At 42.6% G+C, this 72089-nt stretch overlaps 1 protein-coding gene across 3 annotated transcripts; it reads right to left on the minus strand.

Annotated features, from left to right (window-relative positions):
• Positions 1-14543: 14543 nt before the first annotated feature.
• FK (Ergosterol biosynthesis ERG4/ERG24 family) lies at positions 14544-56808 on the minus strand. Of its 3 annotated transcripts, none has more exons than XM_008778344.6 (14): positions 56380-56808; positions 56171-56290; positions 55924-56041; positions 44111-44181; positions 33447-33503; positions 31914-32005; positions 28804-28851; positions 22965-23085; positions 22834-22880; positions 17698-17779; positions 16695-16771; positions 16446-16565; positions 15061-15135; positions 14544-14986 (listed from the first exon to the last, which is right to left on the minus strand). In XM_008778344.6, the coding sequence occupies exons 2-14, from the start codon at positions 56216-56218 to the stop codon at positions 14833-14835; spliced, it is 1110 nt and encodes a 369-aa protein (XP_008776566.4). In that variant the 5' UTR covers positions 56219-56290; positions 56380-56808; the 3' UTR covers positions 14544-14832. The 3 variants fall into 3 exon arrangements, with proteins under 3 accessions (XP_008776566.4, XP_008776567.4, XP_088564374.2); XM_008778345.6 differs by having other exon boundaries at positions 56393-56477; XM_088708248.2 differs by lacking the exons at positions 55924-56041; positions 56171-56290; positions 56380-56808 and adding an exon at positions 47137-47481 and having other exon boundaries at positions 44111-47050.
• Between the last annotated feature and the right edge of the window lie 15281 nt (positions 56809-72089).

Genomic DNA, 72089 nt, shown 5'->3' on the forward strand with positions numbered 1-72089 from the left:
CCTTCTCCCCCCAGCCGCATATATACCTGGCTGGGGGGTCTCTCAGGGGGGTTTGTCATCGTGGGGCGCGATGGAGTGGCCACTGACATGGCCGTTACAGGGCGTCGTGGAGCAGCGCTGGGTACGGCCATGACAGGGCGTAGTGGAGTTCCGCTTTGTACGGCTGATACAGGAGATCGTGGAACAGCATCGGATACAGCCGTTGCAGGGAGTAGTGGAGCAGGAGGCCTCGGCGTGCCTCTGGGAAGCAGCCTGTCGTTATCAAGAGATCTCCGACTCGGGGTCGGAGTGCTGGATCAGGGGGCAGCCGACTCGGGGTCGGGCTGTGGTGCTGAGGATATCCGACTTGGGGTCGGATTGCTAGATTAAGGGGCAGCCGACTCGGGGTCGGGCTGCGAAGCCGAAGATGTCCGACTCGGGGCCGGACTGCTGGATCGAAGGGCAGCCGACTCGAGGTCGGGCTGTGGAGCCGAAGATGTCCGACTCGGGGTCGGATTGCTGGATCAAAGGACAGCCGTAGTCTTCATGGGCGCGCGTGCCGGTCACGTGGAGCATGGCGGCTTAGTTCCCCCGTAACAGTAGCCCCCCACTTCCGAGCCTGGAACCAGAAGGGGAACGGGTGAAGGGAGTGATGCTTCGAGATTGCCGCCATCCCTCGGAGAGGCGCGCGCGCTTCGAGCTCCCCGCCTTCTTTATGGCGTATGGCAGTTGTTGCTGACCTGGCAGTCTGAGGATTTCGGCGGACATCCTTCCTTAATGGTGTCGATTCGCCTTTGGGGCGCGAGCGACCCTTCTCGACTCCTCTCCGGCGCCATCGCCTGCTGATTCTCCTACCGCCTCCCTACCCCCTGCGGACGAGCCCGACGCTCCCGACCCGGGGGTTCCTCCAAGCTAACCTCTTGTACCTTTCGTTGTCCTCTTTTTTTTTGTATGTCGGCGTTTTGCCAAATTGTATGGGCCTTGGACCTGAAACAATGAAAATTAATACAAGTCGAATGTTTCTTCATCTCGCTTTCGTCCTCCTCTTTTTTTTTCTTTTTAACTCTTGGCAGCGTCTTGCCGACTCCTGACTCTCGAAGTTCTTCCGGCCCTAAGCCAGGCATCCGAGGGTTAGGCCTCAGGAAATTCTTCCGGCGCTAAGCCAGGCATCCGAGGGTTAGGCCTCAGGAAATTCTTCCGGCGCTAAGCCAGGCATCCGAGGGTTAGGCCTCAGGAAATTCTTCCGGCGCTAAGCCAGGCATCCGAGGGTTAGGCCTCAGGAAATTCTTCCGGCACTAAGCCAGGCATCCGAGGGTTAGGCCTCAGGAAATTCTTCCGGCGCTAAGCCAGGCATCCGAGGGTTAGGCCTCAGGAAATTCTTCCGGCGCTAAGCCAGGCATCCGAGGGTTAGGCCTCAGGAAATTCTTCCGGCGCTAAGCCAGGCATCCGAGGGTTAGGCCTCAAAAAATTCTTCCGGCACTAAGCCAGGCATCCGAGGGTTAGGCCTCAGAAAATTCTTCCGGCACTAAGCCAGGCATCCGAGGGTTAGGCCTCAGAAAATTCTTCCGGCACTAAGCCAGGCATCCGAGGGTTAGGCCTCAGGAAATTCTTCCGGCACTAAGCCAGGCATCCGAGGGTTAGGCCTCAGAAAATTCCGCTCGTTGGTCGGCCAAGGCTGGCGCAAGCCGAGGCGACCGGTCGGGGCTTCAGGCTAGTCTGGTCCCGGGATGGTCATCGGGTTAGCCTGGCATCCGAGGGCCGAGCCTCGGGAGATTCCGCTCGTTGGTCGGCCAAGGCTGGCGCAAGCCAAGGCGACCGGTCGGGGCTTCAGGCTAGTCTGCTCCCGGGATGATCATCGGGTTAGCCTGGCATCCGAGGGCCGAGCCTCGGGAGATTCCGCTCGTTGGTCGGCCAAGGCTGGCGCAAGCCAAGGCGACCGGTCGGGGCTTCAGGCTAGTCTGCTCCCGGGATGACCATCGGGTTAGCCTGGCATCCGAGGGCCGAGCCTCGGGAGATTCCGCTCGTTGGTCGGCCAAGGCTGGCGCAAGCCAAGGCGACCGGTCGGGGCTTCAGGCTAGTCTGCTCCCGGGATGACCATCGGGTTAGCCTGGCATCCGAGGGCCGAGCCTCGGGAGATTCCGCTCGTTGGTCGGCCAAGGCTGGCGCAAGCCAAGGCGACCGGTCGGGGCTTCAGGCTAGTCTGCTCCCGGAATGACCATCGGGTTAGCCTGGCATCCGAGGGCCGGACCTCGGGAGATTCCGCTCGTTGGTCGGCCAAGGCTGGCGCAAGCCAAGGCGACCGGTCGGGGCTTCAGGCTAGCCTGCTCCCGGGATGACCATCGGGTTAGCCTGGCATCCGAGGGCCGGGCCTCGGGAGATTCCGCTCGTTGGTCGGCCAAGGCTGGCGCAAGCCGAGGCGACCGGTCGGGGCTTCAGGCTAGTCTGCTCCCGGGATGATCATCGGGTTAGCCTGGCATCCGAGGGCCGTGCCTCGGAAAATTCCGCTCGTTGGCCATGCGCCTGTCGCTTGCAGCCCGACGGGGTTTCTCCGTTGCCAGCTGCGATCGTGTTTCTCCTCTTCTCCAAGTGTTGCCTGGGGAACACCAGAAGGGCATTAAACGCTAATTGATGCGTTACCTGGGAAATCGGATCGCCAGTTGCTGCCTCCGAGGAGTGTCAGTTAAGCGACCGCGATGCGCGCGTTCTTCGAGGCAGATGCGGCCTGGGCGCGAGCGGAGATATGTGGACCTAGGGGTACGTGCCACCCGGAGTGTCCTTGTAACAGTACAGCCCCCGGTCTGTTATAAAGGCAGTTTTCTCCTCGTCCTGTGGAGCCATCATTATCTGGTTGTAGCCGGAGAAGGCGTCCATGAAAGACAGCAGCTGATATCCGGAAGTCGCGTCGACCAGTTGGTCTATCCGCGGAAGCGGAAAGCTATCCTTGGGGCATGCCTTGTTCAGGTCGGTGTAGTCGACGCACATCCTCCACTTTCCGCTCGCCTTCCGGACAAGTACGACATTTGCCAGCCATTCGGGGTAGCTGACCTCCCTTATGAATCCTGCCTCCAAGAGCTTGTCTACCTCCTGGTTGACCACTCGGATCCGATCCGGGGCACAGTGTCTCTTCTTCTGCTTTACTGGTCGGTGGGTTGGGTCGACGTTGAGGGCATGAGAAATGACCTCCGGGTCGATCCCAGGTACATCGGCCGCCGACCAGGCAAATACATCAGTGTTGGCTCGGAGGAATTCCACCAACCGAGCCCGAGCTCCCGGGTCGAGATTGGTGCCGACCCGGACCGTCCGGTCCGGGCGACCTTCCTCGAGGGGAACTTCGATCACACCTTCGGCCGGCTCCCCGTGCCGCAAGGCCACCTCGTCTCTGGCGTCGAGGGACTCGACGCTTAAGGCTTCTACGGGCTTCTTCCCTTTGAGAGTTGCTAAGAAACATTGCCTTGCGGTCGGTTGGTCACCTCGGACCTCTCCAATCCCGGCCGCCGTGGGGAACCGCATGAGCAAGTGGTACGTTGAGACTACCGCGCGAAGGGCGTTCAGTCCGGGTCGTCCGAGGATAGCGTTGTAGGCCGAGGGAACACGGACGACCAAGAACCCGAGCCGCACCGTGGCCTCTGCGGGTGCAACGCCCGCAGTCACAGGCAGCTCAACGACACCTTCGGCCGAGACAGCGTCTCCAGTGAATCATCATAGTTTGCCATAGTGAGGGAGATCACCATGGCGTCGTCGTGGGGGGTCTGAACCTCCTTTACATCTTCATCACAAAAAGTGATTACATTACCGACCCTCTGCCTCTTTGCGACGGCTGCCCTTGATGCTTCAGTCGAGCCCCCCGCGTTCCTCTCGGGCCGGGGGCAGCCCCCAGTGATAGTATGGATCACGCCCGCGATGGGTCGATTCTGCTCCCGAGGCTCCGGAGGGGCCGGGTCGGCCGGACGCGAGTCTGCGGGGGGACGTCGGTCGTTCACGTATCGACCGAGACGCTCTCGGCGGATGAGAGCCTCGATCTCGTCCCGAAGCTGGAAGCAGTCTTTGGTGTCGTGGCCGTGGTCCCGGTGGTACTCACAGTACGCCCGAGAGGGCCTCCTCCCAGGGATCTTCTTCATCTGTCTCGGGACCGGGAGGTCCTCTCGCCCCTTGATTTCCATGAGGATCTAGGCCCGGGGAGTCAGGAGAGGAGTGTACCGGTTGAAACGTCGGGGCGGAGAACGAGGGCGTAGGGCGCCGTGGTTCCTCGCCGGCGACGGGCTTCTGCACCGACGCTGAGGCGTCGGGCTCCTCCCCTGGCGTGCCTCTTTTCGCCTTTTCTTCCCGAGCTTTGGAGGGATCCCGGCGGCCTCCTTGCTCCGGTGGGCGGCCGCCTCCTCGGCGTCCGCATACTGGTTCGCCCGGGACAACAGCTCCGGGAAACTCCGCGGCAGGCGTTTGTCCAGGGAGAAGGTGAGTCTGCCCTTTCGGAAGCCACGCTTCAGGGCTGAAAGAGCCACCTCCTGGCTCAGGTTCCGGACTTCCAACGTAGCCTTGTTGAAGCGGGTAAGATAATCCCGCAAGCTTTCTCCCTCGTTTTGCCGGACATCAAAGAGGGAGTCGGAGACCAGTCGCCGCCGGCTACTGACGGCGAAATGGGTAATGAAGAGGCGAGTAAACTGATCGAAGGACTGGATCGAGTTAGCCTCCAAGCCGGCGAACCACGCCCTTGCCGGGCCACGGAGGGTCGCCGGGAAAGCCTTGCAGAGGAGAGGACCTGATGCTCCGTGGAGGAGCATAAGGGTCCTGAAACTCTCGACGTGATCCCGCGGGTCCGCCGCCCCGTCATAGGGCTCGATCGCCGGCATTTTAAACCCCGGCGGATTCGGGGTCCGCAGGATCCTCGAGGCAAGCGCCGGTTGGGAGGAGATCTCCAAGTCGGCGAAGGGATCTTTAGAGTGGCCCTTCAGGACCTGGAGTTGTCGGTGGAGATCGTCCACCCGCCGGTCCAGGGAGCGCGACCGATGGGTGGGAGACAAGGAGCACCGAGAGGGGGACCGACTGGAGCGCGGGTTCCTCGAGGACTGGGGGGTCTGGGAACGCGCCCGGGCCCGCTTCTCGTACCCCGCGCAGCTCCGATGGGACGGTCCCGGCAGAATGGACCATGCTCGAGAATCTTCCTCGCGCCGACGCTCCTCCCCATGGGAGAGGAAGGAGCGCGGGTTAAGGAGGACAGGTGAGCGCTCAGGGAGCAGCGGCTCCTGGGCCCGCTGCGGCGCCCGAGACATCACACCCTGCAGGTTCTGCACCGCCTCCGCGAGGGTGCGAACCTGCTGGGGTAACTGGTCGAACTGAGCGGCTTCGACCATCTGAATGGGGGGTGGAACGGTGGAGTGTTGCTGAGAATGTGTTGGAGACGCAGCGGCCTCCCGGCCGGAGGCGCGAGAGGCCCCGCGACCGGAGGCATTGGAAGCTCCACGACCACCTCGCCGTGCCATTACGATCGCTCTAAGATTCGGCCCTTCCTCTAGCGCCAACTGTTGCTGGTGGTCCAAACCGAGAACGATTGGCACAGCGGTGTGTACGGGATTCCGTCTGAGCTGCCTTGGTTGATGTTGATTGTGCTCCACCTTCCACCGGGAAACCTGCAAGCAAGCCTCGCACCACCACTGGGGTAGTGGGGGCCCTCCGACGATCAAGTCAGAGGAGATTGGAGGAGGAGGAGAGATGATAATAGCAAGCAAGAGAGTGCTCTGGAAGATATTGCTTACCCCCCCTTCTCCCCCCAGCCGCATATATACCTGGCTGGGGGGTCTCTCAGGGGGGTTTGTCATCGTGGGGCGCGATGGAGTGGCCACTGACATGGCCGTTACAGGGCGTCGTGGAGCAGCGCTGGGTACGGCCATGACAGGGCGTAATGGAGTTCTGCTTTGTACGGCTGATACAGGAGATCGTGGAACAGCATCGGATACAGCCGTTGCAGGGAGTAGTGGAGCAGGAGGCCTCGGCGTGCCTCTGGGAAGCAGCCTGTCGTTATCAAGAGATCTCCGACTCGGGGTCGGAGTGCTGGATCAGGGGGCAGCCGACTCGGGGTCGGGCTGCGGTGCTGAGGATATCCGACTTGGGGTCGGATTGCTAGATTAAGGGGCAGCCGACTCGGGGTCGGGCTGCGAAGCCGAAGATGTCCGACTCGGGGCCGGACTGCTGGATCGAAGGGCAGCCGACTCGAGGTCGGGCTGTGGAGCCGAAGATGTCCGACTCGGGGTCGGATTGCTGGATCAAAGGACAGCCGTAGTCTTCATGGGCGCGCGTGCCGGTCACGTGGAGCATGGCGGCTTAGTTCCCCCGTAACACTATCATTTTACTAGAATCTAGTACAGACCTTTAATATAGTAACTCAATGATAGAACAACCTATAGTTCTCCACACATGGCATTACCCACTCTTATGTGCACACTACGAACTAGGCAATTTGATGGAGTGATAGCAACTATCCCTCCATCCTTTGGTGAAAATTGATATCATGAATAGCATCATCAATACCAACATTGCCTAGGTAGGATACTCAACTTCTTATCTCGATCTCTATCAAATGCAAGAATGATGCTATGGGGTCAGTTTTGTATCCATTAGAAGTCAAAATCTCATAGTGAGCTCTGCATGGGCCTGTACTCCCGAGCAGTAGCTCCTTCATGATTTATGCACTACTACAACCACTACTAGTTTTTGTACTAGTGCTTATATTTAAGTGACCATAATTGTATTAGTGTTTCGGAAAACTTGTTATTGTAATGGCCGTTGGAGTTAAATGAATATGATGTTATTTCAGTTAAATGACTATCATGTTTTCATGTTGTATAGCACTATTTCAGATAAATGACTATTATGTTTTCAGTTAAACTTGTTATTTGTACTCCTTCAACTAAAAATAGAGAAAAATGATAATCATTGTTTAGTTGCTTTAACTATGAGTTGCTCAACACCTATGAGTTGCACCAATCTTCTCCTATGATGTTAACATATAAGGCTTGATGATATCCATGTGTAGAATATATCCTATCTATGGGGCAGGAGTCAGACAGACATGGAAAGCATCTAGCTTAATAAAGTATAGGACTCCTTACATCTAAATCCACTTCTATGGCACCTTTAAATTGAAACTTGATTGTTGGAATGTTCACTTCTGTACAGCCAGCCAAGTTAAAGCAAGTGTCTAAGATAGAAAACTCAGGTGCCAGTGGATAGCCAGAAAATTATTTCAGAAACTTGGTCTTTAGTGCCTTATAGATTAAAGGCACAAGCATGGTAATCACTGTCCCTGAGTTGATAAGAACACTAGCATTAATAAATCTTGAAGCTCAAATAACCACCCTGTCAATGCTTATTCTAGTAAGGTTGAGAAAATAGAAGGGGCCTCATTGAGGATTAGAAACCTATTACATTTTCCTATGCAAACCATTGATTCCATGAAAATACACCTACTAATAGGACAGCATGAAAATACACCATTGTCTGAGATGGTGCTTAGGAAAATGATGCACTCTATCTTAGCTCCTAGTATGGAAAATACCCAGCATAAAAATACACATACTGTTTCAAGCATGTGACTGAAAAACGACAATGGTATACTTAAGAATGAGAAACACCAATGATATGTAAAAGCAGAGCACTTTAAACAGATTAACGAAGTAACAAAGACATGGCTCGTCCATTGGTCAAAAAGCAAGCCTTAATTAATAAAGTAACAGATTAACAAAGTAACATATTCTAAAAAAGACAGAAAACTATAGTACCTAAAGTGAGGCAGCAACCATCCTTTACATCCACAAATATAGAAAATAAACCACAGACATAAAATACAAACCACATGGCATCAAAAGAAGTAATCATCCTTTACATCCAAAAAGACAAAAAAAAAAATCCAAATAGCCCAAATAGCTCAATTTAACCAGAGCCACTACTCCCTCTTTTGTTCTAAATGCTACTCCCCTTGAACCAGAGCCACCACTCCCTCTACCACCTCCTCAAGGCCTCCCTCTTGTAGCAGATCCACCCTTTGTAGCAGATCCACCCCTTCCCCTTAAGGCAAATCCAGTTTTAGGTGTTCCATCACATACTTGGGGCTGCTGGGATATATTAGCTTGGCTTGAGGAGTGTTCTTGTACTTTTTTCTGTAAAAATTACAAGAAAATGATGTAAGTAATGTGATCTAATGAAATTAAAAATCTTAACAATATGTACCTAGTTTGCCATAGGAGTATGCTGGCAAGTCCTCCTATTATGGCCAAATTTCTTGCAATTATTATTCTTCACAGTGGTTGACCTTTTTCTCCTCACAGGTTCACCTTCCTCTTTTTTCCTTTTTGTTCTTGGCCTTCCAAGAAATCTTTTGAGAGGTGGAGGCTGTAAATTCTCATTATCATTTGTTGGATCAAAGTTTGCATTAGGTAATGGATGAATCACATAATTGTATGATTTCAAGTATTTTTCTATTGTGTAACATTGATCACAAAATTCCTCTAAATTTTCTCTTGTATAACCAACACATACCATAGCATGTTTACAAGATAATCCAGTGATCTCCCATCAACACAGGTACAACTTCTTTTACTCAAATCAACAACAAATTTTCTACTTCCTTCCAACACTTGGAATTCTTGCTTGCTTGCTGGTATCAACTTACAGACCCTTGAGACTTGTATAGTTTTATCCAATCTTAACCTAGCAAAAGGAGTAAGTTTGCCATCCCAAGTACATCCCTTTGTATACCTCTTCTGTAGTCTACTCATCAGCTTTATCCTCATATTCTCAAGCAAGCCAAGAATGGGCTTGCTCCTAAACTTTCTCATCTATTGATTAACAGACTCACGCATATTATTAATGATGTGGTCACTCCGAGCTTCTAGACAAAAAGCATGCCTTGCCCACATTGATAGAGATATTTTCATCATGTGTTAATAAGCCTCGGCATCATGCTCCTTCATTCTTTTCATAGCATCTTCAAACAAAACCTGATCATATGCTTTCACAACATTCCAAAAGTCAAACCTCACCAATAAACCAAGAAACTTTGATCTAAAATTTCTATACAAATGCCTAGCATAGAATCTATGATTGGCATCGAGGAATATCTTAGAAACTACCTCAACCAAACCCTACACATTGATTAGGCAGTATGAGTAAACTATTCACATAATGAAAATTAAATAACTTATAAGCAAATTAAAGCATGAAATGTGAAAGAACTGCATACCTTTTGCTTAACAAACATTATAATTAATGGCCTCTCTATTGTATCTCTACCAAAGTAAATATATAGATCCTCCAAAAAGAACCTCCAATTATCCCTTTCACTCACTCCAGTACACCATAAGCCATAGAAAATAGTTTCCTATTTCCATCAATAAAAAGTGCACAAAGTAGTACACCACCAAAGGTCTCTTTCAAATGACAGCCATCCAATCTTAAAAAGAGTCTGCAACCCTCTAAATAGCCCTTCTTCATTGCCTCGAAGCATACAAAGATCCTTTTAAACATTGAAGACTTTTTAGATTACGCATGCCTCTCATGTAACTTGAGTTTTACCAATGTATTAGGATTCTTTGCCCTAAGTAGTTTAGCATATCTAGGCAACTTGGAATAGGACTCACTATGCTTTCACTCCACCCCTTCTAAAGCTTTTCTTTTTGCTCTATATAGTTACATCATGTGAGCCTCAATGCCATACTTTTCAGCTAAAATTTGGTACATTAGCTCATAACTCATATGTGGATCTGCCTTTAAGTGATGCTCTAATCCCTGGCTATCCATTTGGAGTTTGCATTATTATTCTTTATAGGCCTTACACATGTATGCTACCCCCGTAAGGTTTTTAGCATGAATGTTTTATTATCAGGAGTAATGGATGCATGAATTCTCCAATTACATCCATAACCTAAGCTGTGGGCAGTCACTCTCTTAGGTTCATTCTTATCTCTCTAAAGTTCACAGCCACCCTGGAAGTATAATCTCTCAATGCACTCCTGAACTCGTCACATCCACAAATAGTTTTTCTTCCTCAAACACAATTTGTCCCACCTCTACAACCTTAAATAGTTTGCCCAGTATAATCAGGTAGGAGAAGTTCTTTCTCCTCACCCTAGAATTGGACTCCTCCTCACTGTTCGCTAGATCAATTGACTCATCATAGTTCACATTACTCAATTGATCATCATTGCCATCATCCTCAGATCTCTCATCATCGCCTCATCAGTTGAGTTATTCTTATCCACATCATTTGGATCTTCCTCCATCATCCAGTCACCATCATTTGAGTCAGAAAAATGATAAACTTCAACAACAATTCAGGCACATCATCTTCCATACCAATTTGTACTAATGCACTCTTTCTACCATCTGTCTCACATCTACCTCCAACTTACCCTCCAACTTCACCTCCAACATCCTCTCCAACTTGACATTTAACTTCAACTTCACCTACATCCCATCCACAAGGACTAACTATAGAAGAAACTAGATTATCAACATTATCTTTAACAAACAAGTGAATCTTATTAACTCCTTCATGTATGCTAAACCTACAGATCACATCATTATCATTCTCAATCAAAATACCCACTAGTATTGGCATATGAGATAATAAGATTTATATCCCTCTTACCAATTAGTATCCACAAATCAACCACCATTTTCAAGTACGAATAATAATCTTCGTCTACATTATCAATCCAATATTGTCTATCCCCATAGTGCACAACCAAATTATGATAAGCCATTGCACCCCTACATAAATCAATCATTGTATATTAGTTCATATAAAGTTAATAGCTCACCATGTAAAAGATGGTGTTCTAACCAAAATGATATGGTTACAAACAGTGATGAAAAAATCCTCATAAAACTGATAAATCCATTTCATGAATGAGTTGTACGGTCATTATATGATTAATATGTAAAAGCTAAATATGCATGCCTTTTCTTTAATTTGAAAGAAGAAAAGACCACAGTGTTGCACGTATAACATAAACAGAATAAAAAAAATGCTATTGCGAGCCACCATTGTTTTAATTTCAGTCGATAAAAACTTACGGTGGGACATAGAAAGCGACGTTTGAGAAAAGCCACCATTACTACTGCAAACCTTGACCAGCATAAGAGGAAGGGGACCACCAACGAAGTTCATTTACAAAAAATTCAATTGACCTACATTTTAAAAAGTTGAAGTTGACATTTCTTTTCCAAACATGTCTAGAATTACAATTAGAGTTGATTGTCAACTTGAGTTCATTTTCTACAGATAATTAGAGTTCGTTTACAACACCATAGGGAGAAAGGAACCACCTACGATTATTTTTCCAATATTTCAAGTGAAAATATTTCATTTCGAACACTGATACAACACAAAAAAATAAGACACGAGGGCAAATAAAATAGCCTATTTTTCTAGCAAAAAACATCAAAATCCTCTCCTTCTTTTTTCTAAAAAGGTACAAATTTATTAAAAAGACAAAAAAATGAAGTGAACTTACCTAGTGCTAGGCTTTTTGTCACTTGGATACGTTTAGTCGATCGGAGTAATATCCAGCGAATAAAAAATATAAATATTATAATTCTTGCGAGATTAATCAAAGAAGCTAAGAAGCCCTAATCTTCATAGAAATGGGGAGACAAGTTGGGGAAAAGGGGCCGAGATTGTTTGGTTAGGCATCAATAATATCTAGAAGTACTTTTGTCTTTTCATATTACATAAACCTGACATCGTTAAATTTCAAAAATTTAAGTATAGATTTTCCAAATTAATGGATTCAAGTATAATAAATACAAATCTCATAAAAAATTTTGTAATTTACTCAAAAAACATGACTTCATCCCCTTGCACTAGCATAGCATGTCTCTCCAAATGGCTTGAGAATCTCCAAAGGCTAAATATTGGTTACATATATATAGGCTTCCTATAGGACACGCAGTTGATAACCCAGGGGAGGTTTTCGGATTGTTCTTCAGTAAATAAATGATATTCCGCATCCAACCCGTGAAAGATTACACGCCATGACAAGATGAAAGGTTCCAATCTGAAATCAATTGCAACTGTGGGCCAACCATGGTTTAAATTTTTTCCAGCCATCTTTACACCGTATGTCCAGCTTTGTGACCGTGAGATGATCTGGTCCAGTACGCCTGGGCTGGAGACTTCAGTTCAGGACAGCTTTTGTCTACATCTATGATGTAAACAACTGAAGAGACTCGGGTGACAGCCCTTTCCAATTCTTTCATTTTTTCTTCCTTCTTTCTCAAGGTGCTGTGGCACTCTGAAATTTAGGTTTGCCTTTGCAGAGTTGTATGCCGTTGTAGTTAAATGAATGTAGGGTAGCAGATTAGGAATCCATCTGTTAGCGGGCCTGCAGTAAAACATCAGGGTACTCTCAGCCATCGTCACCTCCGGGGACCGCAATCCCACAACTGCTGGAGAAGATCGTTGGGTGCGACATCAGTTCTCTTCGCTGAATGCTATAGGTTACTGCTTTTTTTATTGGATTGTGAAAGAACGTAGGAAGCCCATAAGAAAAAACAATGGTTTATCCCCCCAGTTCAGGAATCACCAAGGGCCATAGTTCCTGATAAAACATGAGATGATTGCTAATGGCTAACATGCATTCTGCTTACAGCTCCCCCAGTCATCTGCGAAGCCTGTGAAAAACATGTCAAAGGTTGCATCAATCTAGCCCTTCTTTTAGCTATTCAGATGCATGTCGCATTCACAAGCTTCCTTGGTACTTGGTCCATAAAGGATTCATCTTCGCAGACAGCTCATTAGGCTGGTGGTTTTGCCAAAGCTGCAACACCAAATGCTCTGCTGTGATGGCCAACTGAAGAAATGTTTTTAAGGTCTGTTAAATTGTAAGTTCAAAGAAAAGAAAGACGTTGAGAGCCTCGACATGCAGCGAGGTTTGTGTTAGAGCCTGATAGCATGTGGTCGTCGTTGATGAGGGCCAAATATGGAGCTCTGATATCTGGAGTGCATGGAGGGCGCTCCCATTCTCCGGTGTGAAGGGAGATGTGTGCTAGGGTTGCGCTGGTGCTACCAGAGATGAGATGGGTCATTGGAGATGGGCGGTCTATAGATGTTTTGGAGGACAGGTGGGTGACTGAGCAGCCGATCAGCGGACTTCCGACCTTGGTGGACTCGACGAGGATTGCTGGATTTAGGGTTAGTGATTTGATGGACCCAGAGAGGGGCTGCTGGAGGGAGGGTCTGATTCGGGAGGTGTTTGGGGAACAGTTGGCAGTGATGATCATGGATCTTTCGATTCCTATGCAGGAGGTGCCAGATAGGTTAGCCTGGTGGCCGACGGGCCGAGTGCAGGTGCGAGCCAGGAATCTCCACACTTTGATCAGTAGGGTGCCAGATCGGCAGATTGAGGGCAGATGGATATGGCGGTTGCGGTGTCATCCGCGGGTGGCGCTCTTCTTCTGTAAGGTGGCATGAGGATGTCTACCGACCAGGAGTATGCTAGCCGGACGGGGCATGCGGATTTCTCAGTGCTGTGAGTTGTGTTCAAGTATCGAGGAGACCATTGACCATGTTCTATTGCAATATCCCAGGGCTAGAGAGATATGGAGCAGGTCTCCTGTTCTGCTACCCCATTCGGTGGAGTCGGCTCAGGATCAGATGCACGTATTGAGAGCCTCTATGCGGAGCCCTTGTTCTGTTGAGGCGGGCATCATGATGGCACACTTGACTTATCATATTTGGCTGGATAGGAATGCTGGTCTATTTGAGGATAGGAGGTGGTCCTCGAGGATGATGGTGGATCGAGCTGTGCTACATGCAGGGGAGATCATCGCGGCTACTGCTTGGTTCACTTCTGGAATGGCTAGGAACATCTGGGGTACTCTTTCCGCTGCTATAGCGCCTAGGTTCGCTCTTGTTTCTTGGGTACCCTACCCCTTGGTCATCTCAAGGTGAATTTTGATGGTAGTCGGTCGGTGGATGGTGTCTCTGGAGGTGTGGAATTTGTGATCAGAGACGGAGGGGCAGATTGATAGCCGCTGGTGGCCGTTGCATACCAGGGCTTACCGTTGTTGGAGCAGAGCTGCGGGCTGCTTGAGAGGGCTTATCCTACGCAAGAAGAGTCATCGGCGCCGTCCGGATGCATCTCGAGGGAGACTCTTCGATGGTGATCGATTGGATCCAGAGGGTGGACAGGTTCGGTGACGGTCATCCGTTCATCCGTGAGACTAGGAGACTGGTTCAGGAGATGGGTGATTCTCATGCTACACATGTGTACCGAAAGGCGAACAGAGCTGCTGACTGGGTCGCCTCATACGTCGCCCGGCATTCCGAAGAGTTTCTTTGGACATCAGCAGCTGATAGTCCCACTCCATTATTCTCTTTACTTTCTTTTGATATGGCTGGATGTACTCAAGTTAAAGTTATATGAACGGCTGTTTTCATCAAAAAAAAAAAAAAAGAGAAAAGAAAGACGTGAAAATCATTAGAAAAATCATTTTATACTACTATTCTATTTGTTAAACAATTCAAGTCGAAAACTAAAATGGAAGAAAGAACAAAGAGAAGTTTCCACTTGTAAAGGTTCAGAATTCTGGAATGGCATCGTATTATGTTGAAAATTAAAATGCAAATTCATAAGCAGACATTCGAGGCCACAAGGTGTCAGATTATATATTTGAAGAGCTCGAACAGAAGCAGCATCACAGATTAGAGAATTGAAATTCTTTTGCTTATTCTACGAGAACCCTAACAACTTGCAAGTATTCTGAAAGTATTCTGAAAACGACCATGGGTCATCTGGTGCAACTGTCTTCTGAAAGTATTCTGTTTGTTGAGCATGCACTAACAAAGAGCAAATACTTCTAATACACGAACGGTAGTATCCTCCATGGAACCAACTTGCAATATTCTGCCCAGACTTCCTTGTACTTCTGTGAACACCTTGCTTCGTCTCTCCTCTCCCTCCATATAAGTAGAATAAGAAGGTAGATAGGATAGAAGTACGGAATCACAGAACTGCAAGAGCCGTTAACTGTTACTTGAACTGCAACTATCAAGAACAATATGCAGATAGGGAGGGAGAAAATCACCTTGCCCCACAAGGCAAACTGAAAGAAAGTGCCAGCAGTAAATCTCCAAGGTAATTGCAATGTCTGGCAATACCCCTGCAAAAATGAATTAACACATTGAGAGTGACGTGTGAGACCATGTCTCCAGTTTTTAAAATCATATCTGGGTCCCAAGTGTCTAACAATATTAATATTTCTCATAGTTGCATCCACAATACTATAAACAATGTGGAAACATGGTTGAGTGCTGAATGCCTAATAGTTAGCCTCAATGAAGATGTCAAAAAAGTCATTGACTTATATTCAGTCAAGCTATTTTAAAAACCACACATTTTGCTTTCAAATGCTCAACTGCAAGGTTGACAAGTACTAGTCTGTTCATGGAAAAGCTATTTTTATAATCATTAACATACCATGTTAACTAAACCAACCCCAAATGCTTAAGCTAATATGGGAAGGATCAACAATGCATATTAGGCTTAACATCTATACTCACATATGGCCTGAACTACAAACCTGGAGAGATAACTGAGTCAAGACATACCGAAAACATGATAACAGAACCCAAATAATGAAATGAATAACTAAACTGGAAGGAATCAAACTCTTGACCTCCAGCAAACCTGAGTCCGACAATAGGTTAAGAAACAATAGAAGCAAGCAACGTGTGGCGGACTTATGTACTTCTCATTCGAATTTTAGAATATTTATAGTAAGTGTATATGAGCTTGTGAAGTTGGAGTTGGGATTTTATAACAATAAGATGGGGAGAAACTACCATGATCACAAAAATTCTGGTTATTGAGGTGTTCCAACTAAACTTGGTTAAAACAAATAAAATAATGCTTCAAATACCAAACTGTTTTATCTCTAATATGTTTTCTAATTTTCAAATATTAATTTATTGACAGGATCTAGAAAAAGAAAATTCAATGGGGTTCAGCACATTCAAACCTGTGATTATAAAATTTTGTACCGGCTAGTATGGGCCAGTACGAACCGGTCCGAGCTGCTTCCGGTACCTGATCCGGTACCAGAAGCTTTTCTTTGAAAAATCGGCTGGTACGACTGCCGTACCGCTCGGTACCGGTGACGTACCGGTGCGAATCGGCTGGTTCGCACTGGTACGTCAATTTTTTTTTCAAACTATAGCGCCGCTCGGTACGGGACCGGTACGGACCAGACCGGTCCGAGCTGCCACCGGTACGCCGACCGGTACTGGTACGACGGACCTTGATCCATATTATTTTCCTTTTTGTGGGATTTTATATTATTTATTTAAGATGGCGAATAACTATTACATGATTTTAACTATTAAAACATTTTGTTGGTAATGAACACTAAAAACAGTTGAGATAGCATTTATATCTTTAAAAATCTATTGCAATAATGTTTCGAGAATTTACCAGTAACCGGAAGCAAGCAACTTTCCTCCAATAACTACTGGTTGTTTACCCCATATGTGAGCTTTAGGGTTCTTCTTAAAAACATGTTTCTGCTTGTTGGCTCCCCTGAATACTCGATAACTGCATGATTCATAGGAAAGCTGATCAAAACATGAGCATACTTATAAAAGGAACTAGCACTCGAGACATAAGTGTTAACCCAAAAAGGGCATCAGATTTTTTAATTATAATGAAACAATATAATTTTACCCAATAATAAAAGTCAAGCAATTGGCTACCGCTGCAACCTTTGGTAGCTCCACTTTGTTTTTCAAAAGCCACCAACCCTGGACCAAAATATAGACAGAATAAATAAAATGAGAAATTTCAGTTAAAATTAAGCAAATTTTCAAACAGACTCAAGTTTAAGATGTTCCAAAAGGTTGGAAGTTCATAGACAGAAGTTGTCGCCTAGCTACACAGCAAGAGATGCTAACGGTCCTCAATGATGGGCATTATGGGCTTCATGCACAGAAGTTTGTTATGGATCTTTCAGTTTATCTTCAATGCATGGGCAGTGACGTTAAAAGACACATGATATGAAAGAAGTATCAAAGGAGCACATGTTTCTGAAAATCAATGCATTGGGAATGATGTGATATGAGGAAATTCTATAATCAGAGAAAAAATTAACTTTTCAAGATGAGAGAAAAATGAGTAGAAGTCCCGAAGGGTTTTGGGTCTGTTGAAGTTTCCAACATTCAAAGAACATCATAGGTATTATACATGGCTACATGATTTAATATAAAGAGGGGAGTGTGGAGGGGTTCCTTAGAGGATGAAAGTCTAGCTATCAGGGTCGATGGAAAACCTAAATCCAAAGCATTGTTTTTAAAAACCACTGAAAACTAGGACAGTATGACTGGTATCATACCATTCTACTGTCAAGCCGGCAACATTATCGGCACCCAGATACCAACACAGCTGTACCCGTACGTACCAATCTCACCGGTCTGTACCAATGTACACTGACATACCATAATGGTTGTACCAATCAGTACCGATGGTTTTTCAATTTTTCAGAATATGTTAGTTTTAGTACATACAAACAGTACCAGTACAGTACCCATACTGCACCTTTCTGATGGAAAAACGGCATGGGGTTCGATACTAGTATTTAAGAACTTGATTCAAAGATTATCGTCAAGTGAACTTTCTGCAAAAAATGTTATAAGGGCATGGAGATGTCATGGACAAGTTAAAATTAACTTGCCTGAATACTAAATGTGAAAGGGATGAAAACTAGATCTCCAAAGACCAGCATAAAGCCCAACCTTTCTGCAATAATGTCCCACCTATTAATTATAACCAAATTTATGCCGATTAGTTTCATAAATCAGATTACATTACAGATAAATCATAAGGAAAGGCAACAGCAAAGCAGCATTTATGCTATAATGAATGAAAGTACGAAATCATAGCCACACAGGATTAACTTTTAAAGATTATGATAGTGTGGTATTGCACATCAGCAAGTGATTGCATAACAGGCCCAAGGAAATGGCACAGAAGCACATTACCTCCGCAATTTTACATAAACGAGATAGTTTGACCTAAAGCTTGCAACTAGATACGGAAAATACATCAAGCTGAGTATGTTAAATTACACATTCCTTTAAATTCCCTAAATGCAGATCATTAAAAAAATAATGGAAAGAATATTAACATTGTTTTTATACTAGAAAACATCTCTTTCTAAGCTAAACCTCTAAACTTTCAGCGTAGAGTCAATTATGGAAGAATTGTTTTCTAAAGCCTTGAACAAATCAAAACTAGGTCAACATAATAAAATATAACATATATTTTTAAGAGAAAAAATAAAACTATATGCATGCACTCATAAATTATGAAAACAGGGAAATAATCAATCTCTTTGTTGTTCAAAGTGGCACAGGAACAGGTGTCGGAAGGTATCTCTGAAATGGTTTTGATGGCCTAATCTAGCAATCTTGCTTGTGATACTCACATGAGAAATTACAAAAGAGATATAATGTGTTCCTGCTATGTTCCTTCTCACAAACAATTTAACAAAATTCTAGCATAGCCACCAAAAGACTTCATCCATTAATTTGCTGCCAGACTCATCTTCTTTATTTTGGAGTCATAAACCTTTTCAAAATTATTGTTTACAAATGTTCCTCCTATTTGTATAATTATACTAAAACGGTGTCGTCTATATGCAGCATATTACCCGAATCCCCGGTTCTAGTACGAGAGTGGAATTGGTATAGATGATAAGCTTCTCAATGCTCTGTGTAATGTTATTTACAAGATGGAGCCTGATCCAGAAATCGCTGCGTCATGTATAGAAGAGGTAACTATGATTTAGCAGCATGTGTAAGTATATCAGATTTTCTATTATTAACATAGTACAACACGCTTCTTTTTCACCAACCAAATTATTTAGAGAGGGTAGCTATAGCTTTGGACGGCGACCAGCTGTCATGAGCAAGACAACTATAAATCCAGGTACAATACAAATCAGCAAGATATTTTTGCAGCTGAATTATCTTCAACTATGAGGTTGTCATATATGTAATTATCTTCAATATTTTTGCAGCTGAATGGCAGATTCATTTTGGCGGATCCACGAAAAATCTTAAGCAAATAGCTATTCGGATCCTCTTAAAAACGGTCTCCTTGAGTGACTGTAAGCACAACTGGTCTACTTTTGCCCTCATCCACAGCAAACAAAGGAATCGTTTGATACAAAAGCGCCTCAACGACTTAGTTTATGTGCACTACAATCTGCAGTTGAGGCTAAAATGCATTCAAAAGAAAGTGGAGCTCAAGTATGCAGATTCCATCTATAGAATTTTCACAGATGATGACGATGATCCTATGCTCGGCTGGCTTGTGAGCCAGCAACAGAAGCCCGAGCTTGACGAGCTCGGATCGCCTTGACGACCAGCCAGCTTGACGCAAAACGGGGGTGGGTGCTGCTGGATTTTTGGTGAATGATGGTTGAAATTGGTTGGACCAAAAGCTAATTTGGGTTAGGACGTGGAAGGAAAGAATTAGGCCTGCAATTTAGATCTGAAACCTAAAAAAATTTGATAATTAGGGCGTCAAAGGATTAGGGCTATTGCGTCAAGAAAGTGGGCGGATGGAAGGATCAATGGAAGGTGCTGCGGTTTGGGTAATATATGATAACTACGGGCTGAATAAAAGAGTCTCACCTCTATCCTAAACCCAATGATTTTCCGGCGTCTCACCGAGGAAAAAAAACTTTTGGAGTCTCACCAAAGGAGGAAGAAGCCTCACGCCTCTCAATCTCAAGAGCAATTGAAAACCAAAATTAATTATGAATTTTATTCTTCAACCTCCCCTTCATATAGAGTAAGAGGTTGAAAAGATAAGGACTCTTACAACCAGAATTTTAGGACTCCAACTAAATATGGACTATATTAAATCAAATTAATCATTTGACGAAATCAGCTAACGAAACCAGCTGACGAAATCAACTAACAAAATTTACTAAACCAACTAAGAAATCCAAATAACTAGGACTCTTTAAAGACACATGCACTAAGAGTCCAAATCAGCTAGAACTCTTTCAAACGACACATGGACTCAATGAACAAAACTCCAAATAATCTAGAACTCCTTATGGCGCATGGAAGAGAGTCCAAATCAACTAGGACTCTTCCCCAAATGCAACATGGACCAAATAGACAACTCCTAATCACTTTGACATTAGAGAGAATCTAGGACAACTCGACTTTGACCAAGTCAAAGACTCCACATCATGCTTTGATCTTCATGTCATCTAATTGCCACTTGGCACTCAATTACATGGACTCAATAATCAAACACAAATCAGCAAATTACAAACCCAAATTAAGGACCCAATGTAACTAGGTGTTGAAAATATTGGACCCATTATGTTTCGGGCACACCCAAGCGACGATCCAAACACGACGTGATGACTCGGGCTCCTGCTCCTGCATCAATTCTTTCCGATTGAGAAAAACTCGACTCCGTCGAGTTATGGCTGAAGAGCTCATGCAAATCTGAATTCTGGTGCGGAATCTCCTCTATCTTCAGCCATGTATAATCTGAAAGGGGTCGGTTCTTCCACTTCACTAAGAATTTCTGTTATCCTTCCTGGTGTGCCATAATATAAAACTCCTCCGATCGAAGAACCTGAAGATCTTGTTAAAAGTGTTGCTTGTACTCCTCTCAGCTTTGACTAAAAATCGGATTATTTACCTCGAAATCTAATGGCATCTCTTCTGAAATTTCAGAACCAACCGATGCTAATACGGTTCCATCTTCATGGCTGATCTCCGCTGAATTTTTTGAACTGTCTTTCTTAGGCAATTCTCTTGGAGTTACCTCAGAAAAATTATCTAAAAAAGATTCAAATTCAGATGAGATCACCCCCAAAATTTTATCTTCCATGCTGGCTTCCTCCTTGTCCTCAATCTTAGCGAGTCTAGGGAGAACTTCAGAGGAAGGAGAAGAAATCTCAGCGGTAGGGACATCATCAGATGGTGCTGCTGAATTTTCAGAATCAATGTCAAGATCTTCAAATATTTGCTGATCTTTAGTCGGACAAATATCAGCAAAGTGCTCTCGGCCACCGCACTTGGAGCAATCGAGTTTGCCTCTTCTTTGCGGCATGGGACTCACTATTTTTTTGCTGAATTTTGTTGTTCCTCTCTCCAAATATGTACCCCTATTTGCAGAAATTTCAGATCTTATGAATGAAGAAATAGCTCAAGTGCCTTTGTTGCTGTGTTGCTGTGGTTTGACATGACTACGACGTCGTAATTCTGTCTCCACAACATCCATCTTTCATGCTAAGGCAGCCATTTGATTTTGAACTTCATACATCAGATCTTGTAATCGTTTAATATTGTAGGGATAGTATTGATCGACATAGTAGGGACCATAATAGTAGGGACGACTTCGTCTCACTCATGTGGATCGATTTGCTCTGATACCAATTGACGCGGAACGAGGATGGGTGCTAAAGTTCGCCGTACCGGTACCGAACCCCGTACCGGTGTCGCACTAGTATGGGCGTACCGAATGTCGGTACGGTATGATATGCAGTATGCCAGGCGTACCGACATTGGCGTACCGATACCGGTACCCATCGGTACGGGTACGATATGCCCGGTACCGGGCAGTACCGACCGGTACAGCATACCATGGGTGCTACTGAACTTTTGGTGGATGATGGCTGAAATTGGTTAGACCCAAAGCTAATTTAGGTTAGGACGTGAGAGGAAGAGATTAGGCCTGCGATTTAGATCTGAAACCTAAAGAACTTTGTGGTGATTAGGGCGTCAAAAGATTAGGGCTATTGCGTGAAGAAGGTGGGCGGATAGACGAAGGATCAATAGAAGGTGCTGCGGTTTGGGTAGTATATGATAATTATAGGCTGAATAGAAGAGTCTCACTTCTATCCTAAACCCAATCTCACCTAGAAAGAAAACCTTTGGAGTCTCACCAAAGAAGGAAAAAGAAGCCTCATGTCTCTCAATCTTAAGAGCAAGTAAAAACCAAAATTAATTCTGAATTTTATTCTTCAACCTTCCCTTTATATAGAGTAAGAGGTTGGAAAGATAAGGACTCTTACAACCAGAATTTTAGGACTCCAACTAAACATGGACTCTTTTAAATCAAATCAATGATTTGACGAAATCAACTAACGAAATCAACTAACAAAATCTACTAAACCGACTAAGACTCCCAAATAACTAGGACTCTTTAAAGACACATGCACTAAGAGTCCAAATCAGCTAGGACTCTTGGTCCACTCTATAAAGGATGGAAGTAGTTCACTTTCGGGCTATAACTTCCAGCATGCTCATAAAAGCTAACCAAGTGGTCAATTGGTTATCCAGAATTATGGTGACGGTGGATGACTTGTACGTTTGGTATCCTACAATGAATAGGGCGTTTGAGTCATAGACAGAGACACTCAGGAGAGCAGACTTTGTACAAGCATTTTATTTAGGATAATCTAACGCCATTTGAGCTATTTAACAAGAGAATTACTATCGGGTCCTTATTGTTGTAAGTAAATAGAATGTAGCAAAAGAAATATATAGGTTAACCATTAGCTTGGGAAACTAATGCCACATATTTTGTATTAAAGAGAAAGTATCATACTTATGTAATAATTGGATGAAAAGGAAGAGAATTTTGTGTTACTATAAACCACCAATCCTAATATGGTTGCTAATTGCCGTGAGAAAACGATGTAGGGTGTGAAGAGTAAAAAGTTAAAATAGATGAAAAAAAACCAACAACCTCTTGATAAGTTGTGGTGATAGTAGCACTGAGAAACTAAATCAGATTCTTTTGCTTGTGGAGAAGTAAAAGATGTACTTACGTGGAGGTCATGAATTCCTCATAGAAGAAGTAGTCTGTAATATACAACTGCAGGAAAAAAGTAAGAAATAAATATCAGTAACTTCTAATTTTAGAAGCACCAATAGATTTAAAAATTAGATAGCACAATACCGCACAAAAAAGGTGGTAAAGGATGACTGAAAGGTTTGCAGTGCCAGTTTGATAGCTCTTCGCCAATAAAGAGAGATTGATTAATAACCATCCCATCATTCCAGCTCTGACAAAAAAGAATCTAGAAAAGGAGTAGGGTTCAAAATCCATTCGAAGAATATATAACATAACTGATAGTTACCTGTTACTATAAGTAGGCAGCATAACCTATATTTTCTCCATAATTTGCTAGCATGGAGAAAGAGAGGAGGGGTAAGCCAGAACACAATTTAGCTAACAATCTTCAATAGAGACTTTGGTATAATCAAGAATGGTAATATCCAAAATTCTGACAATTGTCACAATATCATAAAGGCATGTAACCACATTAATGGACAACAGAAGTTTCTCATCAGCAGTAAGTTCCATGTTAAGTTTTTCTACATTTAGGAAGTTGTGTTGATTTAAATAAGCAGCATACAGTTAATGCTCGAATGAAATAACAGGCTTGACCAGGATTCAATGCACTGGGACTCAAAGCCTGTCTCAAGCCTATGGTGGTGCAACAGCACAGTGAAAAAGTGCTTTCGTTGTTGTGGAATAAGAAACCTTCGTATCTTAATGCATGTATTTAATTTATTCGGAGCTATTAGAGCGGGATCCACTTTTTGGGGAATATGAGTCGAAGCAATAACAAGAATATTTCTAGTGGAACATCTTTCACAGGTCAAGCTAGCTGAACTAAACCCACCTGGTTAACAATTATCCCATTCCCAACTCATTCACATAATTGATTGGTAGATTGAGCACAAAGGTTGATGTTGTATCTGAATTCTATGGGCCAGACCCATTTTTTACTTACTCCTGACATATGCTCCATTTGGTAGAGCTTTTTGGCCCTCGAAAAAGTGCTTCTTCCAGGCCGAAAGCCCTTTTAGGTGATTTTGATGTGTTTGATAAAAAGTTTGAAATAATTTTCTATCCATGGTCTACCGTACTATCTCATACAACCTGGTATAGGGCATACTATACAATTCCAGATAGGAACCAGAACGAAACTCAAGTTTGGGTTAGTACAGATATTGCCCCATACCAAGGTGTTACGCCCCGTACCGAGGCGTGTATCGATCCATACCGAGGTGTGTATCGACCCATATCGAGATATACAAAGATAAAAACCAAAAAAAATGGTTAGAGAGTTGTTACGACACGAAGTGTGTACCGTACAATACCGAACCAGTAAGGTACTAGTATAATACCCAGTACCAAGATTGCGGATCTTATTTCTACCTCTATAAAACATGAAAAAAGTTTGTTGAGGCAAAGCTACACTTTGGAGCTTTTGGGCAAAACTCTACTTGAGATGCACCGAGAAGATATGTTCCTTTTAAAGAAAATTCCATGAAGATGAAAATAACCATGCTAACGGTTTTTGATAGTACAATATAATAACTATATAGTATACTATAATATGATATCATTTACTATAATACAATATAATAACAATATAATACAATATAATAATATGATATATAAAAGTATAGTATTATTCTAATAGTATAATAATATATTATAAGATTGTTATAAAAAGGTACAGTATTGTTAGAATAATATAATATATTATAAGATATAATAAAATAAAGAGAAAATTACTTAAACACCCCTCAAGCATAGGCCAGTTTCACTCTATGCCTCACGATTTTAAAAAGTTTCAAAATGGTCCCTAAAGTTTAATAAATGGTTTAAAGTGGTCCCAAGCCCCATCTGGTGCCCAACATCATAAGTCCATCAAGTTGGACAATTTTGCCCTTACCTTTGTTAACTATTTTCTTTTTGAGGATTTTTCAAAAAAAAGCCCCAATCCTTCCACTCTAACCCCTCCACTCCACTTTACCCCCTCCATTCTACTCTTCCCACTCCAAAACACTCCCCAATGCTTCCGTTCAACGCATTCCCCATCAAATGTTGTGCCTCTCCATCAACTATTGTGCCTTCCCATCAACCATTGTGCTTCCCCATCTACTGGCCCCCTCTTTTTTCCTCTATGCCTCCCCATCCACCATGCCTCACTGTCTGTTGTTCCTCCCCTCCACTTTGCCTCCCCTTCACCGTGCCTCTCCTTCGCTCTGCCCTTCCTCTGTGAACCGTCTGGCTCCTTCTCAAGCCTCCACAAAAGATTGAATTCAAAAGTTAGGAAGCTAAGCTTTTGTCCTTAATTTCTCTATTTTGGAATACAATGTATCTTCTATTTAAGGTTGTTGTTCTAGGCAGTGCAGAAAGGCTCTTAGTACTGCTCTCTATGATCAGATTATTGAGAAAATGTATTCCTTTAATTGATTCAAAGAATAGGATATAACTAGGATCCCTATCTGATTAAATAAATGTTTGAAAGAGCTGCCACAGGGGCTGCTGCTGCAGAGGCTAAAGATTATCTTAGATTATTAGATTCTCTCATTAAGAGCATAAACAAACATGGTTAGATTGTCCCTATGCTGCAGTGCTCTTAGGATGTGCTGCAATTGGCACTTTGAAACTTGGATGTACTGAACCTTTTAACCATGTTAATACTCGAAACTATTGTGTTCCACAGTGGTGAAACTGGAACTATTTTGCTAGCTCAAATTAGTATTGCGATGTTGCACCATAACAGGTGAATTTGATTGTATTTGACAATGTTGTGCTGGCCGAAATTAGTTGTAATTGAGATTGGAGTGGTATAATATTTTTAACCTTGTTGTAATTGACATCGGAATGTTTTGATGTGTGATTTCACTCTTTATCAGGTTTCAGTCCATAGTTGTACAGGCTGCAAAGAAAATATGCAGTGGTACACAGGGAACTCATTGACACTTTTCTGAACTTGAGGGGGGGAGTAAGTGGAACCATTGGAAAACTTTAAGGAGGTGATGTGCATCAACATTATAAACTCCAGGGAGTGCAAGTGTAACCAATGAAAACTTGAGGTGGTGTAAGTGACACACTTACAAACTTTAATTTAGCCAAACTGCATTGCATTACACAATTACCGCATGAAGTCCATTGGCCTCCTTGTAATAGTGATGAATTTGGTAAATTGGTGTGGAGACTAGACACATTTTACTTGATAGGAGCTTTGTAAAATATGCTTCCATTTTCTTTGTAAATGTATAATTTAATTGCTTCAATATGTTATTCCAATATTTATCAGGTTTCAGTCCATAGTTGTGCGGAGTGCAAAGAAAATAAGTAATCATATACGAGCTACTTATTGACATTTACTAAACTTGAGAGGGTGTAAATGGAACTAATGTCAACTTGAGAGGGTGTAAGTAACACAAGTAAAAAGTTTAATTTACCCAAAATACATTGCATGTAACGATTACCAGTACATGACTTCCATTGACGGACTTCTCTTGAAAAACAAGACAACGTCAACCCTTTACAGAGAACTTTCTAACCCTCTTCACCCATTATAGAGAACTTCCTATCCCTCTAACCCATTAAAGTGAACTTCCTAACCCTCTAATCCATTACAAGGAACTTCTGAAACTACCTTCTCCTATAGCATGATGCTAGCCGAGAGCCAACAAACACCCAGCCATCAACCATGAGCCAAGCACACAACAGTTGAGACATTTCTTGTTAGCTTTGTGAATCTGGAGCTCAATCTCAAGCTTCTTGTTGCATTGGAAAAGCCTATTGATGATCCCCTTCTCATGTGCAGAAGTGGGAGGATCATGCCATAAGAAATACCCACCTCCTATTCAATTATAATGGCAAGGATTGAATGAGCTTCAAGCTTGACTTCGAGCTCAGAAGTGGGGGCATCCATGGAAGCTCAAAGGGGAGATAAGCTTACCTCATACAATGAACATCCATAGAAGCACCGACTGGATTTGTCAACATCCATGATGTCCTATAAGCCCTTCTTCCGAAATAGCAAAACCAAACCAAAAAGAAAGAGGTACCTGATACATGGCTTGAAGAGGAATCATGCATTGGGCTTGATTGGCTTGGTTGCATGAAGAAGAGGTACATCAGCCTAAGCCAAACCTAACTCCCCCTCTTGGTGCCAAATAAATAACACCCATTGGGAGTCCACCAACATAAGGGTAATTCAGCCCTAAAAGGCTCATATGACCATTACATGATGAAATCCCGTGAGCCCAGATAAACGGAGATGGGCGACGACAGCACTTTGAACCACTTACTAAACTTCAAGGACCAGTTTGCAAGTTTTTAAAATCAAGAACAGAGTGGAACTGACCCAAACTTTGGTGTTTAAGTAATTTTTCCTATAATAAATTATAATAACATATTATCATACAATAATATTATTGTAATAGAATATATTATAATAATTTATTATATTATATAATTTTATTATAATATTATATTAAAATAATAATATTGTAATAAAATAATATTGTATTTTTATATAAATTTATTGTTTGTTAGTATTTAGATTAAAATATCAAAATAAATAATTTATAAATTAAGAACACTTTAAGATAATAGTTTTTGATAGTACATATAATTAGACAATTGAAAGCACTATTCAATTTCCTTTATTGCCATTTTCTGACACTAAAAGTATTTTCTCAATTTGGCTACCAAAAAGATGTTAAACTTCTTGAGGAAATAAGGACTTTAGATATGTAGTTATTAAATAGCAAATAGCTTTTTATCAAAAGCTCTACTAGTAAAAGATCTAGTACCTAAAGCAATGCTAAATGAGGCCATAATCTAGCATATAGGATTATTCTAGTCAATTCTAATTTTGTCCTAACCAGAGGCAACCCAATTTGGACAACTCGTTCTAGGTCTATGCTCTCATAACCTATCATCAAATCCAGATATTAAGCATGCATCAACTTATATTAGATAAGGGCCATTGCAATGGTGAAAGGCTTGGGCTGATTAGGCAATGCCATGGGTACAAGTCCTGGGGCAGCCACTTTGTACCAAAAAAAAAAAGCTCAAAAGTTAAGTCTGTCCCTAATCCACTCTCCCAAAATCCCAGATTGCTGAGATCATAACTAAGTAATGGACCTTCTTGTCAGCTTATTTTCAGATAGTCTAAAGCAAGATTCGTCGTCTCGGTACCGGACCCCGTTCCGGTGTCACATTAGCACAGTATTGGTACAGTACAATATGAAATATTTTTTTTGGTACGCCACCTGTATCGGGTACCGGTACCGAACTAGTACGGTACACCCTGAATCGTCCGGTTCAGTCCAGTACGGCATACCATAGTTTAAAGTTTATGGGCCAACTCTAACTTTTTTAGCTAATTTTGTGGAGTTATAGTTGAGCTAGTTCTGACAATTTGGTCAAGTTCAAATCAGATTAAACTTATGATAGGCCAGGTTGGCATGCAAGGAAGTTTCAAAATACATATTGAATAGGATAGGAAAAAACATTTTCAATCTGTTGCTGGCATACATTTCCTGGAAAAGATTGTGTTCATGGTGCTCCAAATAAAGTCAGATTTAAGTCAAACCTAAGGTGCCAGCTTATCAACCTGGTAGTCCTTGGTAGTTGGACCAAATGACTTGGGATCGAATTTTATCTTCGCCGGGTCTTGGGGGGTTAAGGGTGGTTGGTGAAGGGCCACACATAGGCAAATAAAATTCTTGGCTACAAAGTCACATGAATATTTAAGAGAAAAACCATAACATATTTATAATTATCATCATGGTAGAGAAGTTCCAATATTCCAATTGAAAATTAGGAAATAGGACTAGGTATAGCAAAGAATCACCCATAAGTACTAAAAATGCCATAATATATTTATGATCATAATGCATGATAAGGAGTTTCCATTTTCCAGTAGACAATAAGAAATAAGATTAGGCAAAGAAAAGAATGATTGACATACTTGAGGTCAATTCCCATAAAATGGGGATTGAGTTGTACGCCAAACCACCTACATCCCACAATTTTTAGATATCCAAGTTAATGACATCTTATATATCATAGAATAAGAGTAAACAACAAACATGCAATAACAATTATTGGGATTTTTGGGCTTGACAAGTAGCAAGAAACCAATAAAAATCAGGATGAAGAAAAGGAGACATAAAAACTCATATGATAATCCACTATTTTTATACAATGCTCATCATCTCAGAAAGCTTTCGAGGTATTATAACGAATAGGTTCATCATCGCAGAAAGCAATTGAGGTATTATAAAGAACAGCATTCTTATTTAAGGCACGGTTAATAAATCATCATTAATTCATTATTTATGTCTTTTAAGTCCACTAAACGCTATTGTTGTTAAGAATCCCCATGATCCAGAAATAATGCAGTTAAAAATTGAAGTTCTACGCTCTTTAATCCTCCTTTCATTTTGGGGACAGAAAATAGAGCATGATCACCTTAGCCCTTAATGCATCAAAGCCATCCTAGTCATTGCCCATGTGACAATTTTCTCTGTCATGGTAACTCCTTCCCCTTACCTTTTCACTCTCAACCATCTACAGGAATCTTAGACATTTCTGTCAGCTTGTCTACATAACATTGTTGCAAAAGGCAGACATTTTGTGATGCAATAACAAATCATCTGTTCCCTAAAATCACAATGTTACTGGATAGTGTTGCAGTTTCATCATGTGTTTATTCCACAAAATTGACAGCATGATTGAAATTGTCAAACTAAATTAGGCAAGATTCACTAGGGGGGTATGCCAAAAAGATGATGGTAAAGGATGGCAAGAATGGAAGTGAACAAGAAACAATATTAATGAAGATGACGGGCAGAGGGAACATGTAGCAAGCATAGAAGTAGCATATTTAGGAGCTTACACCACTAGGCCTATCAATGATTCAAGTCTAACACAACTCATCCTGACCTGACCCATTACCCAATTTTACCTGAATTCAACCCAATCAGGAATTTGCTTCCTCTCCTCTTCTGTCATTTTGAGACCCTAAACGTCATTGCTTCCTCCTCCCCGATATCATAAACCACTCCCCCACTCCCAATGGATCCCATGGCTCTATTGCAGCGACCATAAAGAGAATAGCCATGGCGATGGCTGGCAGCAACAACACCATTGGCCCCCTTCCAAACTGGCCGCAGCCGGCACTCCCATCTCTGCCACCAAGATCCACAATGAGTTCAGCTACCATGACTTCGATGTTACCCGCACCAACAATAACTTTGCCAAGCCTGTTCCGCCATCAACAAAATCGATGAGGTCTCCATCATCAACAACACCGCCATCGTCCTTTAGTTGCTTTGGCCTTAGGGCAGCAAAGAAGAGGGAGGCAGTCATGGGGAGAAGAGAGCATCGGAATAGGTGATTGATTGAGGGTTTTGCTCAAGAATGCACAAAAACAACTTTAGGTCAGGTTATTGGTTTAGGTCGGGCAGGACCATGTTCTGGGTTGGGTTGGTTCTTGACCTAACCCATTGGCAGGCCTAAGTAGAACGGATGATGCAATAAGAATTGTCAATGCTGGAAAAATGGGCTTGGGATTGAACTGCTACACAACAAAGGAAAGCATATATACCCTGATTGTTGTATTTTAAGAAAACTATCAGTTGGAAATTTGAGGGAATTTGGTTTCAAACAGCCTCAATAGTAGCTACCTTAATCGGCTGAACACAAGCAGGTAGACTGGTTCCTACACTAAAAGTACCTAATAATTTATATAATTTGTATATAGATATTGTAACTCATATTTGCACATCTACATCAATATATTAGATCATGAACACACACACACACACACACACGTCTGCATATGTATATGCATGTACATATAGGAAGCTAAGCAAAAACCATTAAGATATTGACACATGATTATCTATTTGCATGATAATTATGGAAACTTTTCTAAATTACTCAAGTCTCCATTTTCTTTAATTCTCCATGAAATAACTCAGTCCAAACAGCAGTGTATTAAGCAAAGCAAGGATTAGCATGTGTATACTCTTCCATCTGATAGATACATTTCCACTGACAACACCATGTAGGTTCGTTTCAATTAAAGAAGGAAACAGTAGATACTTTTCATTAGTTATTAAATAAATATAGCAAATATAGCAAAAAGATATGAATCTGGTTATAATAACAAAGAAATAGTACATAATTATGAAGAACATTTTTTTCAAGCTCATTAAAAGAACACTGCAAAAAGGACTGGCTTAAAAACATCATAGCTTGGGATGCATGTAGAAAGTAGGAACCTTAATGGGGTTGCCCAAGCACCTAGGTTAGCTGCCTTTGACAACATTACCACCTTTGACAATATTATTTCGCTGTCCCTTTATTAGTAATAAAGAAGAATACCTGCACTGACTATTTTTTGGCCCTTAATAGCATTCTGATGTAGTCTTCTTTTCCTCCCCATGTGGCCTTTTCTGATGTGGTCTTATTTTCATGTTTATTAATGTTAGGTTGAGAAGCTGGATTTAACAAATATAAGATGCAACTAGCATATAGGCATTGCAGACTATCAATATCCACCATAACATAATCCAACAAAAAGCGGCATAAAATGGGCTAAAAATTATTGGTTTTACCTTTCTACTCAGCACACTTTTTGAGATCAGCTGTGGCTTATTATAATTTTTATAGTAAAACCAATTACAAAATTCATTCAAACTTCAACACACCAGGGAATCAAAAGAAAATCTATATGCTCATAGCAAGGTTTGCCGCACCGGACATACCGTACTGGTACCGAACCAGTACACAGTATCGTACCATACCGACACTAGATATGCCTTGTTGTCTCGTACAGTACCCCACACCAACATTGTAATAGGATGGTACTGGCACGGGGTCCAATACCGAGATAGCAAACCTTGCTCAATAGCAATAAGAATATTTTTCACTGCAGAAACATATCATTGGAAGGAACTAATATCAGCTTTTCTTATTTAAAGAACAAGACACATCTGTAAGAAAGTTCTCCCATGAATTTGTAACTATAAGAATTTTAGATAACGAAGATAAACAATATCTCAGAAGTACCAGTCATGAATAAAGTTTCCTGTGACATGTGGTTTCAAAGAGGAACACTGACTACAGGACTTTAAGCCAGCAGCATACAGTACCAAACAAACCTGAAATGAATGAAGAACATTAAGAGATTAAGTACTAGCAATTATTTTTTCATCACTGACCTTCTACAAATCTCTTCCAAAGCATTAATTATTTTATAGGAAATATAGATAGAGCTCCAAACATTGAATAAATGCTTTTGAAATCAACATGTTTTGCATATCAGGATGGAATCATACAAGATACCAGCTTATGTGCTACTAGGAATATATGTAAACCAGTGAACAGCATAGAAGCTATGCTACTTTGACTCTTCATTTTTGATGATACATCACTGCTGGACATGAAAACAGCAATATTGCCAATAAAATCTTTGTTTTATCTCATCAAGATATTAGCATGTTAATGTTTTCTGAAATGTAACTATTAGGCTAGTCAGACACTTGAACATTACTAACTTCCACCAGACAGCCTTTTCCCTAGTGACATATAAATCTACAATTATAATAAGATCTAAAGCACCCAAGAATATGTATCTCTCTTGTATGAACAATGTTAACGAATTTACAGCTACTGACATCATAATGTACCACACTGCTTCGCATCTAGATGGGGACCTCTTATAAGCATCAAGCTTATCCCAGATGATTTAGCATCTGAGATTTGTTCCAAGAGTGCAACGTTCTATTGTTTTTACTTTAGAGTTATGGGGGATATTCTTGAAATATCCAAGGTGTATCTCTGGGTATCTTTAAATGACCTGTATGTGTCTGTACAAGCATGCCTACATGCAAAAAACAATGCAAACATGAATCATGAAGCTTAAAACCTTGGAATTTTTTCCAAATGTGAGAGCATCAAAAAAAGGAATTTTATTAATTGATACGAGCACAAACTTTTATTAGCATTCGTACCACAATGACATTGTTGTCCTCTCTGAAATTTAGGAAAATAAACACTCTCAGAATGCTGAAAAAATTGAAGCGCATGCAAGGAAACTGGTTATTCACTTGAAGCACACCAAGGAAACTGAAAATACATCACATTTACATTCTTTTGGCGAACCAGAAAAGATGCAAAACATTTGTTTTGTGTAAGAATATAAATGAAATAGTATGATGTGTAACAATATAAATTTAGATAACGACATGAGAATATTAATATGCTGTTTGTGTGGTGCTTGTACAATTGAGATTATGAAAAGCCAACAACCAACTCATAGGGCCAAATGGTATCTAGTGGTAGCAGCATGATTTTCCGCTTGCAATATATTTTAAGCTTTCATATTTAGTATACAATTGTGAAACTATAAGCACATAAATACTCCAATCCAGTAGAAAGAACCAGATATAAAACTTTTTCACAGCTTCCATGAAGATGAGCAGATGTCAGAGAGAAGCAAAATATGCCAGATCGTCGCATTGTATAGACATTACTACCAGATATCCAGATTAACAAATTTTCAAGCATAGTCATAAAATGATACTACATAAATAAACTTACAAAGAGGCTGAATATAAAGGTTGTTGACAGTAGCTCAACTCCTTTGTCTGCTATGACCTGTACTCAAGATCAAATAAAATTCAAATATTATCAGCGTGCATAAGTCACTTGTTGAAGTAGTCCAAGTTAAAGATCAGATATTCATAATGATGCACAGGCAATTTGGGCAAAAGAAAGTCTAAAATGAAGTTTTTGTATGTTTTGATTTCTAGTTACTAAGAGTCTTGTAATTAAGTCATTAGAAGAAGTCTAGATTTTCTATTTTCTAGAAATTTTTGTACTTAATTTTGGGCCTATTTTGATATGTCTTTGAGTCCTATTTTGAGTACGATTATCTATGGTGTGCCATATCATACTGAACCAAGCAATATAGAACGTACTGTATCCATACCAATTCGATACCGGTATACGATACGGGAGGCATATCGATACTCGGTACACTAAACTGGCCCTCATACTAGGTGTACCAACATAGCGACAAGGTGGCTCAAGTACAGGGCCCGGTAACAAGACGCCATACCTTCAGATTATCGTTTAAAGGTCCTACTTTGGGTCCTAGTATGATTATGAAAATTTTAAACTATTCAGAATTGTGTTTTGAAGATTTCACATGGTCCTAGTATTACAAACTTTATTATTTCAGGAAAGCTTTTATTAGCAAATTGTAAAGAAAAGTCCTTGTTCTTCTAGGAATTCTATTTTAGGAGTATAAAGGCAGTATACAGTTATAAATGGAAAGTTTCCTGTAACCGATTTCCATACTGCAGAGCTATATAAAAAGAAATTGCAGAACTTTTCTTCTCCTTCCAGTGTGTTTCTTTTTTTTGGTTTGTTTGGTTCTGTCTACTGCTTGTTCTTGCCTCTGGAACCTTACCACATTCCCTTCATGCAGGTTTTCTGCATTTATCTTCATGTTTCACATGTCATCTGAAATATCCAGAAAGCATGCTAATATCGTAGACCCATCGACAAAAACTTGTATATGCCAAAAGATCTGTAGTGGAGTGCTTCAGTGGCACTACAACATCGATAGGAATGCAGATCGGGATAAAAGACTGTAACAACATGAGGATTGGTGGGGATCTATTGAATAAAATACAGAAGAGATGAACACCGACTTTCTAGTTTAGAGAAGCGGGTGGACGAGTGCATCATTATCAGCCAAGTTTGAAGACTTTCTAAAGGTGAGTCTGGCATACCTTCTTAAGAAGAAGCTACTAATTTACAGCATCAAAAGAAGCAACCAGCTGTTCTTCCAATTTATAAACAGGATACAGAACAAGTTGATCATGGGACGCAAAGGAAGGGTTCTGAGTTCTGACACTCATGGAAGCGAACAATGGGTTCCAAGCACATGGGCAGCCGAAGACTTTTAGCCATAGATGGAACAGCAAACTTCTGTTAGGCGCAACCATAATTTTTGAGACATGTATAAGTCATTGAGCTCCGTGAGAAGCAATTGAATCTTTTGGCATGATGGAAAAAGGGGTTAAGTTGGACGTTCCAGAGTTTCATAGGAGGATGAATCCTAAGGTACTTTTAGATTAGCTATCAAGAATGGATAATTTCTTTTCTTGGCATTAATTAACTGAAGAGTAGAAGGTGCAGTATGCAAGAGAAAAATTAAAAGGGGCTGCTGATATGTGGTGGAACAGGGTCCAAGAAGCGAATAGAAGAAGCGGCAGAGGAGATAAGTCACAAAGGATACTATTGAAAGCATGGTTGGAGAAACTCTCCCAAACCGCCTGATTTGGGGCATCCCAAGCCATACTGGCGGCGGACCGGGATGGTTCTGGCGGCGAACTGGGACGGTTCCAGCAACGAAACCAAGACCAGCGACAGAGGGGGAGAAGGAAGACGAGGAAAAGAGAGAGAGGGGGGAGAAAGGGAGAGGAAAAGGAAGGAAGAGAGAGGCCGGCCGAGGAGCCACTACGCGGAGGAGGCAGAGGTCAGAGAGTCGTAGAGAAGGGGCTCCACATCCGGTCCCCTGTTTCGTTCAAAACAGGGGCCCGGAGGGGGCCCCTTTTATTTTTGCAAATTTTAGGTGAAAGTCAAGAAACCCATTATTTTTTTAAAAAAAACGGTGAAGTCGACAATGGGTTTGTCGACTTTCACTTAAAATTCGCAAAAATAAAAGAAGCCCCCTCTGGGACCCTATTTCGAAGAAAACAACGGGCCTGAGGCGAAGCCCCTCCTCTGCGGCTCCTCGGCCTCCGCCTCCTCCGCCCGGCAACTCTCCGGCCCTCCGCTGGCTCTCTGTCGGCCTCTTTCGTCCTCCCCCTTCTCTTTTTTTCTCTCTCCTGTTCTCCCTCTCTCCTATCTCTTATACTGTGTTGGATAGGGCCGGCATGACACGGCATGGCACGGCACAGGGTCGTATCGACTCGTTCTGCCGGGCAACTGGTCCAGGGCCCAGTACTAGCATAGCAAACGTTGATTGAAAAGATGATTTATCTAGATGGATTGCCATCCAAGCTTGTTCATCAAGTGTCACTAGCTTCAACAAGGACAAGACACGGTAAATGAGTGTATGGAAAATACTTTTGAACTCTGTATGAGTGGACTTATATGAAATTGGAGATGTCTTAGCTAAATAGCAAGACTTTGATTGGCAACATAACATGATATAGCTGGATTCAGGCTAGCTGTATTATTTTTGGATCTTTTATTTGGTACTATTTAGTGGTTGCCTAAAGCCCTAGTTTAAGTGGCTGGCATGTAGAAGTTCTAATTTATAGTAGAAAGCATAGAAATTTCAAACTGCATGCCATGTTTGTGTGCAATATGTATCTGGCGCAGCCGGATGTGGCAAAAGATCTTCAACCTTAGATGATGGTGTTTCTCTCTTTTTTTTTTTCTTTTCTCAAATGATGGCAGCTAGGGTTCTGATGAAAAGGATGGTAACTTGTGGGATTGAAGTAAGGGGATTTGAGGTTGGATTGAATAGATTCAATTGGGTGGCAGCGGCTAGAAAGGAAAAGGCTGAATTGATTGTGCGGCTGAATTGTTTGGATTTTGGGGTGGAAACTAAAGTCTAAATTATGTAGATGGTATCGTGAATGGAATAGGATCTAGTGTTGATGAAAACTACAGAGAACAAGAAAATTAAAGTAGAAATAAAAAGAATAACTATTGGACTAATGAAAGAGTCTCACCTCCAAAAGATCCAACCCGCTGAGAGGAAGGAGTCTCACCTTCTTCTCCAATTTTACTTGGAGTCTCACCAAGCACGTAGAGGATTCTCTCCCCACTGAAGAACACTTGAATACTCAGGAATTTCTCAAAAATTTCGTGCTTTATTGATTCATCATACCTCTCCTTTTATATGAAAAGGTTGGCAAAAGATAAACAGAATTTTAGGAACTCCTAACCTAATAAGGACTTGACTAAATCTTTAAATCTGAAGATAAACATCCTAAACCACGTGCCAACTAAGGGTTGGACAAGTGTCACCACTATATTGTGTGCGGGTTAGAGTTTAAAAGGATAACTCCAACCGCATAGCAATTCCTAGTCCAACTAGGATTAGTCCCCCTTGCCACATGGTTCTTCTCCTACTACCACTAGGACTTCTTTCGTGGGACACATGAAGCAATCCCACACAATCTAAAACCCTTTCAACGCTTGGGAATCAGCCTAATTAAGCGTTGAAGACCCTAATCAATTGTGAACTAATTTCACTTATTACAAGGACTCAATCTCACCACACTTGGACTCAATTTCACTCTCATGACTCAACCAAATCCCTCACGCCCAAAGGGCTAGGATCAAGACTCCACGCCTAACTGAGGAAGAAAACTTGCGGTTCAACAAAGAAGCACTTTTTCAAGTTGACAAAGCTTTTCTGATCTGAGGGTATGAAGCACTTGGCGAAGATGTTGCTGGTGTTCCACACGGCTGCGACTGAAAATCAATAATATCATCAAAATAAACAACTACAAAGCACCCAATGTACAATTACCGCACTTGATTCATGACTCGCATGAAGGTGCTTGGCGCATTAGAGAGACCAAAGGGCATAACCATCCATTCGAAGAGTCCATCCTTGGTCTTGAACGCTGTTTTTCACTCATCCCCATATCTGATTCTGATCAGGTGGTAGCCGCTTAGAAGGTCCAACTTCGAAAAGATGATGGCTCCATGCAACAAATCCAGCATGTCGTCAAGCTGCGGGATCGAAAAAGGTACTTCACTATAATCTTGTTGATTACCCTGCTGTCCACGCACATCCTCCATGAACCATCCTTCTTGGGAGTAAGTAGAGCCGAGACAGCACATGGGCTGAGGCTCTCTCAGATGAATCCCATGTCTAGCGGCTCCTGGACTTGGCACTGAAGTTCAACATGCTCTCTTGCATTCAGCCGGTATGCAGGGAGATTTGGCAAGCTTGATCCGGGCACCAAGTCGATGGCGTGCTGGATATCCCTCATTGGAGGAAGCTCCTTGGGGAGTTCCTCAGGGGTCACATCAGAAAACTCATCTAGGATGGTCTTGAAATCAACAGGCACAACTTTTTAAAATTTGGACTCAACATCCCTAGACACTAATGCATACATGATGCCCGATTCTTGGCTACACGCTTCAAACTTCCTCATGTTTAAAAGTTAAAACCCTTTGGATTATCAGATTTCCAGAGGTGAAACCATCAATCCTCAGAGGTTTTAATACAATTTTCTTATGGCCAACAAACAATGAATAACAATGGGTCCGTCCATCATACATAACACTACGATCGTACAGCCACGGCCTTCTAAGAAGAAGATGGCACGCCTTCATTGGAAGAACGTCGCACCATACTTCATCTCGAAAATCTTCTCCAAGGAAGAAGCTGATCAGACATCTATGTTTTACTGGAATAGAGGAATCTTCAATCCAACTTACCCGGTATGGTTTCAGATGTGATACTGGTTTCAATTTCAGCTTCTTCAGCACATCGTTGGAGACGATGTTCATGCAACTTCCACTATCAATGATCAGATTGAGGGACTTGTTGGCATGCTCCACGCGAGTGTGGAAGATGTTGGTGCACCTCCAATCTTCCTCCACGTTCTTCTCTTGCTTACAGCCCGTAAGGATGCATCGTACAATGCACATGGAAAGTTCGGATGCTTCTAACTCCACCGCAGGGTTTTCTTTCTCATGTTCGTTGTCTCCCTCATTTCCTTGTTCATCAGCAGGCTAAGAAGGAGGTTGGGCTTCAGAGGACTCCATAATTTCGTCCTCCTCACAAACCAACGCGAAACATTGGTCTCTGGTAGGGCAAACAACGGCGAAGTGGCCTCTACCGCCACACTTGTAACATTTTGCAGGGTTTGCCCTTTGCTACACATAGGGGTTCCCAAAATTAATCTCCATGCGAAAAGAGGGGCTCGATGTCCTCTAGGGTGTCGTTGGGGTGGAAGACCCCTAGGGGAGAAGGCCTCAACGTCGGGCTCTCCATCAAACAGCGCGTCTGAATTTTCTGCAGGTTCAGCAACGTCCGGGCCGTCTCCTTCATGATTTTGCTCGGAGAACAGGCGATCCCAAACGGTGTCCACCTTCTGATTCAAGGTAGCCACTTGCTGGGTGAGTTCATACACGGCCTCAGTAAGTTCTCTTCATATTATAGGGGTGTCCATTGCAAGTGCTCATGGTGATCTTCGCTCTGATATCAAACTGGCGCAGCCCGAATGTGGCAAAGGATCTTGAACCTTAGATGATGGTGTTTCTCTCTCTTTTTTTTTTCTTTTCTCAAAGGATGGCAGCTAGGGTTCTGATGAAAAGGATGGTAACTTATGGGATTGAAGTAAGGGGATTTGAGGTTGGATTGGATGGATTCAATTGGGTGGCAGCGACTAGAAAGAAAAAGGCTGAATTGATCATGCGGCTGAATTGTTTGGATTTTGGGGTGGAAATTAAAGTCTAAAAATTATATAGATGGTATAGATGAATGGAATAGGATCTGATGTTGATGAAAGCTACAGAGAACAAGAAAATTAAAGTAGAAATAAAAAGGATAACTATTGGACTAATGGAAGAGTCTCACCTCCAAAAGATCCAACCCATTGAGAAGAAAGAGTCTCACCTTCTTCTCCAATTTTACTTGGAGTCTCACCAAGCACGTAGAGGATTCTCTCCCCCCTGAAGAACACTTGAATACTCAGAGATTTCTCAAAAATTTCGTGCTTTATTGATTCATCATACCTCTCCTTTTATAGGAAAAGGTTGGCAAAAGATGAACTCTAGCAAACAGAATTTTAGAGACTCCTAACCTAATAAGGACTTGACTAAATCTTTAAATCTAAACATAAACATCCTAAACTATGTGCCAACTAAGGGTTGGACAAGTGTCACTTCTAGATTGTGTGCGGGTTGGAGTTTAAAAGGGTAACTCCAACCGCATACCAATTCCTAGCCCAACTAGGATTAGTCCCCCTTGCCGCATGGTTCTTCTCCTAATACCACTAGAACTTCTTCCGTGGGACACATGGAGCAATCCCACACAATCTAAGACCCTTTCAACGCTTGGGAATCAGCCTAATTAAGCGTTGAAGACTCTAATCAATTGTGAACTAATTTCACTTATTACAAGGACTCAATCTCACCACACTTGGACTCAATTTCACTCTCATGACTCAACCAAATCCCTCATGCCCAAAGGGCTAGGATCAAGACTCCACGCCTAATGGAATTAAGGGGGATGCTCCTGCATCAGTATCATATGCTGATAATTGTCAGATACAACTAGGATATATTTTTGGATAGTCCTTAAGAAAAGAAAAACAAAAGGACTTTGGATATAAGCCAGGGATACTTAATGCCTTTGGCATGAAGGGCAGAGCTCTATATTTTTGGATGAATGTTGATCTTTTAATGATGGAAAATTATTTGAATGTTTGCCATGTCGATATTATTATATGGAGTATGATTACGGGCTATGAACTTGCATGATGACTAAAATGAGTTTGTAGATGTAGAATGTTGTTATACAAAGACTGGACTACATAAATGTGATAACCCATTATGCTTTATGGATGCTTTTTCACATACACAAGTAAAAAAAAAAAATTATTTTCATATCCTAGCAAAATCATATCCTATTTTTTTCATGATTTGCCATATCAAAGTATACAATATTGTGTCATGTTCATATCCCATAACCAAACCTATGCTTTATAGGGTATACATTGGATTTACAAGTCCTAAAATATTTTGTTATATGGGGTCCCATGGGAATCCAGATTTTATATTTAGAAAAAGATTTGGGATTCTTATCTTGGAGATTTATTACTTAGTTATTAAGAGTCCTAGATTACTGATAAAACGTGTCCAAAAATTGCTATATCGAGTTTTTATGGCCTTCCACTAACAAAGCAATGAATGTGAATTGTTTGACTGAATGGAAAGATTTTTCCTAGGCCAGGTTCGGCCACTTCCTGTCCCTACTTAGTGCTCTGTTTTTCTTCATTCTTCTTCCATTAGAATTTCTTTTCTCTCCTAATTGATGTTATGCCTTTATTTTTCTTTTTGTCTCTCTATTAAACTGCAGTAGATTTATGCACTCCTTTGCTTTCTCTCTTTCTTTCTTTCTTTCCTTCCTTCCATTTTTATTGCATTTGCACCATTTCTGCAGTCTGACTATTTACATCTTTCATTGACAAAAAACTCCAAGTGACCTGAAAATCCAGAGACCTTTACCTGGTAGCACTGCCTCTATAAGTTTTAAAATAGAAATTTTCTGAACTACTTTAATGGGCAGATCCCTCTCTCTTGCCAACCTATTTTCTGTGACAAGGGAGCAACGTGAATTAATGATAATGTTTCTCTTCTACTCTAGCACTTTTAAGGTCCACCATTGCTTTGCAGGCTATCTCTGAGTGGCCCTGTGTCAATTTTGCTACTGAAATAGGCAAGTAATGTGATAATTTGTTATGCACAGACTAAGATGCATACCTTTTCAAATATAATTAACTAGAAAAATTGAGGGTTAAGGAGTAACTGCTGGTGTAGATACGATAATCTGATGATGAGGTGCCATGTCCAATAAATAAGCTTATTGACTTGCCTCAAGTAGAACTAACAGACAAAAATGAGATATGATGAAAACATAAAATTTAGATTTCTATATCCAAAGAACAGACCCAAATTTTACTTGATCAATTCTTGTAGGAAGCAATAGCGTTGGACCTAAGGAAAGAACTCATGAGCCGATTGTGAGGCTCAACCTCGTTGGGCCTGCTTGTTGCCCCGACCCAACACCAAATGAGGGCCCAAAGGCCCATCTGGAATTGAAAATAGGGCAAAGCCCTGGTAGAATGCGGCGGAGGAGGAAGAGTCCTCCACCACAAACTTCATCGGAGGCTAGGATAAGCCTAGCCTCCACTCCTATATAAGCCATCTCCCTACCCCCCCCCCCCCCCAATCTTCTTCACCAATAAATCTCATAGCCGTCGCAATTTTTCTTCGCTTTCTTCCCCTTTCTTCTACTTCGCCGATTCCTAGCATTGTGCTCGTCGGAAATCCGACGAGCACGAGGTAAGCCTTGATCTTTCTTCCCCTCTCTTCCTCTAGACAGGAACCTTTTCCGGCCAGATTCCACCGGTAGATCAATCGAAAATCAACCGAGTCCATTTCCCCTATTTTCCGGGCTTTTTTCCTTCGATTCTTGCCGGTCGGGCTCTGTCGCTGATTGTCCACCACTAGCCATAGGTTGTCCCTTGTTGCCGGTTATTCAGCTGATGGCCACCTGGTCGTGGCTCTCTCTCTTCTCCTCCTTCTCGTCTCTCTCTAGTCTCCCTGTTTCTCTCTCTACGCACACCCAGGGATCCTGATTTAAGATTCTGTCTTCCTTTGCTCGGAAGTCGGAACCAAGTAGACCCCCGGGTGGAGGCCTTAAACCACTCCAGTACAAGAGCGGTAGGCTGGACTATTATCTCAGCCCTTGTCTTATCTGTTTAGAATTCGATCACTGCTAATCTTCGTTAAGTTACTTAAATCAAGTCTGATCTTGACCGGTTGAGTTCACCTTGTTTAGATCGATCAATGCAGTCCGCTACCGCCATCTGGCCGACCTTGCCTTTTTTTCACCCTGATTTGGGCATAAGGTCGTATCTGCAATAGTATCTTAATTTTTAACTTTGCTTGGCTTCTAGAATAATGATAAAATTAATTATATTTTAATGATATTAAAATAAGTGAACCTGACCCGTCTAATTGAAGGAGGATTTTGAAGCATGATGAAGTAACCTAATGCTTCAAACTTCAAAGTGTGTTTTCCGAATTTGGTAAAGTGATAATTAGTTTATTAAATTCGATTATAATATCTATTTTATACCTGGTTAAATAGGTCAGGCATATTATTGTTACAATAGTAATTATTTTAAAATATATTGTGTTATGTTATGAAATTTGAAAATATGACTGAACAAATTATGAAATTTATTTTATATGCATATATTCTCAACACAGCTATGATCTGGCCCCACCAATGAAGATTATTCATTGACTCTGTTGACTTGTAATTTGAGAAACTAATTTTGACATCGAGCCACCAATAATTAAAATAGTGGTATCTAGCACTTTGTGCATTCTGCATCTGACCCATGTCACTAGGTAACATGGTCACAGTGTGATATAGGTCTCTAGTATCAGTTTAAAAATAATAATAATAATAAATTTTAAAAGAGATATATGTATTATTCAAAAATTGATGTATTCCTAGTCAATATCATGCTCTTTAATTATTTATTTATTTAGCATGCTTAGACCTCACTTTTTGGTGTTATGTTGCTTATCGGACTAGTGTAGCTCATTATTCTTTCTTTCTCTATTTTTCATATCCTAAATCATAATTGCTTGAGACTCTGGGGAGTGTGCTAGATCTTCTAAAGATACTCGCAGTTATTGGAGTTCTAATTTAGACTAGTTTAGTTAGAACATCTTATATGATTTGAATACTTTTGACTTATGTCATTTTGAAGTAATTGATTATGAGAGTGATTTATTTTAGATCATGATTAAATTAATTTTCAAAGAATCGAAGAATTATTATTGCTTTGAGATTATGATATGATCTGTAGCCTTACATGCTTGTATGGTCCGCCATGCAGGTATGTAGCGTCTGTTACGCTTTGGGTTCAAGACGTGACACTGATTAAAAGACTAGTGTTGTGCAAGTAAAACATTATCAGTAATGTGGTTGAAGCAGACCGCTTGACAATCTATCCTAGTGTATCGATTTCAATCGTCAAATGAAATTGGTGGTGCATAAACACTGGTTGCCATGTTGAAGTTTGGGAAAACCCAAAATGAACCCCATCCAAAGAAAAGGTGATGATGATAATAACCCAACTGTCATGTGTGCCACTAATAGCCACTAGAGTCAGAGAATGTCTTCTCTCTTGCTTTTTGTAGAAGATAGAGAGCTACTACAAAAGATACATGAATGATGATCTACTGTAGTCCAACATAATGATCTACCTGTCACTAGATAACTATATGGCCATTATTCTCTCAAACAATGTGAGCATTAAAGGTATTTATGAAACTAAGAGCATCTAGAGATAAAAAGCAATGATAGATAACATGTCTCTAAAAGAGCCAAGCACCATGCAATTTGAGGTGTCTAACTTAAAATTGAGAGAAACAGGATCATCTAAGGAGTAATAGGAAGAGCAGAGGCATACCGTAGAAGATATCCATTTCATGTAAACTCCAGTCCCCAGGAGTGCCAGCAGCATCAATAATGATACCAGACCTGAAAATGAGCCAACAATTCATGAGCCCAAGTTTAGAACCAACAATACATTGACTTACAAGATTAACAGAGTAACACATGCATGTATGAAAGACGTTTGTTAAAGTAGTTGACTTTGATGGCCTCCAAACTATGTCTTTCAGAATTTATAATTTTTATAATTATGGCAAAATATTTATTATACTACTTAAACCAACATAAACACCAGAAAAAACCTTCTTTCATTCTCATCATGGTTGGAGAGTTTCTCCCAGTAGAAACTGGTACAAAAATGAAACCAAAATAGGATTCAAAACCAGGTTTTATCCTGTTTCAGAACTCTTTTGTTTATTTCATGCAAAACATATGGTCGATTATGTGAGAAGTGAAGCAAGTAGAATGTCAAAAGCTATGAGTCTTGCATCTGTTGAACGATCGACATCACTTGAGGATTCTCAAGGTGCAAAACGAGGGAACTCTAGCAACAAACAAGGCTGTCCTAAGGAAAATGATGCAGAGAAAGAAAAGCTAAAAGCTAATGCAGTCATTATAGAAAGAGAATGCACACCATGGAGATGTGTTGGGATTTAAATCCTCACTTGAGACTCAAGAATCTAAAGCATCCAAGCGCAAATGTTGCTCTATTGAGGGGGAGCAAGTAGGTACAGATTCATCAAATCAGAGTGCTTTTGTTGATTCTCGGGATCAGATTATCAAATATATGTCACAGCAATTAGCAGTTTAGACTCTTAAAGCCTCAATTTGAGATTAGATGGTGACGCGGCAGGAAAAGAAAGAAGGGGTGATTTGATCAACAAAGTTATGCTTTGAAGATCAACACGCAAATAGAAGAAAACTAGATTGAAGAATCTTTCACTTCTCTCAAGAACAATTGTATTAATATCTCAAAGGTTGCCTCTTACAATATATTATATGTATATTTATAAAACATGATACCCTAATCCTAATTCGGACATTAAACCCAATATAGAATCATAATCGAAATAGGACTCGATAACAAGAAAACATATTAGAATTATTCTATTACAAATGTGGAAACCTGGCTAAAATTTTACATTGTCCACAATGAAACATTTATAAGAAAATCTGTCAAAAACCTCTGAATCTTGTTTGTCTGCACGCTCGCTCATAGGATAGAAATAAATCAAATATTTGCTTACTACAGTCTTCGCTTGCAAATATGTTGGCTTCTTCAATACTTGGCATAGTTTAGTTGGTTATAGTACCTGTTGACTGCACCCTATGCTGCATCATCCTCTCCGACTTGGAGAGAATTCGCCCACGACTTCAATTCTTCATTAGATGTATCACCATGGCATGGCACGAGGTGCTTAACATTGAAGACATCATAAGTGCAAATATGACACAGTAGCTTCATGCGGTAGGCCTTATCACTGATCTTCACCATAATCTCACAAGGTCCAATCTTACAAATAGCATGTTTTCCCTATTCTCCAACTGGTAGGTGGTTCCTAGTGATGATAGCACATAGTCACCAATCTCGAATATCACCCTATGCCTCTGCTCGTCCACATGCTCCTCATAATGCCGATTTAATTCTTCAATCTTCTCACGCATCTACACATATATATATCTTGAAGCTTTTGCACCATATTTTTAGCCTACATGCTAGTTCGACCGGGTTGTGGGATTGGTGCCAAGTCCAATGCACATCATGGGTCCCAACCATATATAATTTGAAAAGGGTTGAAACATGTCGATTTAGTTGGATCTATTCAATGCAAACTCTACTAAGCATCCAATCCCACTATCTCGGATTCTTACCAATCAAACTTCGCAATATGTTGCCCAAATTTCTGTTCATTACCTCAGTCTGCCCATAGCTACTTCATAAGAAGGGCTGGCTTGGCTGAAGTCCAACTCCCTCGTTAAGGTAATTGGAAAAATCAAAACATAATTTATAAATAATCGTCCGCGGAAAACTCCTATTTCATTTCCTCCATCTAAGTGAGTGCCCAGCTTTGATTCCAGAGATGCTTCCGATACAAACAATTCACTATTTTCTTCTGATGCAGTGACTTATTAATTGAAGGAGCGTGTTTCCGACTTATGCAACCAGAAGGGAAAGCAGGAGTTTTTACTAAAAATATGGATTTTGTCTGGTCCTCGTGTTTTTGGTTGTGTTAGCTTTGTTCATGACTTGAGTCCTCTTAGAAACAAACTTGATTATAAGTCTTTCAAATGTGTCTTTGTTGGATATTCTAGCAGGCTTTATCACCCAAAACAAATAAAAGATTTGTGTATATGGATGTCACTTTCTTAGAAAATCTTTCGTATTTCTTTTCTCTGTTAAGAATATACTACATAAGCTCTAGAAGGAATGACTTCACAGGAGCGGACCACAAATACGACCTATGGCTATTTGACGAATTTCATGAACCAACCGATGAAAACTCCTCAATCATAGCCACAACAGAGACAGGAACCGCATTTGCAAATACTCTACTCAAAGCATTAGACAATCAGGAGTGTAGACTCGATTCAAATATAATCCACGTAGAAGTTGTCTTTTCCATTCGAAATTGGGTGGGTGTTCAGTCTACCGCAAATGTGAAAGTATCGAAAAGAATGTGCATTGCATGCCATTCTCCTATCAGACTTTAGTTGGAAAAACTAAGGCCAAGTCTTTATAAGTCTCCTTTTTCTTTTCGGAAGCAGAGCAGTCGCAGAATGGAAATTTAAATAATTGAAATATTTTTAGAATGTCCATCTGTGTGCTTAATGAAAGAGTCATTCCCAATCTCCGCCATAAGCTCCGTGAAAAATATGACACGAACTTTGGGTCCCGATCTAAGGTGATTGAAATTGAAACTCCATGTAGCCATACCATCTCTCGAAAAAAATAGTCCTGCAATAAAATGCATCCATTATCTTCTTACATGTGATGAAATGAGCCATCTTGGAAAAACGACACAGACAGAGTCAAAGCCATACTGAGTCCTCGGGAGCCCCAATACGAAGTCCATACTAATGTGTCCATGGTGCGTCTAGCATTGGCAATAGCATGTACATTCCTGCATTCACTATTGTCCCTTAGACACCTGACACAAATGCCATTGCTCGACATATCGCTCAGCATCCCTCCTTAGCTTGGCCCAATGATATTGCATAGATACAAGATATATTTTGTCTCGCCCAAAGTCACCCTCTCCATGTAGCTCTTGTAGGATTTTATGCCTCAATGAACAATCCAAAATACATACACGAGTCCTATTAAATAAGAAGCCATCTTGCAATTGAAAGTCATCATGCTGTTGAGCTTGTACCTTATTAAGAACACTAGCAAAGTATGGATCAATAGCCAACATATCTCTAAAAATATCAAAACCTCCTATAGTAGCACGCATGGTAATAAGTAAACATGTACGACAGCTCAAAGCTTCAACTACCAGGTTCTATGTACCTGATTTGTGGCAAAGTATGAACATAAATTCATGCAGATAACTGACCACTTAGCATGATGTAAACTAAGCTTGTCCTGGATGCAGAGATATTTCAGAGTTTCATGGTTAGAAAATAGAATGAACTGCTAGCCAATGCCTTAGTGTCTGCACCACAGCATAAAACTTGATATCGTATGTGGAATAGTAAGCTTTGACCCACTCAACTTCTAGTTAAAGTGATTGGTTTCTCCTTGTTCAAGACTACCCCAGTACCAACCTTAGAGGCATCACAATCCATTTCGAAGACTTGCTCAAACCTTGGCAAAACCCATACAAGAGTTACTAATAACCTCACCTTAATCTCTGTGAAACTTCATCTGAACATCAAATGAGAACTCAAACTAACCCGCCTTCTTCAAACAATCTATATATGGAGGCATAATAGTGCTGAAATTGAAAATGAATCTGTGGTAGAACGAAGCCAACCCATGGAAACTCCATGCTTCCTAAAGAGTCTAGGTTCTGGCCAATCAACAATAGCCTGCACCTTGAACTAGTCCATACTAATACCATCTCCAGATATAACATATCCCAAAAATAATACTTAATCAGCCATAATGATGAACTTCTTCATGGTGACATATAACTTCTCCCTGCGATATATATATATAATATCTCACGCAAGTGTTGCCTATACTCCTTCGCACTTCGACTATATATAAGTACACCATCAAAACAAACAACCGCAAATCTTCCAATGCATGGTTTTATTACCTCATTCATAACCCCTCAATTCATATCACCAACAATTCGTATAACCCCTCACATGTTTTGAAGGCTATTTTCCACTCATCCCCTAACCTTATCCTTATTTGATGATACCCGCTCTTTAGACTAGCTGGAAAAGCAGCAATGTCTGTCGAACCAGGTCGAACCGCCCGATACGAGCAATGCCGATACGAGACCGGAACCGATTTCATAAGCCAACTAAATCGATCCCTTACCGACCGAAACTAGCCAGTAAGTATGCGAACTAGCCGAAATCGGTTGATTCGGTGCAGACTCGGTGCGAACTGGGCCAGTTCGCACCGAGTCAATCCAGTTCTGAACCGTGTTGTTACTGTGGATCCACCTGATGCTTGGCTATTAGAAAGGCCCAAGAAGGCCTTCTCAACAGCAAATAATTTGCGGATGCTCCCTTCGCCACTTCTCTTTCCAAAATAATCAAAAAAATTGCCAATTCAGGAACTCAGAAGAAAAATCCAAGCCTAAATCAGGTGTGCTTCCTCTATTCTCTCATTTCCTCAAGTTTTTTTGGGGTTGGAAAAATAGTTCGCAAATTGCAAAATAAGAGAAGATCATGCCAAAATTTCCAATTTGGGCTTAATTTTTTATATATTGTAGATCTATGGACGATCTACACATTGAATCTTCAGTTATCGTACAGCATGGCTGGAATCGATATGGATGACAAACTTTTAGTCGCTCTGTGTAATGTCCTTTATAAGATAGAGCCTGATCTAAAAGTCGTGCCCCTATGTCTAGAAGAGATAAGTTCAATTAAGTAATATATGCAAGTTAACTAGTATCTACTACTATAAACATAGTACAACACAGTTTTTTTTCATAGACCAAAATATTTAGAGAGGGCAACGATAGCTTTGGAGTCTCAGCAGCTCTTGTAAGTAAGAAAAATATGAATTCAGGTATGTTACATATCAGAAGGACATTTACCTGACGTTAGATGTTTACTAATATTGTATTATCTTATATCTAATTTTTTTAATTTTTTTGCAATTGAATAGTGGATCCATTTTAGGTTGTCCGTGAAAAATCTTAAGAGGCTAGCTATCCAAATCCTCTTCGGGATAGTCTCCTCGAGTGGTTGTGAGCGCAACTGATCCATCTTCGCCCTCATCCACAGAAAGCAAAGGAATCGTTTGACAAGAGCGTCTCAACGATCTTGTATATGTTCACTATAATCTGAGGTTGAGGTTAAGGTTGAGCTTGAGGTTGAAGTGCATTCAGAAGAAAGTTGGACTCAAGTAGACAGATCCAATAAGAAGGCAACTGCCCAGCACACCAAAAAAGAAAAACAAAAGTCACCTGCAGCCCCAATGGAGAATGTCGAGAAAAAGTCAGTACACTCAGATTCAAAGACTGGAGCAGCAGCGATGAATGTTTTTGTGGTCATGGATCTGTCGGCCAGAAAGAGTAGAGTACAGAAGATTATTGTATATAAGACAATCGCGGGGTGGTCTTTGCTTCACTAGTGAGTCTCAATTTATGCATACTACACAGGATAAAAACCCTAATGCACGATCTGGAAGAGCTCACGAAGATATGATTGCATATAGAATACGGGCTCCTCGAGGTCATTCAGGACGACACGATGCAATCGTAAATGACCTCGCACATGGAGTAGAATCTATAAACGTATCAGATTTCGAGTCGTATACTGGATCCTATTACCCGCAGCCACATACATGCCTATGACCTATACGGATACGGATATAATGAATCTGAGACATATTCCTGTGGCTACTATCCTACGCAGCCTGAAACATCTTACATATCAAATTTTGCCGCTGGCATATTCAGATAGGCCCCTCCACAACCGTATTTTCAGCCAGAGGGCACCTCTTAAAGCCAGAGCTTCAGCGAAAAATTCGAGAATGCTTATAACCCAGCACGTATTTCTTATGGGATGAACGTACAAGACTACAACGCCGCTTAATTAGAGGAGTGGGCTGATGTGCCTCCTAACTATGCTGATAATCCGAATATCTACTAGGGCATCACCACTCGATCCGATTTTAGATATCAGTATATATGTTGGACTTTAAATATATGTAATTGATTATATTATTTTTTAATTTTTACGTCACTACTTCATTTGAGAATATGTTATGTTGTTCATTGTAGAATGCAACATCTCACTAATCATTCTATGATTTGTATCATTTTAAAGCAATAAGATGCATCATATAGGTTAAATCGGAATGATAGAAACATAAAAAAAAATCAAAAAATATCAAATTAGACTTAAAATCATTGAAAATTTTCAAAAAAAAAGATTACGAATTATATATTCTTGAAAACTCAAAAAATTGGGCATGCCAATTCACGGACTGGCACGCCCTACTCGTACCAGGCACCAACTAGTACAAATTCCGATACTGGTTCAACGGGCATTGGAAAGCACCTTAGCTCTAGACAGTTAGCCTATCATATCATCTAAACTCGAAATTAGAAAGCAATACTTCGCCATTATATTGTTTATGGCTCTACTATCCACAAGCATGCGCCAAGTTCCATTGTTCTTAGGAGTTAGAAGGGGCGGAATTGCATAAGGACTCATGCTCTCCTGAATATATCCTCTTTCTAGAAGCTCGTAGACTTGCCTGGACAACTCTGCATGCTCCATAGGGCTCATCTAATAGTGGGCTTGATTTGGAAAACTAGCTCCTAGAATCAAATCAATGTTGTGCTAGATATCTCGAAGTGGGGGTAACCTAGATGGTGACTCCTCAGGAAAGACGAGCAAACTCCTAAAATAATAGGTTGAGTCATCTTTGGAATCTCACTAGATTCCACAGGTACCTTTCCCACAAAACTATGGTCATGCCAGATTCTCAAGCAACCCCTATCAATCGTGCTTTAGAAAGAAAACTACTACTCTTCCTGGGTTGTGGCTTAGGCATCACTTCCTTCGATGTTGCTAACATAATTTTGATCTCATTCATGACAAATGAGTAAGTATTCTTTCTTCCATCATGCATTACACCTCTGTCATACTCCCAAGGAATGCCAGTACATGATGATAGGTATCCATTGCCACAACATCACACTAAGCTCAATCTTTATACTTGCTGCCCATAGAGAATGATACCAAACACCTCTTCGACACCACAACCCCGCTACCTTTCTTCAACCATGCTAGCTTATACAGATGGGGATGCTTTTCTGTGTTCATTTATAACTTGGTAACAGCCCCTTTCGACACCAAATTATCATAGCTACCACTATTAATAACTGTCTTGCATTCCTTTCCTCCAACTGGGCGGATAGTGTGAAAGATATTATTCTGCAATATTCATCTCCTGACTCATCCAGTGGTGCAAGGTAAGTCTGTCGTACGACCAGATATTCCTCGACATCTTCATGCACAATCTCCTCTAGTTCATCCTTATAGTCATCAAAACAGGCAACGCTTCATGACTTGCAGTTTCCTTTTCCTCATCTTCAACAATCAATAATTGCTTCCCTTCGTGCCCCTTTGGCTTCTTGTTTCTGCAACTCTGTAGCCTAGTTCTCCACATTGGAAGCATCGTGTCCAACCTTGTGCATTTTGAATTGACCGCAGAATTTGATTCTGAGTTGTATTTGAAGCTACAATACTCTTAGGAATAGCAGAATTACCTCCTGTAAAAATTCGACCTGTTGCTTTAGCGCCCTACGGCATCGATACTTACCAGTTTCTTTTCTATCACCAGAGCACATTGATGCATCTCTGATACTGATCAACAATCCCTTAGCAACAATTCATCTTGAATGCTTTTGCGCAAACCCCCAATAAATCTCGAAACCAATTATTCTTAAAATTCAACCAAATCATTCCAAGCAATAAATTCATAGAATTTTTCAGAATTATCATCAACTGAGTCGCTTCCTAGTCTTAAATTTTGTAATCTATGATATAGAGTATGAACATAGTTATAAGGAACTCATGGCGCATCTTCTTCATCTTTTCCCAATCAGTGACTTTTGGCTTTGCTGCTACGCTCCTACATGATTTTCAATTGGCATCACCATGCAATCGCCCTGCTCGCAGTCATGTTGCCACTAGTGGTATTGTCTGGTTCGTTTGGAATCTCCTTAAACTCAAGGATCTCCTTGACCATATAAAGCCAATCCAGAAACTCCTCCATGGTCAAGCTCCCTGAGAACTGAGGTAGGTCAACTTTGAGGCCATGCTCCCATCACCTTGGATTCCCACCAAAGGTTGGCCTCCCCTTCAATGCCCTTGGTACGATCTCATAGAAAGGTTGAGCATGTCCTCATCCTCCTCGACCCCTTCCATGCATGAGGGCATTCAATTGCATGAAGCTATCAAGTAAGGGCTTTAAGTTGACGTCGGATCTTCACAGCATCCAATACCAATCTGCTTCCTTGTGCTCCTCCCGTTGTATCCTCCTGCACTGTCCGCTTCTTCGGAGCCATCCAAATCAAATCAAAAACTCAGGCTCTGATACCAACTGACACAACCGGAAAAGAAAGAAGGGGTGATTTGATCAACAAGGTTATGCTTTGAAGATCAACATGTAAATAGAAAAAAAAAAATGGATTGAAGAATCCTTCACTGGATGAAAGAAATTCTCTGATAAAGAATTTTATTAATATCTCAAATGTTGCCTCTTACAATGTATTATGCACATATTTATAGGATATAATACCCTAACCCTAATTTGGGCATTAAACCCAATGCAGAAACATATTCAAATCGACAATAAAAAAACATACTAGAATTATTCTATTACAAATATCGAAACTTGGCTAAAATTTTATGTTGTCCCTAATGAAAAATTTGTAAGAAAATCTGCCAAAAACTTTTGAATCCCATTCACTTGCACGCTCACTCACGAATCAAATACTTGCTAGCTGCAATCTTCACCCTGAATCTGCTAGCACCTTCGATGCATGGTATAGTCTAGTTGGTAATAATACCTATTGGCTGCACCCTAATGGTCCTTAGCATGGTCTACCGTACCGATCGATACGGGTCGGTACGGGCCGGTACGTACCGGTACCGTACGGAATCGGTACGGTACAGCTATATTTTTCGGTTTTGACTATTCGCAATCCGTACCGGTCGGTACTGGCCCGTACTAACCTATACCGACCCGTACCGAACTGATACCGGCCCGTACCGACCGGCTCGTACCAACCTCAATTTTTTTTGGCTTTTGGCCCGAACCGGTACCGTACCGGTTTGGTACGGTACCGGTACCGTACCGGTGCCCACCGGTATATCGATATGGTCGGTACAGCGGACCTACTCCTTACTTTCTCGATATTGATGGAACTCTACAGCATATCTGGGTCATATCAATAATGTCAAGTCAGGTTCATCTTTGGCATCGTAGCTTTGGATACATTTCCTTCAAGTCTCTTTGTTTACTTTTCCTGTTCAGTTTGAGTTAGTAAAGGAGTTCAGTTGTCTAAACCAAGTCTCTTTGTTTACTTTCTCAGACTCCTTGGGTATATTTGATGAAAAATAGAGATGAAGTTCCCAGCATTATTTATAGTTTGTATAAAATGGTGGAAACCTAGTTTGAAGTTAAAATCAAGATTTTTCATGTTCATCAAGCAAGGGAATATCAAAAGGGGTCCATTGATTTCATTGCCTCTAAAGGGGTCGAAAAACAATTTTCTTATACCGGTACACCACAGTAGAATGGTGTGTTTGAGAGGAAGAATCGCCATCTACTAGAGGTCCTGATGGGGACATCAGAGCCCCTCATTCAGATGATGGAGTTAATTAGTTGCTTTTATTATTGGTCGAGTCAATTTGGTTAGTTGCTTTTGTTATTGATCGAGTCGATTTAGTCATTTACTTCTGTTTTAGTCAAGTCATTGGGTTAGCTATTAAGTCGTATAATTGGGTCGAGTGATTGGATCGATTTTGGTATATAATCAATTGGTTGACTTGGTCAACGAATTGAGGGTCTAATTTTGGTATGTCGTCAAATGTTTGACCTGATGTAAGGCCTATATAAAGACCACCCCTCTCATAAATTAGGAATGGAACTGAATGAATGAATAAAAAACCCTAGCCTCCTCTTCTTCCTCCTCTCTTTCTCTTCTTCCCTTCTTTCTTCCTGCGTCTCCAAAGCCTCTTCTTCCTGCGTCTCTATAACCTCTTCTTCCTCCTTCCCTTCTTCTTCCTCCTCTCTTTCCCCTGCAATGGTCCGCCATCAGCTTGGTATCAGAGCAAGAGTTTTGCCTCCGTCACCAAAGCTCCTCGATCTTGCGGCCCTATGATTCACGCTGTTACGCCAGTCACCGAATCTTCACCGCCTTCTGGGTTGTGCCCACGCCCATCTCCGTCCCCACCATCTTCCTCCCCCTTTTCTCTCTCTCTCGTTTTTGTTTCCCTCTCTTCACGTGAAGGGGGAGAGTCTAAAAAGTTTCTTTTTCTCTCCAAGTTGAAAACGCCTTGTGTTCACATGGGTGTTCTGTTCCTTCTTCACATGGGTGTTTCCCAAGCCGAAGATACCATCTTCTTCCTTCTCGGTGGTTCCTAAGAATAGGAGAGATCCTCCCGGACCTCCCTAACTGGCTCTCGACAAAGGAGGCCCAAACCCCCATTCGCGTCATGATCCAGCGGAGAAGGAAACCCGCTGCAAGTGCTCCGCCGTCCAACCCACCTGCAATGCCTTCCGAGGAACCCAACACCACCCCGCCGTCCCACAGTTCCGCCGCCCTTCAGTCGGATCCGAAGAGAGAAGCACCGCTGCTCCTGCTCCCGTGTTTTCGGCTCGCCACTGAGGATCGCCACAGCCCCATGGAAGCTCGTCACCTCGAGTCTGGCTCGCCTCACGTCCGTGCGTACCTCATCCGGAGAGGACCCCGACTGTGACGCGCCGCCGGAAACCGCCACCCACCGCCGCTGTTACCGATCACTCCTCCCCGTCCCCTGTTCCGCAGCTGCTGCGACCTCCCCTCCCTTCCACAGCGCCGCCACGAGGGTCGACAAACCCTCCCGAAACTGTCGGGAGGTTGGGAGCAGGTTAACGGGTAGGTTCCCAACCCGTTAACCTACTGATTATGCATTCTAACGAATGCTTTCAGATATGTCCCAGTGCTTATTGTGATGCCACACCATTCCTAACCAGAAGTGCTACCATCAATTGTCTTTTCCTTTTCCTTCAAGCTCTTACCCTCTTTTGCCCCGCCATTTACGTTGTTGTCATCCACAACCCTCGCATCCACCCCTTTTGGACAATTTCACAAACATCTGTAAGACAAGTGACAACAAGACCATGCTTTTCCATTCAGGCTGACCATTACAGTTCCAATGCTCCAATCTAACGACAAATTCCCCTCACACCTCCTTGGTAGGTTCCAGATACAGATCCCACCATAAAATCTTCAAATAAGTAGCCCTAATAGTAAAAATTTCAATATCAAGAATAACCTAAAGACTTGCTCCGGTTCAGATGACATCAAATAACAAACAGATAAAAGCACATCCAGAGAAGTAGAAGAAGGATCGGAAAGGCGTAGAGTACAGTAGCAAGAGATCAGAAAGAAGTGAGGGAAAGAGATGGCAGACCATTGCACCGGTAGTGGAGTCTTGTGCCGTCTGACAGAATGGCTCCGGGGACAACCTTGCCGGGAAGAATAAATCCAGCTACCGCCAGGTAGCCCAAGTAGAAGATCAGGAGAATGACCTACGAGTATTTCCATTATTAGGGAACCAAATCATTGGGAGAGAAGAAAAAAAGAAGCACAAACAGAGAGGTTTCAGTGAAGAAGATGAAGCGAAGAAGAGGTTCCCAGCCGCATTTTTTTGTACTCACGGAGCTCCAAGAAGGGATCAGTGCAGCGAGTATAGCCTCTACTTCCATGGTCTCCCCTTGCTCTCTCTCACTCCTCTCTGGTTCTGAGTGTACTCAAGGGTGAGAGCCCAGGACCAAACACTGACAAGTCACAGAACAAAGACGGGAATCCGCTCCTTGAGATCCGAAACACGTCCTACTTTATTTGGATTTTAATGGGAGAAAGATACCGTATCGCCCCACCGGAGATCTGCCCCTTTTGTCCCGCTTTGCGTCTCGGACGGAGCGTCTCGGACCTTTCGCCTCGCGTGGCTAATTTTCTGGCAAGAGGGACCGGGCAGTTAATGTACATTGTTTCATGGACGGGGAAGGAATGAAAAATTAAAATTGAAAGTTTAAGACACGGTTCCGGCGTTGCAGGATAGCAACCGACCACATATGAAAAAAAAAAAATTACTAGATTGATCAGATTCCCATCTCAACAGTAGATCAACCTAGCTGAAGAGCAGTACATATTGCTCTCCTTTTCTCTCTCCGCCATCCAAAATTATTAAAAATCTGAAACAACCCGTTTTTTCTAAAATTTTATCGGCTCTCTCCTCCTCTCCCTTCGCCTCATGCTCTTATGGCAGCTACCTCTCCGCCTCCCCCGCCCGCCCCTCCTCTTTGAAGATCGAGAGCTACTTCAACAACAAACGATCCGATGACATCCATTAGGCCAATATCGTCGCCACCCATGTAGCGGCATAAAGACACCATGTGTTGGAAAAAAAATGGATCACTCAAAGCACGTGGTCAAATCGCCGGCACGTGATAACAAACATGGCGATAGCAAGCATACTCTCCGAGCACTCGATCTCGGAGCATCCGACCTCAAAGAGCCCGACCTCAGAACACTCGGTCTCGGCACCAACGATCCCAAAACTCACAACCTCGATCTCAGCTAAGTTAAGCCCGATCGACCTCAAGTCTAAGAAAGATCCAGTCAAAGGGAGAAGCAGACCTCCCCATCCTACCGAAAATCAAGTCCACCTCCTCATCCAGAATCAAATCCCACGATCTCCGCCTCAACGACTGTCAACATTTAAATGCACACGATCTCAACGGATCGCCAGCCAACCCAAAATCTCGGGCCATTTATAGTAACTCCTTAATTCGCACGATCACGTTCAATCACAGGTAACCTCTACACCCCTTCCTAAGAAGGGAGAAGAACTCGAGGCAAAGGGACTTCTTCCCTTCGACCCCGGCCATTATTTTTCTCAATTACTTCCCCACTACTTCTCTCCAATAAAAATCCTCCTCTGATTTAAGCATCGGAGGGCCGGCGCTGGAACCTCCGACCACTGGCTTCTTGCAGGTCCGCCGGAGACAGCCGTCCGCCCCCGCACCATCAGCCAGAGCTCCTCCCCCTCGTTCCGCGGTCGCCCCTGGGTCCAATTTCCAGCAACAGTTGGTGCTAGAGGAAAGACCGAGTCGTGACCATGAGATTGAGGAGCAGAGAAGCCTCTAATGCTTCTCGGCATCGCGCACCAAGTCCTGGCCATTCAGTCCAGAACTCGCTACCAAGGCCTCCAGCGAATCAAGTTTCTCAGATTCAGCCTGAGTAATTCAACACGCTGGTGCAGCAAGTCCAGGCCCTAGCAACAGCAGTCCAAGGCCTGCAACGCATGGAGGCCCCTCCTATGCCACCTTCGCAGGTTCAGGTCTAATCGGCGCTCCTTCCAGATGGACCGGTGTTCCAAGACCGAGATCCCCATGACTCTTCGAGGATCAACAATGGAGAACGGCGCTGTCATCAGGGTTCAACCCAAGCGTCTCCCCGGAGGGAGCCGCTAGGGAAGAACCAGGATAAAAGGCCACAACTTTCGGAGGCCAAATCAACCCCGGGTCAATCAGTACTGGAACAGACCACTGTGATGATCTCCTAAGGCGGAGAACTTGATAAGAAGGTCGAGAAAGTCGAGCGGCAGATCGAGGCGCTCCAAGACCAGAAAGCAAGTCTCAAAGACCAATATACTATACCAGCCGAGTTCTGAGGAACGCCGAGACCCGGTACTCCAAGCTAGAGAAGACAATCTATGCACTGCTCACCTCAGCTCGGAGACTCCGATCCTACTTCCAGGCCCACACTATGGCCATATTAACCGACCAACCCATAAAACAAGTCCTACAATGGCTGGATCGCACGGGGAGAATCACAAAGTGGGTAGTCGAACTCGAAGAATTTGACCTCAAGTACAGCCCGAGGCCGGCAATCAAGGCACAGGTGCTCGCTGACTTCCTAGTAGAGTTCACCTTACCAGATGACCCTGAGCCCGAGCTCACATCAAGAGAGGAGGCCCCGAGGCAACCATGGGTTCTACATGTAGATGGCTCCTCAACCTCAGGGATAACGGTGCGGGTCTCATCCTCACTAGCCCGGATGGGGTGGTCACGAAACAGGCCCTATGCTTCGAGTTTCCTGCCTCTAACAATGAAGCAGAGTACGAGGCGCTCATTGCTGGGCTCAAACTGGCAAAAGAGATCGAGGTCAAAAGCCTGAAGGTCTTCAGCGACTCCCAATTGGTTGTGAGCAGAGATTTTGAGGCAAGAGAGCCGTCAATGCAAAAATACCTCCAAAAGGTGCAAGATATCACCTCCACATTAAGCGCCTTCGATATCCAGCATATTCCCAGGGCAGAGAATGCAAGGGTGGACCAGCTGTCAAAGCTGGCAACTTTCCGCATGAGCGAGCTCCCGGAAGACCACGATGCTCGAGTATCTCCAAGCGCCAAGCACCGAGGAGCCTAAATCGGTTCTCTGCATCGAAATTGAACCGAGCTGGATAGATGCGTTCGTCAGCTACCTGCAGAGTAAAATCCCCCCGACAACGAGCTCAAAGTCTGCCAAATCAAGCGTCAGGCATCCTGATACCTCTTGTACGAAGGCAAGCTCTATTGCAGGTCCTTCACCTCTCCCCTCCTCAGATGCCTCCGTCCTTCGGAGGCGGATTATGCCATGCGAGAGCTTCATGAAGGAATCTATGGGAACCACCTAGGAGGTCGGACCCTGGCCCACAAGATTTTACGCCAAGGATATTATTGGCCTACACTTCAGAAAGACGCCGCGAACTTCATCCAAAGGTGCGACCGATGCCAACGAAATGCCAACATTCAGCACCGACCCTCAATTCCACTTACTTCGATCAGTGCCTCCTGGCCATTTGCCCAATGGAAGATCGGCATCTTAGGGTCGAGAACCTCCGAATGTACTATTAGTGAAGCCCTTCTAAGAGTCTTCAATGTCTGAAAACGCAACCAATAAGGCATTTCTCAAGATTTCCTCTTAATTATTCAACGCTTCTTCTAATGATAACCTGTTTGTGAACTCCAGGATGTCCCTGAGATGATTCGAGTCCTTTCGGAAAGTCTAGTGATGCCCCGACCAAGCTCGGAATGCCTCGACGAAGCTCGGGATGCCCCGACCAAGTTTGGGATGCTCCGCTGCGCCAACCGCGAGCTCAGTCTCCCTCAACCTCAGGTCCTGTCAAACGATGCTCGACCAAGTTTAGATGCCTCGACCAAGTTCGGGATGACCTGCCGCAACAACCCCGAGCAAAACCTAAAGACGTCCCAACCAAGTTCGAGACGCCCCGTCAAGTCAACTATGAGCTCGAGCTCCCTCGACCTCGGGTACCATTGAACGGAAATCGGAGCTATAATTTGAAACATCTAAGACAGGAACTACGGGTCGGAGAGCACTCAAGCTTCAACGGCCGAATGATAGCCCAACCTTGACTCACACTACAACTGAAGCTGAGCCCAAAGACTTAGCGGAATTCTTCTAAAAGCTGAACCTAAAGACTTAGTGAAATTTTCGAAAAAATGCCAGAATTGCATGCGAAAGCAAACGATGCGCGAAGTTCTACTCAAGTAGTCAAAAATCAAAGCTCGTCTGAAGTGCAAGCGAAAACAAGTCAAAGACACAACAAGGTGGAGAAAAACATATACTTCATTAATAAAAAGTCATAGGGCTAAGTACAAGATGTTGGCTTCAAGGCTGACCCACTTGGCCACACAATGGCTGCAGCGGCCGACCTTGTTTACAAAAAAAAAAAAAAAAAAACTAAGTCCTAAGGCATTTCTGGAGCGGCGATGGTCTCGGCATCGACCTCAGAGTCGTCCACAAGAACCACCTCGGGATCCCCTACAGGAGCAGCCTCGGGGATCCTCTGCTGGCCCGTCTCCACAAGCATCCATAGTGGCGTCAGTTGAAGCTTCGCAAGCGGCCTCAAGAGCAGCCTCAGAAGCTATTTTGGGAGCACCTTCGGCAGCTCCTCCGAATGGGGCCTCCTGAGCGGCTTGCTCAGCCGCCTCGGTCTCAGCCTCGACAACCCCCCACTCAGCCTGAGGGCCCTTGGGCGCCCTGTCAAGCGCGCCCTCATCCTCGAGACTTCCAAGTTTGCTGTCATCCACAACGACCCCTAGACGAGGCTGAAGACTATAGAGGTCGAGCTTGGGTCAAATCCTCAGCATCTGCCTCCAAAAATCTTTAAAGCCGCGAATGAGCCTGTCAACCACCTCCTCCTCCAGCAGCTCCCAAAATTCGTTTGACTCGCAGAAGATCTGCACTGCGTTCCGAGCCTACCCCAGTGCCTTCCTCTCTCGAGCTTCAAGTTGCTCGATCTTCAGCCGAAGGACCCCCACCTCGTACTTTTGGCCTGCGAGCTCGGACTGAACGTTGGCCAGGCGTGCCTCGGAGGCACAAAGTGTCGATCTGGCTAGGGCATGCGACGGCTCCTCCTCCTCGAGATGCTCAGCCATAGACCAAAGCTCGGCCTCAGCAGCCTCCATCCTCGCGGTGTCCTCCCTCCGCCCAGCCTCGGCCTCACCGAGCTTCCTCTCGGCATCCTCCTGCCCCTTTTGGCTCCTCTGAGTCTTGTTCTGACACTCGGCTGCTATGGCGACCAGCATGTCGATTTCATGAAGGTGCTATAGAGAAGAAAAATGGAAGTGAGCTGAGATCGAAAACTTAAGAGAATATGCAAATCAAAGCAAGAGGATAATTTACTCGGATGGTGAAGCAGTAGGCCTAATCGATAAAACTGCCGACATCACCATCTTTGAGCTCGGCTCGGTCGGCAGGAAGCAATGTGCAGCGAACTACTTCGAGAGTGACGTCACTATTGTGGAGGGCCGAGTCATCCTCGCAGACTGACCACTTCGAGCAGAAGGGCCTCTTTTCGAGGTGGCCCCAGCCCTCGATGAGCTCAGGATGTCGACCCTTGAAAAGCTCGGGAGGCTGGGTCTTGAAGAGCTCAGCACAGAACGATGAGAAGAGCTCGAGACCCCGAGACCGCTGCCCGGCTTGGGACCCGAGCACCGCAAGCGGACGACCTGGCGGGGTCGTTGAGAAATCGGGGTCGGGCACGCTGGCTGCTGGATCTCTTGCAGCCTCGGATGAAGTTGCGCGCTCGACAAGGGGAGCTTCCTCCGGTCTGCGCTCCCCGATCTGTTTCTTGCTGTTCTTCCGAACAAGCTCGGAAGTCTCAGCTTCGAGGTCCTCAACCTCGATAGGGGCAGAAGTCGAGGCCGCCTTAGCCTTCTTCTTGCGCACGGGGTGAGCCCCTCCAGCTTCGGCTGCCCTCTTCTTGTATCTGGCGAGGAGGGCCGCGTTACTAGTCACCATCCCTACAATGTCTGAAAAGAAGAAAGAACTTAAGTGTCAAACCGACGCCAAAAAAAAGGAAGGAAAGGAAAAACAATAAGAGAATAAATAAAACGAAAGAAGGCAACATAAGGGAGAAGCGGTACAACCGCCCTTACCCTCAGGGCGCGCCAAGCTCAGACCGATATTTACCAGTGCCTCCTCGCTCAGAAGGCCGTTCAGAGAGATATCCCCCTTCAGACCGCAAAGAGCCGCGAGGATTTTCTGCTTGCTCACGGTCAGCTCGGGGACCCTATTGTTGGCCTTAACTATAGGTTGGCCCTACGACGGGTTAAACCCCCACGGACGTTCGGAGAAAAAAAAGAAGAATTTCTTCTTCCATCCACGATTGTAGGTAGGAGCACCTCAGAACAACGGCCTACCTTCCCGAAGGACAAAGTATAGCCACCCTCTATCCGCGGGGTTAGACTTTAATATATAACACCCGCGGAAGACATTGACCGAGGTCGGTATGCTGTGAGCAAGGCAGAGAGATAAAAAATCAATTATTATCCTCCACGAGTTCGGAGCGAGCTGCGCTGGGATGAGGCGATACCTCTCCAGGAGCTCGCTCACAAACTCGTGCAGGGGACATCTCAGACCGGCCCGAAGTGTCTCTACATACACTACGACCCGACTTGGAGGGGCCGTAGTAACTCGGTCCCACAGCCCTGCGACTTCGAGCTCGAACTCGTGCAGAAAGAAGAATTGGGTCCGAATCGTGCCCAATTCTTCTCTAGTCAGGCTTGACCCGACTCCGTCTGGATCATGGCTCACCTCTGGCTCGAGCTCTATCCCGCGAGAGCAAGAAACTCCAGCAGAGGAAGAAGCGCCGCTCGACATTGTCTCACTCATAGTGTTCAAAAAGAAGAAAAGAAGAAAAATGGAGGAACAAAAAAAAAGGAGACTGATAGTCCTCCGACGAACGTGAAAAGAAAAACCTACAGTGAACCTCACTGAAAAGGCTAATGGTTAGGGGAACCAAAAGGAATCGCCAAAAAACACCTTGAAGCACCCTCGGAGAAAGCTAAATAACGATCGAGAGAAGAAGAAAGCGAAAAAAGAAGAAGATAAGAGCTACGGCGGCCAAATGAAAGCTCTTAAGGCCAGGCTAGGGTTTATATGAACCCTCTTAATGATTCAGATCGATAAAGGCAAGCTGCGCATGTTGTGAATTGTGTCCTAAAAGTCAATCGTTAGCTTGTTGATGATTGAATTGTATATGAATTAATGAATTAATAAAAGGTTATTTGGCATTATTCATCGCATATATTTTATACATCTTCTTGAACGCTTGTAATGTGATGAAGTCCTTAGGACTCTTTAAAAGATAAAGAAGAATTTGTCTATGAGTTCTTAAATCTATTCACGACCAAACGATGTGCTATTACTAAGACAATAGCATTATCAAGAATAGGTTGTTGTGTGCCATATCATTGGTTATTCTCTTAACCAAGGAGTGTAGAGACACTGATATGCCACGCAGGTGAAGTATAGTAGTTTAAACATTTATGCCTAAAATAAGTTTTCTAATCATAGTAGTCAAGTAATCCGATTGGAATGATCACCAGGCCGTCTGGTCATACGAGAAAGAAGAGGTCATAGCCCTCTTTTTTCATTCAGTAGGATCTCTTGTGGCGTGTAGGGGTACCACCATGATTCGATCCTTGAAGATGAACCACGAAAAGAAGATTAAAAGTAGTTTTAATCTTTGTAATTAAACATAAAATCTTAGATATGTTTAGAGTAGATCAGAAAGAGATTTATGATTGATTTAATTGCTATTTTTACATGATTAATTAGATCTGAAAAAATAGAATGCATGTGATGTATATTCATGTTAGTATATGTGATATAGAGAACATCAATAAATCTGAAATCATAAAATTGATTAGATTAGATCTAAATAAAATTTATGACTTATTTATTTTTTGATTTTAAATAACAAATCAGATCTGAAAATAAATGCATATGATGTATATTGTTTAAGTTTATTCATATTATTTTGTATATGTGATATATGAATATAAATCAAATAAGATTTGAACATGAATTAAATCTGAAATTAAACATGTTAATTTGACAATCTCAGATCTGAAAAATAAGTTTTAAGATCTAAAACTTTGTAATTAGTATGTAATTAAAAGAATATGCAATGATCTGAAATTTTCATAAGCTTACACTTAATTAAGAATTAAGTGATATGAAAACCTAGGTCTAGAATTGTGAACTCAATTAAATGACATTGCATAATTCTTGGAGTTTTGGGCTAAATTAAATCAAGTTCTATAACTGGGTTAGACCTAGGGTTAGAATCAAACAAGGTCTAATTAGAGTTAATTGATCAAATCTAATTAGGTAGTAACTAGATTAGATCAAGAAAACTCTAGGTCAAATACAATAGTTGTAGTTGATCAAATTCAATGTCTTTGATTAGATTAAGATGCAACTTGATTACGGCTCAGAGGTTGAGCCCGGGTTATTTGAGTAATTAAATCGAAATTGATTAACCAGTCGGTGTCTAAGGTAAATTTGGTAGACTTGATCTGTGGTTTTTAATTGGGAGCTACTCGCACTGATTCGTCTTTGTCGAGTTAATAGCATATTCCTTCCACCGATCTTACTTACCTGGCTAACATTGTCAATCACATTTTGATTGGATCACTTAATGATTCGAGTTGACCCATACTTTTAAGAAAAATTAATATGACTGATTTAGGTGCCTCCTTAACCGGATTGAATCTAGTTCTTATTAATCTGACTTGATGAAGTCAGTGGGAGGATCTAAATTAACCGGTTCTTCTCATCTATTCTCACTTAAATCAAACTCTCTAAAATTATTAGATCTATAAAATGAAATAGTTATGGAGATAACTAGATCAAAGCCTCCCATTAAGTTGGGTAACAATGGGTCCAATGGCTAGATAATCATTGGAGGTGCCATACCCTGGTGATTATCTGACCATTGAAATTGTCATTCATAATGTGATGAGTCAAGTGTACCTTCTATAGGTGATTAGGTTGGCCGAGCCACACTCGGGCCTGGTCATCTATTAGTAGATTGCACTGAACCTAATCATGTTAATGGTTGGACTTAACCAGGACTTTCGGTGGAGGCGCCACACGCCTGCCGAAGAAGAGCCTGGGGCAAAATAAATACTATAAATTGTTTAGATAAAATAATTAGTTAAGAACCTACCAATAGATGCATATGGGTTGGCCGAGCCACACTCGGATCCATATGCGATCTATTGGGTTCTAGAGCCCACTAAATAGTTAGGTGTAATTCTTCAAATTTGAGGTAGAGGCTACAAATTTGGATAAAATAGTGAAAAGTATATATAGATTAAAGTCCAAGTCTTTAGGCTTTGTCAATTCATATACTAATAGCCGATTTTCTTTTTATGCAGAAATGGCCACGTATTGGATAATGACAAGTTGACAGGACCTAATTTTATCAACTGACTTAGGAAACTTAAGATTGTGCTAGAGTATAAACGGATCCTTTATGTGATAACGGATCCGACATCTGAGCAGCCTAATGAGAGCACAAAAGTGCAATCGTCAGACCATCTTAATTAGTATTTTAGCTAATCATTAACAATAAAATTAACTAATTAATGTTTTATTTGTGCAAGTAGCCCAATCAGCTCGTTCCCCGCACTTCAAACGATCAGCCCCCATCGTATCACCTAATCAGCGCGGCAGCCCGAGCCCAACTATGTTTCGTCCATTTCAGCCCGTGCCAGCGTGCCATGCATGGCACGTTCCCCCCATTCCCAGCGTATCAGCCTTGCTTTCGTCTGCATCGCAACGCCCGTGATGCATCCAAGATCCAGTGTCCAGCCCAGCCATCTCGGAGCCGTATCGCGCGCGTACCAGCCGGAAACTTTCCATCCACGCCATCAACGCGATCGCTGCCAGCGTCCTAGATTTCCTTTGATCCCAGCATCCGTTTCTTCTCCCAGCTTCTTCCTCCCGTCGATCATGCTCCCGGCTCCTTCGTTGATCCCACGGCTAGACCCTCCTCCCAGCAGCCAAGAATCCGTCGGCATTCATCTTCCGCATCCATCCCAGGCGTCCGTCTGCAGCTCCTTCCCCACCTTCTCCGTGATCCCATGCTGTGATCAAGCCGCCTGATTTCAAGCAGTTGACGCATTCGCAAAAATGCTTTCGCGAAACTAATCTCCCAAGTATAGGAGATCGTACAAGTAGTAAAATCTCGGAAGTCCGAGGTCGAATCCTCAGGGAACGATCTATAGATTATTAGCGTAATTTTTAGATGTAATTTTCAGTTGAATAAATATGTGGATTAAGATGATGTTTTGATTTTCAGAAATTAAAAATAGAGAATAATAGATCAATGAACAAAGTTCAATCAAATAGAAATGGTTAGTGATCCGGAATCCCCCTTGATAATATTGCATTCAAGAATAAATCCTGCGATTCTTGTTTAAGGATGTAAGAGTAGAATAGATCAAAACATGAAATATATTTTATGGACACATGAACTCTATTTCTAAGCATTCATCGTGCCTATTACATCAACAACAAATCAAATACTAAAGCAGTCCATGTACCAATAAACATAAACCATTAAAAATCTATCTACAAAATAGTTATGCAAGAACCCATAACACATCAAAAATATAAATCAATAAGAGCAAAGGTTCCGAATTTACTTCAAAGAAAGTAATACATCAAAGGTTCCTCCATCACCCTTCACCTAAAAAATCAGCTCTCCATTAAAAACATTAACCTCCCCATATTTTTCCTTTTCCCTTTTTTTTCTTTTCGAAAACAGGGCCTCCCCTATTTCCTCTTTTCTTTTTCTTCTGCTTTTTCGAATGGGGACTGAGGCTCTGTTTTCCCAATGAACTCCCCCTTCCCAGTCGAGAGAGCCCTCTTATTGCTGTGATAGGTCTCTGATGCCAGCTGCAAGATACCTGGATGCAGAATCATGGGAGCTTGGATGTGGACGGCTGGATGTGGGATCAACGCTCGGATGAGGCTATGATTGCAGGAGAATCGGACGCAGAATCCTGATATCTGGGACTCGGATGATCACGAATCCTGGAGGCTGCTGGGATGTGCTGTGATCGTAGATGCTAGGGATTGGTTATGATGCGTGGGAGCTGAACCATGGATGGCCGGTGTGTTAGATGTATGCCCTAGAAGCCAATTTGGCTGACACATTGTTGATTCTAGGGACATAATTTTGTACTTGACTGTTTATTATTGAATAAATAAAAGGCATCTTTTCATTCATATTATTTATGTGTCTATGAATCGTCCAAGGAATTAATAAGATGATGATACATATTCTCAAGAGTTGAGAATTTGAGCCATGTATCATTGGTGATTAATTTCTAAATGCTCCTGATCAAAGGATCATCACGAGGACGGTGATCGATCCGATCAGTGCACAGATCACTTTCCTTCTGGATGGACGAGACTTGAGTCCACAGTGTAGGGACACTGAAGTGATAGTGCAGGTGCTTGTTAGAGAACAAGGGTACTGAGCGTGACCAAGACAAGAAGTCACTTGGATGTCTATCCACTCGTCAGTGACTTGCTTGATGTTGCAGTAGTGTGACTGGTCCTTTGACCTGCGGTGCTTCGGCTACTCACAGTGAGGTTATTGTAGTTTGACTGCACACATACATGGTCTCTAGCCATATGGGTCCATGCAGTGTAGATTGGCTGCAGTAGGTTCACTGTAGGAGTAGGGTATGCACCTATAAGGAATCTATCGACCTTGATAGAAGAGGAGTGATCCTATGTGATTTGTTAGACTGAGTTCTAAGACCTTGGCCAGGGCAGTAATATAAAGTGGAAAAAGAGTTTTCCACTATCGAACTCAAGTCGAATAAATCTTGACATATGACAGACGATGGGGTTTGACGAGTTGTCCATGACCTCCGTCCTGTAGGGATCCACGATAGTAGGACTGTATCACATGTTAACTGCACCTAGAGGTTCATCATTCCATTCTGCTGGGTAGCCACTACATGCTGCTAGGTGTCACTGGTGGATGGTGGGACTCATAGGGATTATCTTGATGATCGATAAATCCTAACGAGTTGAGTTGGAATCGTTCCAACCCATTGAAAGGAGTTTTCAATGATATTGTGATAGAGATCATAATATATCTCACTACCAGTCAGAATAGAACCTATGGGGTCACACACACTAGAAGTATTGACCGATCCGATGGTTGAAATCGTGATTAGGAATCACAAGTAATCAATTTGATTGATAAGAAGTTGAAGAAGGAACAAAGGAAATTAATTAATTGGACTTAAACACAAATCCTACTTCAGGTAGGATTCCTAGAGTCCTAATTGAATTAGGACTGGGAATCCTACTTGGAGTAGGACTGGGATTCCTACTTGGAATAGGATTCCTACAATCCTAATGAGATTAGAAATTTTGAATTAAAATAGGATTCCTACTTGGAGTAGGATTCCTAGAAATCCTAATTAGATTAGGACTTCGGATTCAAATAGAGTCCTAATTGGATTAGGACTAAAATTAAATATGTCCTAATTTGGATTAGGATTTCTTAAGTCACAATTAATTATTAATCTAATGAATCAATAAGACTCCTAATTGGATTAGGATTGAAGAGTTCAATTGAGTCAAAATTGATTTAAGTTCTAATTGGATTAGGACTTACCTAGATTGGATCCTAATTGGTTCACCCTTGGACTAAGCCTAATTGGATTAAGGCTTGACCACATTAGGGCATTTCAAACCCTACTTAATGTGGATTAGGGTTTACCATGAGGAGGGGGATATGCCCCTCCCTTTTCCATGTGGAGAAGGGAGAAGAGAGCCCCTCTTAGGAAATAACTCTAGGGCTCCTATATTGTAGGAGCCCTAGATGGTTATAAAAAGGGGCAAAGGGGGCCGGCGCCCTAGAAGAGCTCTCCCTCTCCTCTTCCATCACGTGGCCACCCCTCTCCCTTCCTTGGTTCAGCCGCCATCAGCAAAGGGAAAAGAAGAGGAGGCGTCTCCCTCCTCTTGGTCTTCTTCCTTGGCTCCAACGCATGAAAAGAGAAGAAGGCTGCAGGGGCTTTTGATCTTCTTCCCATCTTCATCCTTCTTCTTCCTCCTCTCAAGCACAATCAAGGGTTGATTGAAAGAGAGGAGATCAGCCATCAAAGCTATCTTTGCAAAGGAGCTAGCACCCCGGTGAGATAGAGAGCTTGGATCGGATCCTGCTTCGTGTGGATACCCGTAGAGGCCGGACGTTTGAACGGCTTCAAGCGAACCCTCTTCCAAAACCACGAATTCAGATTTGCGGTGATCATCTACCCGCGCAAGGTGAAGATTTGATCTTCCTAATAGTTTTAAAAGTTTTAATTCTTACCTAATTACGAAAGGTCTCGAAACAACGTTCATGCGATGAGCGTCGAACCCGTGCATGCCGATTCCGCTGCCATCTGAAAATTTTTGAAATATCAGCGGCATGGGCGGGTTCCCAACAGTGGTATCAGAGCCTAGGCTTCGTAGATTAAGGTAAGAATTAAATATCTAAAGGCTTATTAGATCTGAAAATTGAATGATCATGCATGCTGAAAAATTCTGCATGCAGATTTTTCAGGGGTGCTGATTTTTGCATGCTGATTTTTATGTGATAAAAAGATGATTCTAATTGCATTGTTAATGGGATTAGAAAGTTTAGAATCATGATTAGCATGATCAGCGACCTATGTCATGATATAATTAGTTAGTTTTCAGATCTGAAAATTATAATTGTTGCATACGGTGATGATCATAGGATTCAAACCCTTTTGGTATCAAATGTAATGACCTGCGATGTGATCTGCGATGTCATGTAATTTTTCAGATGCTTGCATGCATCCTATTTGATGTTTTGAGAGGCCTGCGTGCCTCCTAAAAGGAGATGTAATTTATTTTTATTTTTATTTTACATCTGGTTGTATTTCTGTGATGTGATGTACATCAACGATCAAGTTGAAGCAAAGGCATGAGATGAAAGGTGATCTAAGCGGTTGATGGCGATGGGATCAAGAGTTGATCAAGGATCGAATCAAGGAGGCTTAGAACCAATTCAAGAGTTGAAGACCACTTGATCGATTGATGTGCATGTGCTTGTAATACGACCTAATTAGAATCCATGATCATCACCTATTTAAAGTTTAACTTTATTTGATGCTGCGATTATAACTGCCTGTGATGTACCGTTTGCATGAGATGTGAATGCGAGTCGGGTAGATAGGTTTACATGTGATGTAGCAAACCCAATTGAGACCTAAATCAAAACCTCCTCAATCAAGTCGAGAGTGAACCGACATGAGCAAGTCATATTAGATTAATTGATCTAATTGGTGTCTAGGAAAGCATGAAAGGTGGTTACTTAATTAGGACCTTACTCTCTGAGTAAGGGGAGCCTCCCACCTGCTTACCTGGCCAATTGTTCGATTACCTCTTATGAAGGGCTCAAGTTGCAAACACTAAGACCTGATTAACCAATATTAAGTCAATAGGTCTTCCACTGTAGTAGAGCTGCTAAGGCCTTTCTGATGTTGATTTGTCTCGGCTGGACACAGTGGTCAAGTTGCATCGGGGGGCTGGACCTCTCTATAGACATGAGATGTTGTAGGGTAAAGGTGGGGTTGGGCACCAATAACTGTTAGGTGAGGACCCAATGACGACTTTATTCCTACGGTTATACGGTGGGTCTGACTTAACTAAGAAATGGGACCAATAACTGTTAGGTGAGGTCTTCATGGCTTAGAGACCAAGTTACACTGCAACATGCTTGAGAAGCATTGTACAAGAGTTGTACACTCATCCATCTATGTATCACCAATAACTGTTAGGTGAGGTGGCATGTAAATTGGTGGGACCGCAGTACCCACTAGAAACCCTAGTCGTGTGGGATTTCCGTTTCCCTACCAGGGGAGTGTGAGGGATTCGAGAAAATAGTGGGAGTTACATTTGTTCTAAAAGACCTTAGAACAGATTAGGATCAAGTACAAAAGTCTAACTAGAATCTTTACTCTCTGCAGATACAATGTCAGCTTCAAACCCTTTGACCCGTATTCTTGAGACCAACCGACTGACCGGAACCAATTACAAAGACTGGCTTAGAAATCTCAAAATAGTTTTGGACTGTGAGAAGATAGGCTACATACTCGATTCAGATATCTCCACACTACCAGCACGTCCTACTGATGTTCAGCGTGAAATGCATAAAAAGTGGTTGGATGATGACATTAGAGTAAAATGCTATATGATGGCATCCATGTCTAATGAACTCCAATGCCAGCATGAAAATATAAAGACTGCTAGGGACATACTGGCACACCTGCAAGAGTTGTATGGTGAGCAGAGTCGCACAGCTCGTTTTGAAGTGTCCAAGAGGCTTTTCAAAGCGAAGATGCGCGAGGGGCAGTCTGTCCATGATCACGGTCTGACCATAATCAAGGACCTAGAGGAGCTTGAGAAGCTCGGTATGGACATGCACAAGGAATTACAAGTGGATTTGATTCTACAGTCACTTCCTGATTCATTTGGTCAGTTTATAGTAAACTACCACATGAATAAGATTGAATGCACTAAGACTGAACTAATCAACATGTTGATAACTGCTGAGGGAGCCTTGAAAGGTTCAAGGGGCAATGTCCTTGCTGCTGAGTTGACTTCTGGTTCCAAGAGAAAGTCTGCTTGGAAGAAAAAGAAGCCTGCAAAGAAGCAGAAGAAAGACAAGAAGCCAAAGAAGGAAGTTCAAAAGAAAAAGGCTAACGACAAAGGAAAATGTTTCCACTGCAATGTCGAAGGCCACTGGAAGAGAAACTGTCCTTCATACCTCGAGAGCCTGAAGAACAAGAAAGGTGACACACCTTCAGAAGGTATAGACTTGCTCATAATTGAAACTAATCTAACGGTTTCTTCTACTTCTAGTTGGGTTATAGATTCTGATTCTAGTGCTCATCTGTGCACTACCATGCAGGGTCTAAAGGAAAGTAGAAGGCTGGCGGAAGGTGCGGTAACCCTTAGGGTTGGCAACGGGGCAAAAGTTGCTGCTGTGGCTGTGGGCACCTACCATCTGCGACTACCGTCTGGATTTAGTTTAATACTTAGAGACTGCTATTATGTACCTGTTGCTAGCAGAAATTTGATTTCTGTTTCATGTCTAGCACAGGAAGGTCATGTTTTTACATTTGACAAAGACTGCTGTTCTATTTATTTGAGAAATAAAATAGTCGCACGTGGTTTT

The sequence above is a fragment of the Phoenix dactylifera genome, chromosome 12 (genome assembly GCF_051530095.1).
Source record: "Phoenix dactylifera cultivar Ajwa chromosome 12, Ajwa_hap1_PhDact_Kaust_v1.1, whole genome shotgun sequence".
NCBI classification, from domain to species: Eukaryota; Viridiplantae; Streptophyta; class Magnoliopsida; order Arecales; family Arecaceae; genus Phoenix; species Phoenix dactylifera.

Excerpts from the sequence above, each read along its gene's own strand:
- FK (XM_008778344.6), bottom strand. The coding sequence starts at position 56,218 with ATGGAAGTAGAGGCTATACTCGCTGCACTGATCCCTTCTTGGAGCTCC. Across the intron at positions 56,042-56,170 it reads TGATCCCTTCTTGGAGCTCC|GTCATTCTCCTGATCTTCTA; the intron begins GTGAGTACAAAA and ends AAATACTCGTAG. Across the intron at positions 33,504-44,110 it reads TGAAATGGATATCTTCTACG|GTCATAGCAGACAAAGGAGT; the intron begins GTATGCCTCTGC and ends TCTTGAGTACAG.